Consider the following 72,089-nt stretch of genomic DNA (forward strand, 5'->3'; position numbering starts at 1 on the left):
TTCAGATTTATTTCTGATTACGAATTCCCGAGTTTCCTTCTTCAATTTTATAATGTGAGTTATACACTAGAGGGCCCTATCGATAATAGTGAGATTCTGGAATAACAAAGAAGTTGTTATAGTCATCCAGAGTCAGCGACATCAAAGGGCTTGCTACAAACGAAGGTATGGTCCGGGAATCTATTTAAGTTTTGAGAGTACTTATTAGCTTAGTTAATGCTTATAGAACTTGTGTAGTGATACGGTGAACTTTTGAATATAGGCTTGGAACCTAGGATCCTACTTTACTTGAACTAGCCTAGAGGTACGTACACATTGACTGAGATTGCCAGCGAGTATACATGTTTATATGTTGCATTTATTTGGCATTAATATATGGCATGATATATGATTTACCGCTTTCTATATTCATATGTCATGTGCATATACACGTTGAGCCTATACCTTGTTATACCTGATTATAGAGCCGCTCAGCTCTATACTCAATAGTCTGTCACTGAGAGTACCGCGACGGCGGGGACATTTATGTCTGACTACTTTGGTGTACTACACGAGTGTGGTTCCACCCAGAGGTTGATCCGTGCGGTGGCAGCACTCATGTGGCGCCGGTACTGAGCATGACTTTTCAGATGACCATTTACCAGTCATCATGTTGCATGCATTATATACATATGTTTACTCATGTTTATGTATTGGGCATTAGCGCTCACGTCCTAGTTGTTATCTTGGACACCCTATTCCATGGGGCAGGTCGCAGGATGGACGGAGCTGGTAGTTCAAGGCAGGACTAGGGAGCAGGAGCCTTGAGGAGTTAATTATACAGCATGATTCGATATAGCTGTATAATGTTTACTTTTAAGTTTTTCGATCTGGTTGTATCACTACAGTATTAAGCCTGGACTTGTTTTACTAAGCTGATATGTAAATTATGGATTATGTTTCCGCACGTTTTACTCTATTAAGTACTTTGCTGTATTAAGTTTAATGCATGCTATTAGTTGCCAATTAGTAGGTGATTCCATGCAGGGTCACTACAAATTTGCTCGACCCAATCACGTCGTCTTGGTTGAAAAAAATCTACTCAATAATTGAAAACAATGATTCAAAAATAAAAGATGATGAAGAAGAAGAAAATAAAAGAGAAATCTTCTCTCCCAAGCCTTGTAGTTGCCTCCCTTGTGTTGTCTGCGTTCTAGAACTCTTATTCTGATGATTAATTTCGTATTTATATGTCCATGGGTCTTCAAAATATGGTATCCTTCCCGAGCAAGAGTTTCCAAAAATATAAATTTTGTACGCTCCGCTCGCTTGAGCGAGCACATGTCTCGCTCGAACGAGCATGACTCTGTTCCGAAGGATTTCTTGGCACGCTTCGCTCGCTCGAGCAAGTGAATTTTTCTGCTCCGCGCAATGTTTTTTAAAAATTCATATCCGGAGTTCTAGCCGTCGGATCGAGTTGAAATTTGGATAGCAGCTTTAAAACATCTTTAACTTTATTCTGAACAGTGCAAATCGGATTTGGATCTTTCTAAAATTAAATTTGAATTTTTTACCAAGGCTGCTCCGTAATTCATTCTTCAAAAATTCATTTTCCTACAAAATTAACCCAGAGAGTGAAATACACACACATGCACTAAAACACATAAAAACAATATGAATGCACACAAAATAGACATAAAAATATCACAAAATAATCCACATAAAATGAACTTATAAACACCCCCATACTTAACTATTGATCGCCCTCGAGCAAGACATGCAAAAACAAAATGCAAACACAAACATAATTAAGGATGAGTCAAGGAAAATACAGCCTCCGATAAGTTCCAACACCAACAAAACAAAATCACAAAAAATTGCTCTCGATTTTTCATAATACACCATCAGTTTAATGTGAAAGTGTGTGTGTGTCATGTTATTCCAACTACATGCAACTTCAAAAGAATCTGTTCTACGACTGCTTAGCGACCTATGATAAATCAATGCAAGTCACCATCCAGTGCTCCTTCCTCCCAACAATCTCTAACAAAAACACATCTCCCTTGAGATAGATTACGCACCTCCAGATTTTGCACCCGGTTTTCTTAAGTCCCAATAATTACCCGCAAACTTAGCTATAACTAAGATAGGATTAGAATTTCAATCCCCTCGTCTATAGCTCGGATGGAGCTACAATCCCATTAAGCCCTCAAACTTAGCTATGGAAGAATGATTAGAATTTCAATCATCTTTCAAGCCCGGATGGAATTGCTATTTTAAAATTTCAAAATTTTTAACCCCATGGAATCCGTATACTTGGTCAATAACAAGGGATTAGGACTTCAATCTCTTACTCGTAACCCGGTTGGAATTAAATTTTCATAAAAATTAATATCAATTAAAATTTTTCAAAAATTTTAGTGCTCCCAAGATCGTATATGCAATGTGAGAAAATCATTGAAACTCAAAGAACACAATCAAGATGAACAAGCACCTATTGTCGTGAAATGGTCAAACAGATACGAACATCATCCAATACATCGCTACAGTTCACCGGTCTAACATGCGTGCTTAAAAAATATTCACTACACAACCTACGGTTCTCATGTCTAATCAAGAGCAAATTTTTTTTCAAAATCCATTTTTTTAAATCAACTTCATCATCATTGGCTATTATGACTCATCATACTTAACACACATGCAAGACAAAACAAATAACAACAAAAACAAACTAAATGCAAACAAACATGACACACAATAAAATAAACTAGTCTACCCCCCCCCCATACTTATCCAAATCATTGCCCTCAATGCTCTAGAAACAATGAACAACATGCAAAATGAACATCAAAAACAGAATGAAACTGAAAACTGAAACTCCCCTGGTTAATTCGCTGGCATCTTCATCATTCCCTTCCTCTTCACACTCTAACAACGACATCTTTTGAGGTGACACTTGCAGACTGGGTATAACGGCAAACACGACAAACTGGAATGGAAAAGAAGCAAAATAAAATAAAAACTAAAAAGAAAACTAAACTAAACAAAAAAAAACTAAAAATCAAGGTAAGAATACTGGGTTTCCTCCCAGTCAGTGCTAAATTTATATTCTATCACCCGACTATGCAGAATCAACCATCAAAGAGCGGCTGCCGCCTATAGTAAGAATCATACGACTCTACATATGGGTTTTTATTTCCTATGCCCTCAAGCTTGGCGTGATATTGGCATTGTAAGCTCGTCGGTCCAGCAATACTCGGCATGAACTGATTAGTATGGAAGGAGACTCCGAATCGAGGCTGAAGCTCATCGAGGATGTAATACTGTGGAGTTGGCGTCACTGACAAGAAAAGATCTTCAAGTGGTGTACATGTAAAGTCCATTGACGAGGTCAAATATTTCGCTTTGTATATTTCTTCCTCCTCCACTATCACTTTTGGCTCATCCTCACAAGAAAATTCCTCAAATAATATTTCCTCATGGTCTAACACAATTACTTCATTTTCTTGACAGATCTCAGAAAGTGGTTCTATAAAACGCTCAATCTACTCATCCAAGATACTCAGAGAGTTGATGCGGCTTTCTAAGAACTTATTTATCTCTATATGTTGTCACAAAATGTTCTCCAACTGAGCCACATAATCTTCAGAACGCTCTATACAACCTTCTTGAAGCTGAAATGGTTGGTTCGCAAAATTTTTGGAGTTGAATTCTGGAGGATATTTGTGACTACAACCGTGCAGTGAAGGATCACAATGCCAATGATAGTCGAAATCTGTCATATCATTTAACAAGTGCATAGCACTGTCGTAATCTCTGTAAAACAAGTGACTGTCAGTGGCCAAAGTTCCATAATCTACCCAACTTCTAGTTGGCTCATCCAAACCACCAGAAAAATCTGAACTAGAGTGTAGTTTGAAAAATCATGGTACCGAAATCTATCTGCCAAATAATTGAATCTCCGCCAAATAGCATAAAATGGTTCTGAGTATTGTTGGCCAAAACTTGTGAACACTTGTCGATGATCCATCTCCAAGTACCTCACAAGTAAGAAAAAATATAATTAATAATGAAAAATAAAACAAATGCAAGAAAAAAAATTTCTAGTCTCAAGCAAATAATCTATCCTAATATTAACTGAACAGTCCCCGGTAACGGTGCCAAAAACTTGACCGCTTAATTCGGTGTCTACTAGTAAGTGCACTAGGTCAAGTAATAGTAAAGTGGACAAAGAGTCCAAGTATCGATCCCACAGGGACTGCTGTCAATTCTCAATAATTAATTATTTTACTTAATCTAGACAAAAATAATAAAAAGGATGCAACGAATTAATAAAAATTTAATTACTAAAAATAATAAGAATTAAAATAACAAAAAAGATAAATATAATTAAATTAAGACAACCAAGACACACGCATGTGCCAAACAAATCATGTAACATGTAGCCAATTCAGGACTCAGATTTAATCTTAGATTACGAGAATTCTCCTAACTTGTTCAAAGGTCTATTTTTAAAACAATCAAACTTACTCAAATATTGACGGATTAATCTTTCGTAATTCTAATGAAATTTGAATGCATTAAATATATGTGAAAATTCAGTTTTCACCTAAAACCGCACACTGAAACCGAATTCTATTTCTAGTCGGTTTTACCATGTGTTGATTATTAAAGTGGTCAAAATCAATCCCTCCTCTGTCGACTTGAAACCAATTAACATGCAAGCAAACAGTTGATCAGACTATCCACAAGATAAATATGAATCTAACAATCAATAAAATAAAATCAAGTCTGAAAAATCCCAAATAAACATCCAAGTTTTCTACATGAATTTGTTCGGCCCAATCACGCCGTCTTGTTTGAAGAAAATCTACTCAATAATTGAAAACAATGAATCAAAAATAAAAGAAGAAGAAGAAAATAAAAGAGAAATATTCTCTCCCAAGCCTTGTAGCCACATTCCTTGTGTTGTCTGCGTTTTGAAACCCTTATTCTGATTATTAAGTTCGTATTTATATGCCAGGGTCTTCAAAAGAAGGTATCCTTCCCGAGCATAAATTTCCAAAAATATAAATTTTGTACACTCCGCTCGCTCGAGCAAGCACAGGTCTCGATCGAGCAAGCATGACTCTATTCCGGAGGATTTCTTGGCATGCTTCGCTCGCTCGATCATGTGCAAATCTCGCTCGAGCGAGTGAATTTTTATGCTCCTTGCAATGGTTTTTAAAAATTCATATACGGAGTTCTAGCCGTCGGATCGAGCTGAAATTTGGACAAAAGCTTTAAAACATCTTGAACTTTATTCTGAAAGGTGAAGATCGGATTTTAATCTCTTTGATATTAAAATTGAATTTTTGACCAAGGCTGCTCCGTAATTCATTCTTCAAAAATCCATTTTTCCTACAAAATTAACCCGGAGAGTGAAATACACACACATGCACTAAAACACATAAAAATACATAAAAAAAATATGAATAAACACAAAATAGAAATAAAAATATCATGAAATAATGCACACAAAATGCAATTATCAGTGCTCTAAGGTAAAATCTTGTTGGAAGGATACACAATTTTGGCCTATTCTAAATCAGAATTGTAATCTGGACATATGGGACGTGTTTCTATGGATGCAGGAGAAGGTGGAGAGACATGATTTTGAGATATTTGCTATCAGGTTTTGGGCCTGTTGGTGCGAAAGAAACCGGATTGTTCATAAGCGAGATCACGATGAGTTGAGGTTTTCTGTGTACTTGAGTGTATCATTACTTCAAGAGTTTCATAATGCAAGATGATCAACTCAGATTCCTTCCATTACCTCGTGTCCTTCGGCACCGACGAGATGGACCGATCCTCCCCCTCACCAATTAAGAATGGATGTTGATGCGGCAGTAAAGCATGTTTCTAATTCATATGCTATTGTGGGGGGGGGGGGGTGGTGATCCATGGAAACCAATGGAAATTTATTCTTGCTTTTGAAAGGAGAATTGAGAAGCCTTGTAGTAGCCCGGCTCTATTTTATAAGATTACTTAAGTAAAAATGGTTAAGCATGGATTAAGGGCTTAATTTGGAATTAACCGAACAAAATATAAAATTTTGGCCAAGGTGAGTTCGGAGAATCTGAACCCGGATCGGAGGGTCCAAACCCTTCGGAGGCATGAAACCAAAGATCATAGGCTACGGATAGATCGGACCATCCGAACCCCAATCGGAGCATCTGATATTAGTTAGGCCATGCTTGTGTTGAGGTGTCAAGGTAGAACGGACACGTAGAAGTTCGGAGCCTCCGAAGTAGGGATCGGAGCGTCCGAACCATGCATGTAGTGACGTGTCTCGCATGCAAGGATTGGAGCGTCCGATCTCCCCGATCGGTGCGTACGATCTCTCCGATCGGCGCGTTCGATCTTTGCCTATAAATATGCCATTTAAGGCCTCATTTTACTCAAAAATTCAAGGGTTCCTCTCTATATCTAGGCCTCCAGGAGTTGGAACGGTGCTCTTGGGTTGCGGCGAAGAAGTGCCCAAGTTCTGGGGTAGTCATCATAAGGGGGCTGAAGACGGAGGAAGGTATTCCTAAGTTCCCTATAAATAGTTAGGGAGTATGCAATAGCTTAGTTAAGGCTTTTAGAATAAGGTTATAATGCATGAGTACTTTTCATTGTAGTACGGATGATAGGCTTGGACATAGAGCTGGTTTAGCTTGCCTAAGTATATGAGGTACGGAAGTAATATTCGAGATATCCAGATTGAGTATGCATGTATTATGTGATTGCATGATTTATATGCCTTTATATACAGCATGTCATGACTGTATGTTGCATACATGAGCATATTGAGTCTTTATCTTAGAGATATCATGTAGTAGGGCACTCACCCTACGAGTTTGTGGATGGTTGGATACATAAGTCCTATGTCAGGTCATCGTTATGGTTGGAAATGTGTACTAGTATTAGGTCACCATTATCCACTGGGTATATGAGCCACCTCCTAAGGCGACGACGCAACGTGCTATATACCCTGGGTCCGGTCTATGAGCTTGTTCTTGACCTGAGTGTCTTAGTACCCAATTCATTTGCATACATGCACATATAATAGTGTATACTCATACTCTCTTATGAGTGTTTTATGCTCACGTCCCGTACTTTATTGTTTCTGGACACCCTATTCCATGAAGCAGGTCTGCGGTTGGATGATACAGGTGGTTTCAGGAGATCTTAGGCGATTGATGGCCAGCAAGGATATTTTGTCTAAGATTTTGATTTTAATGTATTTGGGATAATACATTTGGATATTTGATATGGTTGTATAACAAATATTTTAATTGATGTTTATGGTTTCCGCTGTTAATTTCTTATTAGTATTTTATTAAGTTAAATGCATGCTTAAGTTTCTGATTAGTATGTGATTACGGTGCGATTCACTACATTTATGGTATTAGAGATCTTGGGATCTAGATTTTTGAAATTGGGATTAACCTTTAATCATCGTGTAGATGGCGGATCATGATGAAGAGAGTATCCACGGATGCATAGGTGGATTCTGGGGTGATCAGGACGATCGAGAGCATCGTCAGGGCCGTCATCACCATCGTCATGATGATTGTAGGCATTTCAGTATGCATAGGTTCATGCAGATGGGTACTAAAAATTGGTCAAAGGAGATTCACTGGAGGATGCGGAAAACTGGCTGCGACGGATGGAATTTTGTTTTCGGGAATTCGGATGCACTGAGGAGCAGAAGATGGAGACTCTTGATTTCCTGGTAGAAGGGCGAGCGAGGAAGTGGTGGAGTTCTGCATCTGCACCTTTTATTGCAGCTCGAGGAGTAGCTACTTGGAAAGAGTTCCGCACAGCTTTTCATAAGCTATATTTTTCTCCTGCACTCCGACAGGCAAAGGCAAGCGAGTTTTTGGGTTTGCGGCAAGGATCGATGTCGATCGATGAGTACCCGTTGAATTTCTTTGAATTGCTGCCCTGTTGCCCCCAGTTTTCTTATAGTTTGGAGGCGAAGTACAATCTGTTCCTCCAGGGCCTTAATCCGGAGATCCACGACCGAGTTACTGTGGGAGATGACATGACTTATGAGGGACTAACGAGTCGATGTCATCAGGCAGAGGACTGTATCCGGCGTAACAAATCTTTCTTCTCATCTAGACCCACGAGTTCCTTGGGTCCCCATGCTCAGTCTTTCAAGAAGTCTGGTTCTACTTCTTATTCCTCAGGATCCGGATAGGTGATGCGTTTTGGAAAGAAGAATCAGGGTCCTTGCAGACATTGTGGTGGGAGTCATCCTACTAACAAGTGCTGGAAGGTTTCAGGGGCATGTTTTCATTGTGGGGAGATTGGTCACCTCAAGAAGAATTGTCCACAGACTGGGGGAGCTAGTTTTGGCCCAGGTTCTGGTTCTCATGCGTCAGTGCAGCAGAGGCCACATGGACAGTCGATAGGAGGTTCTAATCTGAAACCTCGTGCTTCCAACCAAGTGTTTGCCTTGAGGCATGATCAGGTAGTGGATGAGAATGAGAAGGTTATAGCGGGTACGTTTTTGTTATTTGATATACCGACTTTTGCACTCATGACACTGGTGCATCTCATTCTTTCATTTCTGCACGTTTTGTTAAGAGGTATAAATTATCATACATATCACTAGACACAGTGGTTGTTGTCTCTACTCCGATGAGTCAGTCTGCGTCGGCTAAGCGTCTATTGTTGGGTTGTCCTGTAGAGTTTGAAGGGAATGTTTTGATGGCGAATCTCATGATCTTAACAATGGAGGATTTTGATTGCATTTTGAGAATTTATGTGTTTACAACATATCGAGCTTCTGTGGATTGTTATCAGAGACTGGTGCATTTTCATCGGGTTGGTGATGATAGCTGGTTCTTCTACGGGAGGGAGCGCGACCTCAGATGCCTTTGGCATCAGCCATGAGAGCTTGTAGAGCTCTAGAGTCTGGCGAAAAGACTACCTCATTTATGCAGTCGTTACATCCACTGGAAGTGTTGGTATATAAGCTTTAACAGTTGTGAATGAATTCCCAGATGTGTTTCCAGATGAGATTCTCGGATTTCTTCCATTGCGTGAAGTTGAGCTCGGCATAGATTAGATGCCAGGGACTATGCCTATTTCTCGAGCACCGTATCTTCTGGCTCCGTCAGAGATGCGTGAGTTGAAGCAGCAGCTTTAGGATCTGTTGGACAAGGATTATATTCGTCCTAGTGTTTCTCCTTGGGGAGCACCTGTTCCATTTGTGAAAAAAAAGGATGAGTCTAAGCGACTGTGCATTGACTATCGCTAGTTGAACAGGGTAATAATCAAGAATAAGTATCCTTTGTTTCGTATAGATGATCTGTTTGATAATTTTCAGGGTACTTTGGTTTACGTGAAGATTTATTTGAGATCAGGATATCATCAGATGAGAGTTCGAGATCAGTATAAAGCCAAGACAACATTTAAGACCAGATTTGGGCATTATGAGTTTCTAGCAATTCCATTTGAGTTGACTAATGCACCAGCTGTATTTTATGGACTTGATGAATCGAGTATTCCGGGAATTTCTGGACAAGTTTGTCGTCGTGTTCATTGACAATATTTTAGTATATTCACATGACGTGAATGAACACGGGTATCATCTGAGGCTTGTGTTGCAAACTTTGAGAGATATACAGTTTTATGCTAAGCTAAGTGTGTGAGTTCTTGCTTGATCGAGTGATTTTTGTCGGTCATATTATATCCAGGGATGGAGTTTCTGTAGATCCGAGCAAGATTGAGGTTGTATTGAATTGGTCGCGTCCGATGATAGTGGCTGAGATCCGTAGTTTTCTAGGTCTAGAAGGATATTATCGTCGCTTTATCGTGAAGTTCTCGCAGCTAGCTTGACCTTTGACACAACTTACTCGGAAGGGCGTAAATTTTGAATGGTCCTCAGAATGTGAAGAGAATTTCTGTGAGCTTCGTAGATGGTTGACTTCTGTGCATGTGTTGTTTTTACCTTCTGGATCTGGAGGGTATGTGGTGTACATGATGCATCTCTTCAGGGACTGGGATGCGTCCTGACTCAGTACGGGCATGTGATTGCATAAGACTCTAGACAGTTGAAAGTTCACGAGAATAATTACCTAGTGCATGATCTTGAGTTAGCAGCTATTGTATTTGCATTGAAGATCTGGCGTCATTATCTGTATGGTGAGAGATTTGAGATCTTCACGGATCATAAGAGTCTCAAGTATTTGTTCACTCAGGCAGAGTTGAACATGAGACAAAGACGTTGGATGGATTTGCTGAAGGATTATGACTGTGAAATTAAGTATCATCCAGGAGCTGCTAATATCATGCTTTGAGTCGCAAAGTGCGAGTGTCCGCACTTCAGACTTGTTCTGTGGCCAGTATTATTGAAGATTGTTGTTCTTTAGGGTATACCTTCAAGCATAAGAAAGGTATGCAGGGTATCCAGATGTTTGCAATTTTTTCTGAGCCAGCTTTGTATTCTCGGATTCGAGATGCTCAGATGTCTGACCCAAAGATCCAACATTTGGCTCTTTTAGCCAGAGATGATTGTACGTCTGGATTTCACTATCAGTCATATGGTTTTCTTTGTTTTTCTAGTCGTACTGTTGTTCCAGAGGATGATACTCTGAGGGAGGAGATTTTATCCCAGACTCATCATTCTAAGTTGAGTATTTATCCAGGAAGCAACAAGATGTATAAGGATTTGTGTATTAGGTTCTGGTGGAAGGGAATGAAGATAAGTGTGTATCAGTATGTTTCGAGATATTTGGTGTGTCAGTAGGTCAAGGCAGAGCACCGACTACCTGGAGGGTTGCTTCACAGTTTACCTATTCCTGAGTGGAAATGGAAGTTTATCACGATGGACTTCGTGACCTATTTACCGGTGTCCTCGAGGAATTGTGATGCTATCTGGGTTGTGGTGGACCGACTCACCAAGTCAGCACATTTCATTCCTTATAATCGGGACTACAGTTTTGATAGGATGACACGCTTGTACATCCATGAGATTGTTCGATTGCACGGAGTGCCTGTGAGCATAGTCAGCGATCGAGACCCTCAGGTTTACTTCTAAATTAATTATGGGGGAGCCTTCAGTGCGCTATGGGTACTACTCTCAGTTTTAGTACTGTATATCACCCAGAGACTGATGGGTAGTCAGAGCGCACAATTCGTATTCTTGAAGACATGTTGCGAGCCTGTTCTTTGGATTTTGGTTCAGCGTGGCAAGATCAATTGTCATTGATTGAGTTCGCGTACAACAACAGTTACCATCGTAGTATTGGAAAGGCTCCGTTTGAGGCATTGTACGGGCGACAATCTCGTACTCCACTGTTCTGGGAAGAAGTGGGGGAGCGACAGGTAGAGGGACCAGAGTTATTCCAGCAAACCATTGATATTGTTGGACAGATCAAGAAGCAAATTAAGACTACATAGGATCGGCAGGCTAGTTATGCAAATGTTAAGCGTAGGCCTTTGCAGTTTGAGGTGGGCGAGAAGGTGTTCTTGAAAGTCTCACCATTTCGCAGGATTTTGAGATTCGATCTCAAGGGTAAGATATTTCCTAGGTTTATTGTTCCATTTGAGATTTTAGAAATTGTTGGAGATCTGTCTTACAGGTTGGCATTACCGCCGTATTTGTCAATTATCCATGATGTGTTCCATGTTTCATTGTTGCGACAGTATGTGATAGATGAGTCTCATATCTTACAGCCGTCTGAAGTACAGTTGGATACAGATTTGATGTATGTGGAGATACCTTTGTGTATCATAGGTCATAAGGATAAGGTCTTACACAACAAAATTGTTCCTCTTGTTCTAGTTCAGTGGCAGCGCCGAGGCATTGAGAAACCACTTAGGAACTTGAGAGTCGTATGCGTACAGACTATCCAGAGTTATTTTGAATTGTATTTCAACTTGTATCTTGTAAAATATTCAGTTTGAATAAAAGATGTTTATTCAGTATTTACTGCATTCAGTACTTAAGATTTTTCGAGGACAAAATATTTTAAGTAGGAGGAGAATGTAGTAGCCCGGCTCCATTTTACAAGATTAATTAAGTAAAAATGGTTAAGATAGGATTAAGGGCTTAATTTGGAATTACCGAACAAAATATAAAATTTTGGCCAAGGTGAGTTCGGAGCATCCGAACCCGGATCGGAGGGTTCGAACATTTCGATGTCAAGGTAGAGCGGACACGTAGACGTTTGGAGCCTCCGAAGTAGGGATCAGAGCTTCCGAACCATGCATGCAGTGATGTGTCTCGCATGCAAGGATCGAAGCATCCGATCTCCCCGATCGGAGCTTCCGATCTCCGCCTATAAATAGGCCATCCGAGACCTCATTTTTACTCACAAAATTCAAGGTTTCCTCTTGAAAGAGTGGGTGCCCAGTTAGCCAACTTGTGGTTAAGGGCTTTTATGACTCTACCTGATAACCATATCTTTGTTGAATGCAACATCCCTACGTCATTCCCAATGAGTAGGATGTCATCAATATAAAGCACTAAGAACGTCACCGCATCCTTAACTAATTTCTTGTACATGAACGGTTCCTCCGAGTTTTTGATGAAACAAAGTCCTTTATTGTTTCATCAAATTTCTGGTTCCAACTTCTTGATGCTTGTTTGAGACCATAAATTGATCTCTGAAGCTTGCATATCTTATGCTCGCTTCCCATGGATGTGAATCCCTCGGGCTCCATCATATAGATTTCTTCCTTAATGTTTCCATTAAGAAATGCAATCTTCACATCCATTTGCCATATCTCATAGTCATACCATGCTGCTATGGCAATAAGGATTCTTATGGACTTGAAAATTGTGACTGGTGAAAAGGTTTCATCATAGTCAACTCCTTGTCTTTGAGTATAACCTTTTGCTACCAATCGTGCCTTGTAGGTTAGTACCTTGCCATCAGGCCCAAGTTTTCTCTTGTAGATCCATTTACACCCTATTGGAACAATTCCATCGGGAGGATCTACTAAAGACCAAACTTGGTTTGTATGCATCGAGTCTATTTCCGACTATATAGCGTCAAGCCATAAATTCGAATCCACATCAGAAATTGCTTCCTTGAAGTTTCTTGGATCACATCCAATGTCGGGTTCACTTTGATCCCCTTCAAGAAGAAGACCATATCGAATAGGAGGTCTAGAAGTCCTCTCGGATCTCCTAGGTGTACGCGTGTCCACTGAAGGTTCTTCAGGTTTGGGATCGTTATTTTGTATCTCGGGTTCTTCTTGAATTTCTTCGAGTTCCATCATCTTGCCTTTCTTATCTAATAAGAACTCCTTCTCCATGAAGGTGGCATTCCTTGAAACAAACACTTTTGTTTCAGTAGGATGATAGAAATAATATCCGATTGAATTTTTCGGATATCCTACAAAATAACATAAGGTGGATCGACTATCCAACTTATCTCCCACTGTCTGCTTCACGTAAGCAAGACATCCCCAAATCCTCAAGTACGAATACTTAGGAGCTTTGCCATTCCATAACTCGTATGGAGTTTTATCTACTGCTTTAGTGTGGACATTGTTCAACAACAATACCGCTGTTTCAAGCGCATAGCCCCAAAACGAAGGTGGGAGCTCAGTGAAGCTCATCATAGATCGAACCATGTCCAACAAAGTTTGATTGCGACGCTTCGAGACACCATTCAGCTGAGGTGTCATAGGAGGAGTCCACTGAGAGAGAATCTCATTCTCTTTTAGATAATTCAAAAACTCGGTACTTAAGTATTCTCCACCTCGATCCGATCGAAGTGCTTTAATACTTCTAACTTGTTTGTTTTCTACTTCAGCCTTGAATTCTTTGAACTTTTCAAATGATTCATACTTATATTTCATTAAATATAAATACCCATACCTAGAATAATCATCAGTAAAGGTAATGAAGTAGGTGTGACCAAATTTAGTACCGATACTAAATGGTCCACAAACATCTGTATGGATCAAATCCAACAGGTTTTGACTACGCTCAGGCTTTCCTTTGAAAGGAGATTTAGTCATTTTTCCTTTTAGACAGGACTCACAAGTAGGTAAAATTTATAAACAATCTTTGTTTAATATAATTTACATTCATTAATGGCATTTTCTTTGTCTTTCTTCATATTGTTATATTGTGATATACTATTTTTGTTTTGATAAAGACCTTGAATGTACTATAGTGTAAGTAAGATGAGATAGTGAATAAAGAGAGATCACTATTATGAAACACATCTTATAGTCACTGTATATTCTAAACAGTTCCTAGTCAATTGAGCCGTCCGCTAATAAGGATAAGGATCGCTCGAGATTGAGACTAGCATTTGTGATTCCAAGTACCACGTTTCATTGGTAATGAACATGGAGATGTTCAAAGCATGCAAATGGATATTCATATGATGAATGATCGAACTACCCTATTCGGACTTTCCAAGTGGTTATTATTATTTGAGTGGATAAGTTCGCAGTTTTGGTTGTACACCATTAGTCCTTACTACTTGAAATATCATTGAGACTCTATATGCTAGTACTGTACTTTGACTCGTTTATCGACTCTATTGGGGTCGTCAGGTGTCGGGATTGGGTACAGTTACGACACATATAGGAGTCGATGATTTGTTGTCAAGGATTCACCACATACTTGCGAGTGTGGATATCCTATGCGATCTGAGGAGATATTAGTGTGAAGAATCTCTGGCCAGAGTACATGATGTGTTTTAGGTTACTCGGTTTTCCTAGTATCACATGCGATGTCACTATTTGATCTCCAAGATGTAATGCATAGTTATCGAATCTCGAACGACTCTCGATGCACCAATGGTTGTTGATTCGATCGGGATATATGGATGAAGGGACCGTACTGTACGCTAACCAAAATCTACTGGTTCTTGCAGGCACTATCAGTGATACCTAGGGAATCATGGGGCGATGTTGCTAGACGCTCTTACCATGATTCGTTGGGCAAGTCGGAAATCGTTGTTCCGAGTCACAAGGTGTGAGCCCACGGCTAGCTGTATCCCTGAACCATTGAGGGTCACACAAGTAATGGATTACTAAACCCCGTTGAGATAGTTAAATTTAAAGAGTTAAATTTAATGAAAGAGAAGTTGGACTTCTTAACTAAAGGGAGTGGAATTTCCTAAAATGACATAGGGTTGGACATTTTTGAAAATCACTGAATTCAGATTCAGAAAAATTATCAGACATATCAAACATGCCCTCTCCCACTAGCTTGTTCATCCTCCTTGAGGAAATATGACCTAGCTTAGCATGCCAAAGGTTTGCCGGGTTTTAACTATCGTTTTTCCTTTTATTTGTTGTTACCGGTTTATCAACATAATTAATTGGAACGTCTTTTAATTTTAAGTTATATAGATCGTTTTCAAGTTGTCCATTTCCAATCAAACATTCATTCTTGTAAATATTGCAAATCTCATTTACAAAATTACAAGAAAAACCATCTCTATCAAGCATAGAAACAAAAATAAAATTTTTAAACTTTCGCTGCTCCGGGTATCACATCCGTGTGATCAGAGAACGCATGTTCCAATAGTGGTATCAGAGCCAGGTCGTAAACTTTGATCAAATGATTAAAATTAATCAATTGTACAAAATTTTTAGCCTCGGTTTTTGAAACAAAACGAAAAATTTTTAAAATTAAATTTGAAAGGAAACAAGGCAATCGGGCAGTGCCAGGGCAGCGATTTGATTGCTGCCCACGGGCAGCGACGAGCTGCCCACCTCCACGTGGGCAGCCCTATCCCACGTGGAGGCGGGGCTGCCCGGGAATGTCCCGGGCAGTCCGGAAATTTAAAAAAAATTGATTTTTTGGATTTTTTGAAATTTTTGAAATTTTAGTTTTTGGTCTGATCGAAAATTGTTTTTGATTGGTCCACGAGGCATCGGATCATCGCTGCCCACCTCCACGTGGGCAGCCCTATCCCACGTGGAGGCGGGGCTGCCCGGGAATGTCCCGGGCAGTCCGGAAATTTAAAAAAAATTTGATTTTTTGAATTTTTTGAAATTTTTGAAATTTTAGTTTTTGGTCTGATCGAAAATTGTTTTTGATTGGTCCACGAGGCATCGGATCAAATTGTTTGAGTCCAAAATTTTTAAAATTGATTTTTGCATAAATTTGAATTTTTGGAAAATTTATAAATTTTATCCGTTAAATTAGATTTTATAAAATTAATTATTTTGGTACAATTGATGATAAGATATGATCTTATGAAAGGATAAGATAAAATTTGATTTTATCTTTTTAATTATGATGTCATTGCATGTTATCCAATTATTTAATTATTGAATTAATTATTGGATAAAAGGATGATCGATTGCCATGACCAATTTGGTAGGTGTATGTTAGGTTATTTACATTTGGTTTTATTGCTGTTGGGCTTGGTTTATAGCCCAATTTGAATTGTCATTTTTAATAAAAAGTGGGTCTGGTTTATGACCCGTTCCCACCCTTAAATATGTATCCCCTACTTGTCATCGAAATTTATTGTAAATTTATTAGACTTAGTGGGAGATAAAGATTTGAAGACAAAGGTGGGCCCAGCAGACAATAAAGACCGAAGAAATGTAAATTGGAAGCTCAATGTAATAGGATTGCATTGCATACTTGCATATCACCTAGGATTGGACTTAGACTCGTGATTGGCAACCACGGGTCGATTAGTGATTGGGATCGATCATCCTTTAAATAATATATGATATTATTGTTGTATGCATGTTTAGACTAAATTGTATGAATCCCGCAAGCATACAAATATTGCATGATGAGACAATTTTCAAAATTAAAAATCTCTCATTTTAAATATGATTTAAAATTGATATCAAGATAAACAAAAGGGAATTTAAATATTGTTTAAATGTTCCTACCTTCCATCAACAATCAATGTATGAGATGCTACCCGCGGGCACGGTCCGGCTCATATTATTCGGGGGGGCCGTTCGTTGGAAAGCTGCACATTGGATCGACACATCTGTTGTAGAACGCGGCGATCAGATCAATTAAGATTGATACCCGGTGCAGCGGAAGTTTAAAATTTTTGTATGGAACGATTCCATAATAGGTATCAACCGTACGATTAAATTGTGTGTGTAAAAATTAAATAACGATTATAAAATTTTTACCTTTAATCTCGAATCGAGATTTTGGACACCAACAGATTTCTCTGCTCTTGTTGTATATCCCTGGAACTGATGGACGAACTGTTCTTCAATCAGGTCCACGAACGGATAATTAATCCCTCTGATAGATTGCACTAGAAAATCTATCAGAAGTTTCTACGAAGAGAATTAACGAATTTGATCCGTTAAACCAGACTGCAATTCAAAATTCACAGGCTGGATTTTTCGAGCAGAGGGAGGGAGGGGGCGGCCACTTATTAAAAACGCAGCTAGGGTTTTAAAAATATTTTGTGACCTGTTGTCTCTAATTTCTGTACTGCAATAACTTATTTATAATGTAGGCCACTAACAGCTTAGGGCCCATTAGTCATAAGTTCAAGCCCGACAAGCAAAGCCCGCATGTTCAGAAATTAATATAAAATTCATCGTGACTCCGATTGATAAACCGATTTCACCAATGTGCACAGAAACCATTTCTGCACCTTTTAAAGTCAAGATAAATTTTTCTGAATCCGAATTCAGTGGTTTCCAAAAATGTTCATCCCTATGTCATTTTAGGAAATCTTACTCCTCTACTCATAATTAAGAAGTCCAACTTCTTTGTTCATTAAATTTAACTCTTTAAATTTAACTATCTCAACGGGGATTAAAAATTCATTACACTGTGTGACCCTCAATGGTTCAGGGATACAGCTAGCCGTGGGCTCACAACTCCTTGTGACTCGGAACAACAATTTCCGACTTGCCCATCGAATCATGGTAAGAGCGCCTAGCAACATCGCCCCGTGATTCCCTAGGTATCACTGATAGTGCCTACAAGAACCAATAGATTTTGGTTAGCGTACAGTACGGTCCCTTCATCCAAATATCCCGATCGAATCAACAACCATTGGTATATCGAGAGTCGTTCGAGATTCGATAACTATGCAACACATCTTGAAGATCAAATAGTGACATCGCATGTGCTACTAAGAAACCATTTCTTAAATCACATCATGTACTCTGGCCAGAGATTCGTCACACTAATATCTCCTCAGATCGCATAGGATATCCACACTCGCAAGTATGTGGTGAATCCTTGACAACAAAGCATCGACTCCTATATGTGTTGTAACTGTACCCAATCCCGACATCTGATGACCCCAATAGAGTCGGTAAACGAGTCAAAGCACAGTACTAGCATATAGAGTCTCAATGATGTTTCAAGTAGTAAGGACTAATGGTGTACAACCAAAACCGCGGACTATATCCACTCGATAAGTGATAACCACTTGGAAAGTCCGGATAGGGTAGTTCGATCATTCATCATATGAATATCCATTTGCATGCTTCGAACATCTCTATGTTCCTTACCAATGAAACGTGGTACTCTGCATCGCAAATGCTAGTCTCAAACTCAAGCGATCTTTATCCTTATTATCGGACGGCTCAATCGACTAGGAACAGTTTAGAATATACAGTGACTATAAGATGTGTTTCATGATAGACATCTCCATGTTCTACCACATCTTACATACACTATAGTATATTCAAGGTCTTTATCAAAACAACAATAGTATATCACAATATAACAATATGAAGAAAGATAAAGTCATTGCCATTAATAAAAGTGTAAATAATATTAAACAAAAGATTGTTTATACAAAGAGTCATCAAAGCCCTTAGCCACAAGTTGGCTCACCGGGCACCCACTCTTTCAATCTTCCACTTGCCCTAAAGCCAACTAGTCATACTACGTAGACCCATTGCTTCGCGATGTTTGTCAAATAATGGTCCTGGCAAGGGGTTAGTAAGTGGATCAGCGATATTGTCTGCAGAGGCCACTCTTTCGACAGTGATGTCTCCTCTTTCCACAATCTCCCGGATGATGTGGTATTTCCTCAGTACGTGTTTGGATCTTTTATGAGACCTTGGTTCCTTTGCCTGAGCAACGGCACCCGTGTTGTCACAGTACACCGGGACTGGACCAACAACTTCAGGAATGATGCCCAACTCTTGGACGAAATTCCTCATCCAAACGGCCTCTTTAGCAGCAGCTGATGCTGCAATGTATTCTGCTTCAGTGGTGGAATCCGCTGTGGTGTCCTGCTTGGAACTCTTCCAAGAGACAGCACCGCCATTGAGCATGAACACAAATCCAGAGGTTGACTTCGAGTCATCCACGTCACTTTGGAAGCTAGAGTCGGTATAGCCTTCCAATTTTAGTTCTCTTCCTCCATATACCATGAACATATTCTTAGTCCTTCGTAAGTATTTAAGAATGTCCTTCACGGCTTTCCAATGCATTTGACCGGGATTAGCTTGATATCTGCTCGTGACACTCAGAGCAAATGCTACATCCGGTCTGGTAGATATCATCCCATACATGATACTACCTATGGCTGACGCATATGGTACATGTGTCATTTTCTCTATCTCTTCTTCAGTCTTGGGACACATAGACTTGGATAGAGAAACTCCATGACACATGGGTAGATGTCCTCTCTTGGAGCCATCCATTGAAAACCGTTTCAATATGGTGTCGATGTAGGTTGATTGAGTGAGTCCTATCATTCTCTTAGATCTATCTCTATAGATCTGTATCCCTAGAATATAGGATGCCTCACCCCAAATCCTTCATCGAGAATCTACCTGATAACCATATCTTTGTTGACTGCAACATCCCTACGTCATTCCCAATGAGTAGGATGTCATCAACATAAAGTACTAAGAATGTCACAGCATCCTTAACTACTTTCTTGTACACGCATGGTTCCTCCGGATTCTTGATGAAACCAAAATCTTTTATTGTTTCATCAAATTTCTGGTTCCAACTTCTTGATGCTTGTTTTAGACCATAAATTGATCTCTGAAGCTTGCATACCTTATGCTCGCTTCCCATGGATGTGTACCCCTCAGGCTGCTTCATATAGATTTCTTCCTTAATGTCTCCATTAAGAAAAGCAGTCTTCACATCCATTTGTCATATCTCATAGTCATACCATGCAGCTATGGCAATAAGGATTCTTATGGACTTGAACATTGCAACTGGTGAAAAGGTTTCATCATAGTCAACTCCTTGTCTTTGAGTATAACCTTTTGCCACCAATCGCGCCTTGTAGGTCAATACCTTACCATCAGGCCCAAGATTTCTCTTGTAGATCCATTTACACCCTATTGGAACAATTCCATCGGGAGGATCTACTAAAGACCAAACTTGGTTTGTATGCATCGAATCTATTTTCGACTGCATAGCTTCAAGCCATAAATTTGAATCCGCATCAGAAATTGCTTCCTTGAAGTTTCTTGGATCACATCCAACATCGGGTTCATCTTGATCCCCTTCAAGAAGAAGACCATATCGAATAGGAGGTCTAGAAGTTCTCTCGGATCTTCTAGGTACAGGCGTGTCTATCAATGGTTCCTGAGGTGTAGGATCGTTATTTTGTATTTCGGGTTCTTCTCGAATTTCTTCGAGTTCCATCATCTCGCCTTTCTTATCCAATAAGAACTCCTTCTCCAAGAAGGTGGCATTCCTTGAAACAAACACCTTTGTTTCAGCAGGATAATAGAAATAATATCCGATTGAATTCTTCGGATACCCTACAAAATAACATAAGCTGGATCGACTATCCAACTTATCTCCCACTGTCCGCTTCACGTAAGCAGGACATCCCCAAATCCTCAAGTACGAATACTTAGAAGCTTTGCCATTCCATAACTCGTATGGTGTTTTGTCCACTGCTTTAGTGTGGACGTTTTTCAACAACAATACCGCCGTTTCAAGCGCATAGCCCCAAAACGAAGGTAGAAGCTCAGTGAAGCTCATCATGGACCAAACCATGTCCAACAAAGTTCGATTACGATGCTCCGATACACCATTAAGTTGTGGTGTCATAGGAGGAGTCCACTGAGAGAGAATCCCATTCTCTTTTAGATAGTCCAAAAACTCGGTACTTAAGTATTCTCCACCTCGATCCGATCGAAGTGCTTTAATACTTTTACCTAGCTTGTTTTCTACTTCAGCCTTGAATTCTTTGAACTTTTCAAATGCTTCAGACTTATATTTCATTAAATATAAATACCCATACCTCGAATAATCATCAGTAAAGGTAATGAAGTAGGTGTGGCCATATTGAGTACCAACTCTAAATGGACCACAAACATCTGTATGGATCAGATCCAACAGATTTTGACTATGCTCAGGTTTCCCCTTAAAAGGAGATTTAGTCATTTTTCCTTTCAGGCAGGATTCACAAGTAGGTAGAGAGTTAATATCAGACATATCAAACATGCCCTCTCCCACTAGCTTGTTCATCCTCCTTGAGGAAATATGACCTAGTCTAGCGTGCCAAAGGTTTGCCGGGTTTTGGCTATCGATTTTCCTTTTGTTTGTTGTTGCCGGTTTATCAACATAATTTATTGGAACGTCTTTTAGTTTTAAGTTGTATAGATCATTTTCAAGTTGTCCATTTCCAATCAAACATTTATTCTTGTAAATATTGCAAATCCCATTCACAAAATTGCAAGAATAACCATCTCTATCAAGCATAGAAACAGAAATAATGTTTTTAATCAAATCCGGAACAAATAAAACATCTCTTAAAAGTAACTTAAAACCATTCTGCAAAATTAAATAAACATCTCCCACGGCTTTAGCTTCAACTCTGGAACCATTTCCGAGCCTCAGCTGGGTCTCACCCATTCTAAGCCTGCGACTTCTTGCCATCACCTGCAAATCATTGCAAATGTGAGATCCACATCCGGTATCCAATACCCAAGAAGTAGTATTAAGTGAAACATTTATTTCAATATAGAACATACCCTTCGCAGTTCGCAACTGCTCTAGATATTCCTTGCAGTTACGCTTCCAATGACCGGGCTTCTTGCAGTAATGGCAAACATCCTTGGATTTTTCCATGTTTGAAGCCTTTGTCTTGTACTTCTTCTCGGGTTCGATTTTCTTGGGTGGGGCAGAACGTTTCTTGCCCTTTGTATTTGGCCCCTTCTTAGCAGAAGAAGAGGAGCCCACCAAGAAAGCCGGTTTATCCTTCTTTAATGTGGATTCATATGTCACAAGCATATTGATCATCTCTTCAAGGGAGGCCTCTATCTTGTTCATATTGAAATTCACCACAAATCCGTCAAACAAAGAAGGAAGAGACAGAAGTAGTAAATCCACGTTGAGTTCATGCTCCAACACCAAATCAAGGGTTACCAACTTCTGTATGAGCCAAATCACTCGTACCCCATGATCACGGACCGAAGTCCCTTCACGCATGCGACACGTCATTAGCTCCTTTACAGTAGCGAACCTTTCAGCCCTTGATTGAGCCCCAAAAAGTTCCTTGAGTTGAACGTAAATGTCAGCAGCATTCACGGTGTCCTCAAATCGCCTCTGGAGTTCATCAGACATCGAGGCTTGCATATAGCATTTGGTCTTGATATCATGGTCCCACCATGTATCAAGTTTGGCTAACTCCTCCGGACTTACGTCAGCTGGTGCTTCCTTCGGAGGAGATTTTTCTAACACGTAGAGCATCTTCTCCGAAGTCAAGACAATCTTCAACTTACGAAACCATTCCGTATAGTTTGCGCCAGTCAACTTATTTTGTTCGAGGATCGAGAAAAGTGGATTACGCGAATTCATCTTATGAAATACTGAAAAGAAACAGACAAATATCAGTGATTGTTTAAGCAATTTACTAAGACATAAAATAGGCGATATTTATTTTATGAATCTCACTCCCACTATTTTAACGATTTCACTACCCTCTAGTGAAAACGGGAAACTGTTTTCCTTAGTGAGAACATGGAGTCCAATTGACAATCTATGGTCCCGAATAATATCAGCCAACCATAATTTCAAAAGGTAGAGCCCAATTGCTTCCAAAGCAACCTCCATGTTTTTACCTCATGTCCAATAAGGGCCCAATAATATGACGCCGTTTATTGTGACATGTCAAGATGACCCATCAATATTAAGTTGTGATGGACGGTCGCCATGTGGATCCCCCAATAATATGAGCCGATCCCATGGGAGTTCCACCCAACTTACAACATGTGTCGATCCAATGTACAGCTTTTTGACGAACGGGCCCCCCCAATAATATGAGCCGGATCGTATCCGCGGGTAGCATCTCATACATTGATCGTTGATGGAAGGTAGGAACATTTAAACAAATTTAAATTTCTTTTATTTATCTTGATATCAATTTTAAATCATATTTAAAATGAGGGATTTTAATTATAAAAATTTGTCTCATCATTTTTAAAATTTTGTATGCTTGTCGGATTCACACAATTTTGTCTAAAACATGCATACAACTATAATATCACATATTATATAGGATGATCGATTCCATTTCTAATCGACCCGTGGTTGCCAATCACGAGTCTTAGTCCAATCCTAGGTAATATGCAGTATGCAATGCAATCCTATTACATTTGCTTCCAATTTACATTTCTTCTGTCTTTATTGTCTGCTGGGCCCACCTTCATCTTCAAATCTTGATCTCCCACTAAATCTAATGTATTTACAATAAATAACAATGACAAGTAGGGGATACATTTTTAAGGGGTGGGAACGGGCCATAAACCAAGCCCACTTTTATTACATATGACAATTCATATTGGGCCATAAACCAGGCCCATTAATAAAACCAACAACAATAAAAACAAATGTAAATTCCTAACATACACCTACAAAATTGGTCATGGCAATCGATCATCCTTATCCAATAACATTTAATTCAAAATTAATTTATTGGATAACATGCAATGGCAATTTAAATTTAAAAAAGATAAAATCATATTTCATACATAAAATCTTATTTTACATACAAAATCATATTTTATCCTTTTTATCAAATAAAATCATATTTTATCTATAAAATCCAATTTTATACATAAAATCATATTTTATCAATATATCCATAAGATCATATCTTATCATCAATTGTACCAAAAATAATTAATTTCAAAATTCAATTTAACGGATAAAATATTTAAATTTTCCAAAAATTCAAATTTATCCAAAAATCAATTTTAAAATTTTCGGACTCGAACAATTCGATCCGACGCCTCGTGGACCAATCAAAAACAATTTTCGATCGGACCAAAAATAGAATTTTAACATATTAAAATTTAATTTAAAAATTAAAAAATTAATTTTTTCGCGGGCCGCCCGGGACATTCCCGGGCTGCCCGCGCCCCATAGGGCTCGGGCCGGGCAGCCCGGCTGCCCCTAGGGCAGCGACAATCGCTGCCCCTGCCCCGGGCAGCGATCCAATCGCTACCCGGGTTTTTGCCCGAAAAAAAATAAATTTTATTTTTAAATATTTATTTTGTTTCAAAAACCGAGGCCTAAAAAATTTTTGTACAATCGATTAATTTAATCGCTTGATCTGAGCAACCTGGCTTTGATACCACTGTTGTAGAACGCGGCGATCAGATCAATTAGGATTGATACCCGGTGCAGCGAAAGTTTAAAATTTTTGTATGGAACGATTCCATAATAGGTATCAACCGTACGATTAAATTGTGTGTGTAAAAATTAAATAAAGATTATAAAATTTTTACCTTTAATCTCGAATCGAGATTTTGGACACCAAAAGATTTCTCTGCTCTTGTTGTATATCCCTGGAACTGATGGACGAACTGTTCTTCAATCAGGTCCACGAACGGATAATTAATCCCTCTAATAGATTGCACTAGAAAATCTATCAGAAGTTTCTACGAAGAGAATTAACGAATTTGATCCGTTAAACCAGACTGCAATTCAAAATTCACAGGCTGGATTTTTCGAGCAGAGGGAGGGAGGGGGCGGCCACTTATTAAAAACGCAGCTAGGGTTTTAAAAATATTTTGTGACCTGTTGTCTCTAATTTCTGTACTGCAATAACTTATTTATAATGTAGGCCACTAACATCTTAGGGCCCATTAGTCATAAGTTCAAGCCCGACAAGCAAAGCCCGCATGTTCAAAAATTAATATAAAATTCATCGTGACTCCGATTGATAAACCGATTTCACCAATGTGCACAGAAACCATTTCTGTACCTTTTAAAGTCAAGATAAATTTTTCTGAATCCGAATTCAGTGGTTTCCAAAAATGTCCATCTCTATGTCATTTTAGGAAATCTTACTCCTCTACTCATAATTAAGAAGTCCAACTTCTTTGTTCATTAAATTTAACTCTTTAAATTTAACTATCTCAACGGGGATTAAAAATCCATTACACTGTGTGACCCTCAATGGTTCAGGGATACAGCTAGCCGTGGGCTCACAACTCCTTGTGACTCGGAACAACAATTTCCGACTTGCCCATCGAATCATGGTAAGAGCGCCTAGCAACATCGCCCCATGATTCCCTAGGTATCACTGATAGTGCCTACAAGAACCAATAGATTTTGGTTAGCGTACAGTACGGTCCCTTCATCCAAATATCCCGATCGAATCAACAACCATTGGTATATCGAGAGTCGTTCGAGATTCGATAACTATGCAACACATCTTGAAGATCAAATAGTGACATCGCATGTGCTACTAAGAAACCATTTCTTAAATCACATCATGTACTCTGGCCAGAGATTTGTCACACTAATATCTCCTCAGATCGCATAGGATATCCACACTCGCAAGTATGTGGTGAATCCTTGACAACAAAGCATCGACTCCTATATGTGTTGTAACTGTACCCAATCCCGACACCTGATGACCCCAATAGAGTCGGTAAACGAGTCAAAGCACAGTACTAGCATATAGAGTCTCAATGATGTTTCAAGTAGTAAGGACTAATGGTGTACAACCAAAACCGCGGACTATATCCACTCGATAAGTGATAACCACTTGGAAAGTCCGGATAGGGTAGTTCGATCATTCATCATATGAATATCCATTTGCATGCTTCGAACATCTCTATGTTCCTTACCAATGAAACGTGGTACTCTGCATCGCAAATGCTAGTCTCAAACTCGAGCGATCTTTATCCTTATTATCGGACGGCTCAATCGACTAGGAACAGTTTAGAATATACAGTGACTATAAGATGTGTTTCATGATAGACATCTCCATGTTCTACCACATCTTACATACACTATAGTATATTCAAGGTCTTTATCAAAACAACAATAGTATATCACAATATAACAATATGAAGAAAGATAAAGTCATTGCCATTAATAAAAGTGTAAATAATATTAAACAAAAGATTGTTTATACAAAGAGTCATCAAAGCCCTTAGCCACAAGTTGGCTCACCGGGCACCCACTCTTTCAACATATTGTAAGTTGGGTGGAACTCCCATGGGATTGGCTCATATTATTGGGGATCCACATGGCGACCGTCCATCACAACTTAATATTGACATCTTGACATGTCACATTAAACGGCGTCATATTATTGGGCCCTTATTTGACATGAGATAAAAACATGGCGGTTGCTTTGGAAGCAATTGGGCTCTACCTTTTGAAAATTATGGTTGGCTGATATTATTCGGTACTATAGTTTGTCAATTGGACTCCATGTTCCCAATAAGGAAACAAGTTTTCCATTTTCACTAGAGGGTAGTGAGTTAAAATAGTGGGAGTGAAATTCATAAAATTAAATCTCGCCATATTTTATGTCTTAGTAGATTAATTAAACAATCACTGATTATTGTCTGTTTCTTTTCAGTATTTCATTACAATGAATTCGCGCAATCCACTATACTCAATTCTCGAACAAAACAAATTGACTGGCGCAAACTATACGGAATGGTTCCGTAAATTAAAGATTGTTCTAAACTCGGAGAAAATTTTCTACGTGTTAGAAAATAATCCTCCAAAGGAAGCACCGGCTAATATAAGTCCGGAAGAATTGGCAAAACTTGATCAATTGTGGGACCATGATATCAAGGCTAAATGCTATATGCAAGCTTCAATGTCTGATGAACTCCAGAGGCGATTTGAGGATGTCGTGAATGCTGCTGACATACACATGCACCTCAAGGAACTTTTTGGAGCTCAGTCAAGGTCGGAGAGGTATGCCACCGTCAAAGAGCTCATGACATGCCGCATGCGAGATGGGACTTCGGTCCGTGAGCATGGGGTACACATGATTGGGCTCATTGAAAAATTGGTAACACTCGATTTGACTTTGGAGCATGAACTAAACGCGGACTTGTTACTCCTTTCTCTTCCTTCGTCGTTTGATGGATTTGTGGTGAACTTCAATATGAACAATATAGAGGTCACCCTTGAAGAGATGGTCAATATGCTTGTGTCTTATGAGGCCACATTAAAGAAGGATAAACCGGTACTCTTGGTTGGCTCCTCTTCTTACTCCAAGAAGGGGCCAAGTGGAAAGGGTAAGAAACGTTCTGCCCCACCCAAGAAAATTGTACCACAGAAGAAGGGCAAGACAAAAGCTTCAAACGTGAACATATCTGGAGATGTTTGCCATCACTGCAAGAAACTCGGTCATTGGAAACGTAATTGCAAGGAATACCTCGAGCAGTTGCGAACTGCAAAGGGTATGTTTTACATTGAAATAAATGTTTCACTTAATACTACTTCTTGGGTATTGGATACCGGATGTGGATCTCACATTTGCAATGATTTGCAGGTGATGACAAGAAGTCGTAAGCTTAGGATGGGTGAGACCCAGTTGAGGCTCGGAAATGGTTCCAGAGTTGAAGCCAAAGCAGTGGGAGACGTTTATTTAGTTTTGCAGAACAATTTTAAGTTATTATTGAGAGATGTTTTATTTGTGCCAGATTTAGTTAAAAAAATTATTTCTGTTTCTATGCTTGATAGAGATGGTTTTTCTTGTAATTTTGTAAATGAGATTTGCAATATTTACAAGAATGAATGTTTGATTGGAAATGGACAACTTGAAAACGATCTATATAACTTAAAATTAAAATAAGTTCCAATTAATTATGTTGATAAACCGGTAACAACAAATAAAAGGAAAAACGATAGTCAAAACCCGGCAAACCTTTGGCATGCTAGGCTAGGTCATATTTCCTCAAGGAGGATGAACAAGCTAGTGGGAGAGGGCATGTTTGATATGTCTGATATTAACTCTCTACCTACTTGTGAGTCCTGCCTAAAAGGAAAAATTACTAAATCTCCTTTCAAAGGGAAGCCTGAGCGTAGTCAAAACCTGTTGGATTTGATCCATACAGATGTTTGTGGACCATTTAGTATCGGTACTAAATTTGGTCACACCTACTTCATTACCTTTACTGATGATTATTCTAGGTATGGGTATTTATATTTAATGAAATATAAGTCTGAATCATTTGAAAAGTTCAAAGAATTCAAGGCTGAAGTAGAAAAAAAACAAGGTAGAAGTATTAAAGAACTTCGATCGGATCGAGGTGGAGAATACTTAAGTACCGAGTTTTTGAATTATCTAAAAGAGAATGGGATTCTCTCTCAGTGGACACGCCTACACCTAGGAGATCCGAGAGGACTTCTAGACCTCCTATTCGATATGGTCTTCTTCTTGAAGGGGATCAAAGTGAACCCGACATTGGATGTGATCCAAGAAACTTCAAGGAAGCAATTTCTGATGCGGATTCGAATTTATGGCTTGACGCTATGCAGTCAGAAATATACTCGATGCATACAAACCAAGTTTGGTCTTTAGTAGATCCTCCCGATGGAATTGTTCCAATAGGGTGTAAATGGATCTACAAGAGAAAACTTGGGCCTGATGGCAAGGTACTAACCTACAAGGCATGATTGGTAGCAAAAGGTTATACTCAAAGATAAGAAGTTGACTATGATGAAACCTTTTCACCAGTCGTAATGTTCAAGTCCATAAGAATCCTTATTGCCATAGCAGCATGGTATGACTATGAGATATGGCAAATGGATGTGAAGACTGAATTTCTTAATGGAAACATTAAGGAAAAAATCTATATGATGCAGCCCGAGGGATTCACATCCATGGGAAGCGAGCATAAGGTATGCAAGTTTCAGAGATCAATTTATGGTCTCAAACAAGCATCAAGAAGTTGGAACCAGAAATTTGATGAAACAATAAAGGACTTTGGTTTCATCAAAAACCCGGAGGAACCGTGCGTGTACAAGAAAGTAGTTAAGGATGCGGTGACGTTCTTAGTGCTTTATGTTGATGACATCCTACTCATTGAGAATGACGTAGGGATGTTGCAGTCAACAAAGATATGGTTATCAGGTAGATTCTCGATGAAGAATTTGGGTGAGGCCTCCTATATTCTAGGGATACAGATCTATAGAGATAGATATAAGAGAATAATAGGACTCACTCAAACAACCTACATCGACACCATATTGAAAAGGTTTTCTATGGAGGAGTCCAAGAGAGGATATCTACCTATGTGTCATGGAGTTTTTTTATCCAAGTCTATGTGTCCCAAAACTGACGAAGAGATAGAGAAAATGACACACATACCATATGCGTCAGCCATAGGTAGTATTATGTATGAGATGATATCTACCAGACCGGATGTAGCCTTTGCTCTGAGTGTCACGAGCAGATATCAGGCCAATCCCGGTCAAATGCATTGGAAAGCCGTGAAGGATATTATTAAGTACTTGAGAAGGACTAAGAATATATTCATGATTTATGGAGGAAGAGAATTGAAATTGGAAGGTTATACCGACTCTAGCTTCCAAAGCGACGTGGATGACTCGAAGTCAACCTCTGGATTTGTATTCATGCTCAATGACGGTGCTGTCTCTTGGAAGAGTTCCAAGCAGGACACCACAACGGATTCCACCACTGAGGCAGAATACATTGCAGCATCAGTTGCTGCTAAAGAGGCCGTTTGGATGAGGAATTTCGTCCAAGAGTTGGGTTTAATTCTTGAAGCTGTTGGTCCAGTTCCGGTGTAATGCGACAACACTGGTGTCGTTGCTCAGGCAAAGGAACCAAGGTCTCATCAAAGATCCAAACACGTACTGAGGAAATACCACATCATCCGGGAGATTGTGGAAAGAGGAGACATCACTGTCGAGAGAGTGGCCTCTATAGACAATATCGCTGATCCACTTACTAAGCCCTTGCCATGACCATTGTTTGACAAACATCGCGAAGCAATGGGATTACGTAGTATGACTAGTTGGCTTTAGGGCAAGTGGGAGATTGAAAGAGTGGGTGCCCGGTTAGCCAAATTGTGGCTAAGGGCTTTTATGACTTTATGTATAAACAATCTTTGTTTAATATAATTTACATTAATTAATGGCATTTTCTTTGTCTTTCTTCATATTGTTATATTGTGATATACTATTGTTGTTTTGATAAAGACCTTGAATGTACTATAGTGTAAGTAAGATGAGATAGTGAATAAAGAGAGATCACTATTATGAAATACATCTTATAGTCACTGTATATTCTAAACAGTTCCTAGTCAATTGAGCCGTCCGCTAATAAGGATAAGGATCGCTCGAGATTGAGACTAGCATTTGTGATGCCAAGTACCACGTTTCATTGGTAATGAACATGGAGATGTTCAAAGCATGCAAATGGATATTCATATGATGAATGATCGAACTACCCTATTCGGACTTTCCAAGTGGTTATTATTATTTGAGTGGATAAGTCCGCGGTTTTGGTTGTACACCATTAGTCCTTACTACTTGAAACATTATTGAGACTCTATATGCTAGTACTGTACTTTGACTCGTTTACCGACTCTATTGGGGTCATCAGGTGTCGGGATTGGGTACAGTTACAACACATATAGGAGTCGATGCTTTGTTGTCAAGGATTCACCACATACTTGCGAGTGTGGATATCCTATGCGATCTGAGGAGATATTAGTGTGACGAATTTCTGGCCAGAGTACATGATGTGTTTTAGGTTACTCGGTTTTCCTAGTAACACATGCGATGTCACTATTTGATCTCCAAGATGTAATGCATAGTTATCGAATCTCGAACGACTCTCAATGCACCAATGGTTGTTGATTCGATCGGGATATATGGATGAAGGGACCGTACTGTACGCTAACCAAAATCTACTGGTTCTTGCAGGCACTATCAGTGATACCTAGGGAATCATGGGGCGATGTTGCTAGACGCTCTTACCATGATTCGTTGGGCAAGTCGGAAATCGTTGTTCCGAGTCACAAGGAGTTGTGAGCTCACGGCTAGCTGTATCCCTGAACCATTGAGGGTCACACAAGTAATGGATTACTAAACCCCGTTGAGATAGTTAAATTTAAAGAGTTCAATTTAATGAAAGAGAAGTTGGACTTCTTAACTAAAGGGAGTGGAATTTCCTAAAATGACATAGGGATGAACATTTTTGGAAATTACTGAATTCGGATTCAGAAAAATTATCTTGACTTTAAAAGGTGCAGAAATGGTTTCTGTGCACATTGGTGAAATCGGTTTATCAATCGGAGTCATGATGAATTTTATATTAATTTCTATAATAACAGGTTTGGCTTATTGGGCTTAAGTTATGAATTGTGGGCCCTAAGCAGTTAGAGTCTTAATACAATTATAAATTAATCTAGTCTAGAAATTATCTATAAATACATGTGTAGTGTTCGAAAATCATAAGCTTTCAGTCTTGCAATTTTCGAATTAGACACACATATATTTTCAAGAGGAATTTTCAAAAATCCTCTGCTCCTTTTTTAGATAATTCAGTCTGTAATTTTTGTGAAAAATTACATTCTGAATTGACAGATCAAATCTGTTTATTCTCTTCGATAAACATCTGATTGATTTCTAGTGCAATCAATCAGAGGGTTTTAGTTTTCTATTAGTGGACTTAATTTCGGAGGTTGATCGTGATAGTCATCGGTTCCCGGGATTTACAAGAAGAGCAGATTAAATTCTGTTGGAGTCCATAATCAAGCCTTTGCTTGAATAGGTAAAATATTTAACTGTGTTTATTATTTTACTTGCAACAATTTTAATCGTTAGGATTTGATACCCATGATATGGAATCGTTCCATATCGAAAAATAAAATTTTTAAACTTCCGCTGCTCCGGGTATCACATCTGTTGATCAGAGAACGCATGTTCCAACACCTCTCTTAGGAATGTAAACGAGCCGAGCCGAGCTTTTGAATGTTCAAGCTTAGTTCATTTATAAACGAGCCGAGCCCGAGCTTATTTAACGAATATATTCATGGCTCACGAGCTTATTCGAGCTTTTATCGAACCTAAACGAGCTTAATATATTTAACTTATAAATTTAAATATTCATTAAATTAATTAAAAACTAAATTATATATTTGAAAAAAATATAATAATATTATTAAAATTTGTAATTTTATTCTAATAAATTAATTTTTAAAAAATTTTCAATATTTTTCATAAGTAAAGTGTAAATTTATAAATTAAATATCAATACTATTATTTTTTCGTCTAAAAGATGACTTACGAGATTGTTAACAAGCCTGTTAACGAGCATGTTCACGAGCTAACGAGCCGAATATTGTAAAGCTCGAGCTTGGTTCGTTTGCCTTAACGAGCCTTATTAAACGAGCTCGAACGAGATTTTAACGAGCCGAAACCCGAACAGTTCGCGAACTGTTCGTCTCATTTACATCCCTAGCCTCTCTATATTTCTGAGTGTGTGGGTCATTTTATAGCCATCCTAGGCTCGCTCCGGGAGTTGGCAAGGTGCTCTGGGGTTGCGGCGGAGAAGTGCAAAAGTTCTGGAGCAGTCGTCATCAGCGGGCTGACCACGGAGGAAAGTATTCCTAAGTTCCCTATAAATAGTTAGGGAGTATGCAATAGCTTAGTTAAGACTTTTAGAATAAGGTTATAATGCATGAGTACTTTGCATTGTAGTACAGACGATAGGCTTGGACATAGAGCTGGTTTAGCTTGCCTAAGTATATGAGGTATGGAAGTATTATTCGAGATATCCAGATTGAGTATGCATGTATTATGTGTTTGCATGTATTATGTGATTACATTATTTATACGCCTTTATATACATCATGTCATGACTGTATGTTGCATACATGAGCATATTGAGTCTTTATCTTAGAGATATCCTGTAGTAGGACGCTCACCCTACGAGTTTGTGGATGGTTGGATACATAAGTCCTGTGTCAGGTCACCGTATGGTTGGACACTTGTAATAGTATCAGGTCACCATTATCCATTGGATATATGAGCCACCTCCTGAGGTGACGGCGCAGCGTACTATATATCCTGGGCCCGGTCTATGAGCTTATTTTTTACCTGAGTGTCTTGGTACCTAGTTCATTTGCATACATGCACATATAATAGTGTATACTCATACTCTCGTACTGAGCGTTTAATGCTCATGTCCCGTACTTTGTTGTGTCTGGACACCCTATTCTATGGGTCAGGTCTGCGGTTGGATGAGGCGGGTGGTTCCAGGAGAACTTAGGCGATTGATGACCAACAAGGATATTTTGTCTAAGTTTTTGATTTTAATGTACTTGGGATAATACATTTGGATATTTGATATGGTTGTATAACAAATATTTAATTGCTGTTTATGGTTTCCGCTGTTAATTTCTGATTAGTATTTTATTAAGTTAAATGCATTCTTAAGTTTCTGATTAGTAGGTAATCACGGAGCGGGTCACTACAAGCCTCTTTCGGTTGTTTTTGCGGAATTAGAGGCAATAAAAGAGGGCTTGAGATTAGCTCACATCAGAGGACTACAAATTCATCATACTTCTTCAGATTCACTCTTAGCGGTGCAAGGAGTCATTAGCTCAGAGATGGACTTTAGTTACACTGTGTCCTTCGCCGGAGAAATTTGAAATATATTGGATCAGTGTCCGGGAACCAAGTTAACTCATATTTGGAGAACGGCAAACGTGGTGGCACATTCTATGGTTTTATTTTTTTTTTTGCTATTTCTTCCCCTTCACCGATTGTTTGGGAACAGAGAAATTTTTCTTCTTGGTTGGTAGAGCTTGTATCAAATGATTTGAGTTTGGAATAATACTATTGTCATGCCCCGGGCCCAGGCCCGTGCCTGCGCGACTGCACAATGAGCCCCTATAGCAACTACTTTGTATTCGTCCTCATTTTACGAAAATGATTAACCCAAGTTGCTATAGAAGTCCATTATAGCCCAATATAAACTCATTTTAAATCCTTCATTTTTTCCCATGTGGGACTGGGTATCACAATTACCCCTCCTTCAGAACGCGACGTCCTCGTCGCGACCTACCTTCGATCCACCAGCATCTGGAATCTAGAAGTGGCTCATACGGGTTCAAGAGGTGGCTCCCGTCATGTAGCACTTTGTCCCGCAGGTTCAAGAGGTGGCTCCCACGCACGTAGAACTTTGTCCCACATAGCACTTATTTCCCGGGGTTTGCCGACTTGTGACCGTCTCTGATACCATTCAATCACGCCCCGGGCCCAGGTCCGTGTCTGCGCGACTGCACAATGAGCCCCTATAGCAACTACTTCGTATTCGTCCTCGCTTTACGAAAATGATTAACCCAAGTTGTTATAGAAGTCCATTGTAGCCAATTATAAACTCATTTTAAATCCTTAATTTTTGTCATGTGGGACAGGGTATCACAACTATTGCTCGCTTTACCTGTAAAAAAAAATGGCTCCACAGATTCGATGGCGTAGCCCTCTACGTATGGATTTTGATGCGACGGTTAATGACAGGTCTGAAATTACTCAATCGGTGGAGCTGGCCGTGACCACGAGGGAATCTATTGTTGGCCTTTGGAAAAAAGATTGGAAAGCCCATGTCAGTCACATTTGCGGAGCTCAGGGGTTAAGATTGGCACAGAACCATGGTTTGGAGATATATGAAGTACATACTGATTTTTTTCTGGTGATGCAAGCAGTCGCCAACTTAGGGGAGAATTTTGGCTACATCGGAGCTATCGTCTGTTGAAGTTAAACATCTTATTGAAAGCCGACCGAGAACAAAGATAGCACTTAGTCGAATAACGGCTAAGAATTTTTGTTGGTTGGTAACTCTTGTACCAGAGAACATTTTTCAATTGCAATAGAAGTACAAGCCATTACCATTTTTAAAAAAATAACGTGCTATTTAGTAGATAGGAAAAAATTTAAATCATTAAGATCGAAGGGACTTTTGTGTAAATATTATAAACCTAAGGGATTAGTTAGAAATTCGAATTATTAGAAACTATTATTATTAGAAATTAGAAATAGAAATATAGATATAGAAAAAGAAATTAGAAATAGAAATATGGAAATAGAAATAGAAATAGAATAAAATATCGAATCTGAAACAGTAACCGATCCACTTCCTCGAATCGAAATCAAATTTATTTGGTGCACAGAAACGATGGTTTCGGTGACTCTAAATGCACCGGTAAACGGCGGGACCGGCAGCGCCGCTTCCTCCGACAAGGGGTCTGATATCGCAGAAGGAGCAGCAATTCGTCCGCCACACGCCGCGGCAGATTACAGCGGGTCTCATCCTGGGAACGACTCGTATCGGAAGAGGAAAATGACGATGATGCCCTTGGAGGTGGGCACTCGCGTCAATTGCCGTTGGCGTGACGGAAAGTACCATCCCGTGAAGGTCATCGAACGTCGCAAACTTCCTGGTGGCGATCCCAACGATTATGAGTACTACGTCCACTACACCGAATGTGAGAAGTAGTTTGTTTAATTCTTGCTATTTCCTATTTGTTCTAATTTTTTAAAAACAGGGTTTAGATTTGGGGTTAAATGTTGGTCTGGCACGTTTTGTGTTCAACTAAATATGTGCATCCTTATTGAATCCATTTTCTTCTTTTGTTTTAAAGAAAAGTGCATCAAAACAATGATTATATGGTAATTGGTAACCAGTGTTATTTTGTAATTTAATGTTCATTTCGTTATTTTTCTCTACATGTCAAAATATGATTGGAATTTAAGCTAGTAGGAAAATGCAACAAAAAATCCTCAATAGAAAGAGTCAAAATGCTTAGCTTGTTATCTGAGTGCGATGGGGTTTTTTTGTGATTCATTTGTTATATGACGGCACTTATTGGAATTTCCATGGGCTGACAGTTAACCGTAGACTTGACGAGTGGGTGAAGCGTGAACACCTTGATCTTGATTCTGTGGAAACTGATGTGGATGAAAAGGTTGAGGACAAGGTATTGTTTTTAGTTTCCTGCATTGTCTTCTCTGAGGTTCTGCCACTTCTTTCTGATTACCGAAACATGTATTTTCTCAGTCAAGTTTAATTGCTTTTACAGTATGTAATGTTTTATGTTTTAGATATTTTTCCATCCTTTTATATTAGGTATATTCTCACATTTGACAATTTCAGGTGACAAGCTTGAAAATGACTCGCCATCAAAAACGGAAGATTGACGAGACCCATGTGGAGGTGCTACTTGTTTATGATTCTGAAGCAATTAATTCATATATAATTTGTTGTGGACATTTCATGCACGAGGCTTTTAGCTTTTGTTCTGGATACAAAAAAGGATGATGTATTTTTTGCATGTGGATGGGACAAACATTATATTATACTCCATGAGCATCACCATGATCAAAATTTGATGCATCTACACCTCTTTTGTTTACTCATATGGAAGTAGAGGTAAACAATACATATCTGAAGTTAGAACCAAATGGCTTAGCCTATAAGTAAGCAATGCCTTGTAGTCTGAATTTAGAAAATCACAATTTTGATGAAGTGGGTCCAAAATTACTTTTTATATTAGTTTTAAGCGTTATACATGGAGTCACACCGTTTAAAAGTGTGCAACGTAATATTTAGTCTAGAACACATACAAATGAAACTGTATGGATGATCACGAGGTGGTGTTTGAAAAAATTGCAGGGCCATGAGGAGCTTGATGCTGCTAGCTTGCGTGAACATGAAGAATTCACTAAAGTAAAAAATATTGCGACAATTGAGCTTGGGAGATATGAGATTGAGACTTGGTATTTCTCCCCCTTTCCACCAGAATACAATGACTGTAACAAGTTGTACTTTTGCGAGTTTTGCCTTAATTTCATGAAGCGCAAAGAACAACTTCAAAGGCATATGGTGAGCATTGACGTGCTTTCAGTTTGATTTTAGTAGCATTTGGTGATCAAAATTCTTTGGCTATTTGTACTTATCTATGCCATTATAATGTTACTTTTGCATCAATGTCAGTCAAGTTTGTTGAGTTTTCAAGTGTGCACTTTCTCTAAGTACTGTTTATTCATAATTTCATTCGTTTTACTATCATATGCTCGTTTTAATTGAACTTCAGCTGAGATTCCCATTGTTTACCTTGTTCCCTTTCACTTGTAGAGGAAATGTGACCTCAAGCATCCCCCAGGTGATGAGATATATCGAGATACTACCTTGTCTATGTTTGAGGTGAGAGAATATATTCTTCACCTTTTATTTTGGAAATATATAGTGCTTTCATTGGTAACATTATATCTCTTCCAGATTAATAGCTTACCCATCATTTTCTTGCTCTAACTATGAATTTTTCATTCGCATGATCTCTCAATTTATCTTTCACAGATGTTCTGGAGCATACATGATTAAGTTACTCCAATAGCCTCCTCCCTTTTTTATGTTTGAAATAGTCACTATTTCAAGCAGATGAAGCTTTGGCTTACACTCTCATACCAAATAAACATCACTATGCAAGTCATTAAATATTATGGAAAAATTGTTCTGATCAGTCTCGAGTATTTCTGCTAAAGTGCTAACGAACAAAAATGCTGAAACCAAAAGAAATACCCCAGCCCTTGGATATGAAATTTTCATCTGGCAGCTCTCTTATCATAACTACGACCAGCAAGCATTGGGTGGTTGTTTGGGTCCGCTTTCTGTTCACCCTTCTCCTCCAAATGACTATAGAGTGATGAATTTTGATGTTTCTGGAAATATTTTCCCACATGTTTTCAGGCTGATCAAAATCTCGTGGGAACCAAGGGAGTTTTTTTTTTTTTTTTTTGGTTTGCTAACTGCCAGATTTTGTATTTTTGGATTTTAATTCCCCCAAACTGTTTTGCCACGAGCTCTTAAATATCAGAATGAGATGCACCTTAGTTTTTATGTCAAATCTCTTTTTTGTTTGCACTCAGATGCTTTATTGGGTCACATTTTCTTGCTTTATGTGTTACTTTCTAGCTGCCATTGACTATCAATAATCTTGTTAAGAGCAGTTAGATAAGAAATTTTTATCTAAATTTGAAGTACGCTGAAACAGGTTGATGGCAAAAAGAACAAGGTTTATGGGCAGAATCTTTGCTATCTTGCTAAATTGTTTCTGGATCACAAGACCCTTTACTATGACGTGGATCTGTTTCTTTTCTATGTTCTGTGTGAATGTGATGATCGAGGATGCCACATGGTCGGATACTTCTCCAAGGTATTTGTATCATCGAGGAGTTCACCTGATTGTCCTTGCCTTCTGTTAGTTTGGATCAAATTATGAATATTTTTTGGAAATGAAGTTTCAAATATACGATTCACTTTCTTGATGCTGAGTGTTAAAATCATGACATCTTGACATGTGTAATCTACCATAAATTGGCTTCTCAACTACTTGATTATCGTGACTTGCGTAGCATTCAAATGTCTCGATCAGTTTGCATGCCAGTTTTACATTGATGAATAAGAAATAGGATTTAAATTTGATCTATTAAGCTATATCACTGTCTGGGTATGATTTTGCAATATCTTTGTCTACTTTTCACAAAGAACAAGGAGCGTGGAATAATTTATTATATAGATGTGATACATCATGGGCTGAAGGTCTTGCATTTTATGAAAGATTCCAGAATCGTAGTTTTCTGACATTTCTCTCTTTGTATGTGAAGGAGAAGCATTCCGAGGAATCGTACAACTTGGCCTGCATTCTTACTCTTCCTCCTTATCAAAGAAAAGGCTACGGAAAATTTCTGATTGCATTTTGTAAGCTCAGCATTTGCCTTGCTTTTGTTAAGGACATACCGTAAATTTCTATTGTTGATGCTATGGATGAAAGTTAGACATTGTAATTTTGGCTGCTTTAGAAGTTGTCTATCTCAGTGGTGTGGAGGGGGCTAGCTGGTTTCACTTGGGTAGATTGGTTTGCTTTGGGAATGTTGATGGTCTTGTAGATACGAAGATTGAGAGAATAAGATCATTTCATTCTCTTCACACAAATTAGCTAAGTTTTTAAAAGGTGTTTTATGTTTTTCTTCTCCATTTTGTAGCATATGAACTTTCAAAGAAGGAAAATAAAGTCGGAACACCAGAAAGACCTCTCTCAGACCTGGGACTATTGAGTTATCGAGGGTACTGGACACGTGTTCTCCTAGACATACTGAAAAAACATAAGGGAAATATCTCCATTAAGGTTTGCATCATCTGATTCATCTCCATTTACATGGCACTGGTTGTTTGCAGTTGAAGAGTGTTTTTAATTTAGTCTACTCAGTAGAGTTTAAAATGAGAGGCTAAAATGAAAAGTTTCTAACGTCAGATGTTATTGATGTGTGGGTTTTGCTTATGCTCTCGCCTAGTAAGAAGTTTGTGCACTGCATCAATTGGAAGACAGTCTCGCTATTTTTGTGCATAATTAAACTGTTTACTGGAACCTTTGACTCTGCATATGTAGAACAGTTAAATAAACGTGAAGCATTAAAAGGGGAAATAGGAAATAAAATGTAAAATAGTGAATGAGGAAAGAAGCAGGAAATATCATTCAAATATTTTACCGTGGCCCTATCATTGAGGGCTTCTGGCTGTTCGCAACCAAATACCGCGTGAAAAATGGCCAACTTGTATTGGCCTTATCATCTCTTTTACTATGGCACCACTTTTCGGTTTGATTCCTTGCTGATTGCCTTCAGGAGCTCAGTGATATGACAGCTATCAAGGCCGAAGACATATTGTCTACTCTTCAGAACTTAGAGTTAATCCAATACAGGAAGGGACAACACGTTATATGTGCGGATCCTAAGGTCTTGGACCGGCACCTCAAAGCTGCGGGACGTGGCGGTCTCGACGTTGACGTTTGTAAATTGATATGGACGCCTTACAAAGAGCAGAGCTGAATTTTTAGTGTTATCTCAGGTTCTTCTCTTTCTCGCCTTACAAACTCGACAATTCTCTGTTCTGTATATAGTGTTTGCAAGCATGTAATGTAATGTAGGACACTAATCACCTCTTGCGTATGAGATATTTCTTACAATTATATGATTCTGCTAACATAATTTAGTAAGGTAGTGTTTGCAAACTCTAAAAATAAGTGATTATGGAGGTTCTCTTTAGCAAATTTGTTAAGAGAATCTACATAATCACTTATTTTTAGAAGTTGCAAACACTACCTAAGTATTATGATCATTGTAAAATGTTGCTTATTATTTTCCGCAATTTGTCGATCACTTGATTGAGACACTTGTTTTGGTTTCGATCCGATCGAGCTTGAGTGAACAATTCAAGTTGGATTCGAAATGCCTCTAAAACTCTGGGCAATGCTCGAACCACAGTAACTCGTTTAGTTCTTATATTTTTGTCATGATCAAATGTAAGACATTACATGTTCGAAATGGGTTATTAATTGTTAGAAGTTCTAATTAGCTTGGAATAATTTTGATTTTGCTCGAGGTCAGTTTGAATTTTGTAATTTCGAATATAAAACAAAGCCGCTATTAATAATATAGTTTGTACAATTGAATTGTTGATTTTTTCAAATTATTCTCAATATAGATATGTCACAGAGTGAATTTTCCTATAAATTTTCCCTTTACTCAAGTACATTAAGAAAAATGCTGCTATTATCTGTACTTACTAATATTATATTATTATGTTATAAAGCATTGGATCTATGGAGCAATTATTCTCGTTGTAACATTATTATTTTTCAAAATTATTTAAATTATTTAAATATTTTTTAAATCTAGATCTATACTTATAAATTTAAAATAATTATATCACTTTTAATTAAAAAAATAGTGTTGAAATTATTTTATTATTTTGAGAATGACAAAAATTATCATGTTTAAATAATCATTTCATCTGTGAAAGCATGCAATGAGTGCAAAAGGGCATTAATGCAAATTAAAAATTATTTCTGTAGTTATTTTGGTACATTCAAAATGATGCAATAAAATTGTAAAATGGAAAAATCGTGATTTATATTTTATATGTTCTTTTCTTCACAAAGTTTGGTTATCACTGTCGGTAAAATTGGGTTAATTTTGCATTTCTTAAATCTTTTTGTTGCAAGATAATGTATTGTTAAGTGATTGATTTAGTACAAAAGTTGTATAAAAATGAATCTTTCTAAGATCAATAATGATATTGTTCAAAATAGTATTATTGAAGAATATGATATTCCGAATAATTTGGATTTATTGAATAAATTGACTATTCCTAAAGTAGAACCTAAACTGATTTACAAATTAGGAACTTTTGAGAGATTATGATTGAAACAAGTAGTAAAAACTACTGAAGAGTCTATTCCTCTTCACAGAAATGAGATGGTAATCGGTTTATTAAACAAAAAAGATATTTTACCTTTTCAAAAAACTCATAAATTTTTACATATTGGTTTAGTGCAAATTGCTTTTAAACCTCTTACTTTAGAAGGTCTACCAGAAAGCTTTTTAGCAGCTTTACGTGATGGTAGAAATTTGAACTGGAAACAATCCCTTATGGGAATTATTCAGTCTAGTCTAGCTCATGGACCAGTTTACTTTGATGTTTATCCAAATCTTTCTTTATCTTTATCTGATATAAATATTCTCGATGCTTTAACTTTAAATGTTAAAACCCATGGTTATAATTATATTCCTGGAACAGAAGTTATATGTATATGTTATAGAATATATTTTAAACCTTTATTTACTTTAAATCCCATGTGTAAAAGAGTAGATAAAGATTTGAATGAAACAATTCTAATAGAAACCAATTTTAGTAGATCTAAAATTAATACTCGTAGATCTATCAAATGGGAAGAAATTATATTTCCTGAAAATTGGATAATTGAACAAGCTGTTCCTAGAAATCCTATTATAAATAGTGATTTACAAAATATTGTTCAGAATAATGAAGGATCTGTAGAAATACAGTTTCATAAAGAACAAAGAAGATTATTACCTTCTTCTGCTAGATCTCTTGCTAGATCTAGATCTATGTATTCTCATATTTCTTCTATAGATTATATGATTGATATACCTCAATCATCAAGAGCATCTACTTCTCAAATAAGAGAAGACAGTGGATCTCAATCCTCTAAAGAGGATGTAGTTGATGAATTAAGCATCAACAAGAATAATATTGTTTATGGTATTTATAATGTTCAAAACATTAGAGAAACTGATATGATATCAGAAATGAGTTTTATATGATTTTTATGGATAATACGCCCAAACTTGATTTTTCTAAAGGATCTTTTGCTAGGCAAAAGATTAATTATGAATTTTATCTTTCAAAATGGAATCTTTTCAGAAAATGGTATTTTCAAAGTTTTTCTGAAAAAGAATATGATATAATAAGATATAAATTTTATTCCTTTTGTGAAAAACATAATAAATTGATTCTTTTTGTCCTTTGGTTTATTAGAACTTACGTGATTGATTATATCAATGTTATTGAAAGAACTTATAAACTTTCTTCTGGTTCTATACAGAAATCTTTGTACCCTCCTCAACTACCTTTTCAAATTGAAAAGAATAATAAAATCTTAAGTTTTGTTTCTTTCTCTAAATTATTTGAGAATGACACTTTACAGGTTACTATTAAACATATTAACCAAATTTTGGAAAAACAGAATTACACTAATTTATATTTGAATATTTTAGGAGAAGAAATTACTTCTTTACATAATAAAGTCGAAATGATTATTTTTGCTATTAATCAGATTAAACCAGATGTTCATATACAGCAGAAGGAAGAGACCAATATTGTCTCCATAGCTTCTTCTTCTATTCAGACACCTCCTGAAATCAAAGATTTCAAATTAAAATCTTCCATGTCTGAATTAGAAAAATTTATAGAAGAAAAATTAAAAAATTTCAATGTTTCTACTCTAGATGGTAAAATTGATAATGATTCTGACAATGAGATTAATAAATTGAAATGGGCTGATAGACCTACTCATAATAAATATTATTATAGTAGACCTACTCCTATAGATGTTCTTAATGAAGAACAAGAATATATTATTTCTAATAATTATAATGGTAAAAGCATTTATGAATGGAATATTGATGGTTTTGCAGACAAGCATATTTATAATATTGCTCATCGTATGCTTATGTATAGTACTGTTTGTAAGAATAATGGTAATACTGACAAGAATATTGCTAAGATGCTTACAGCAGGTTTTACTGGCCAACTTAAAGGTTGGTGGGATAATTATTTAGCTCAAACTCAAAGAGATGAAATTTTAGGAACTATTAAAATTGAGAATAATATTCCTACTGAGCATGCAGTTTATACTTTAATCATGACTATGATTGAGCATTTTACAGGAAGATTTACTGATAATAGTGAGAATATTTGTATTTTGTTTAGTAATTTACGTTGCAAAACTCTCACTGATTTTAGATGGTATAAATATATTTTTCTATCTAAATGTTATACAAGAAGGTCTTATACCTACCAAATATTTTCATAAGACCACTCATTCTTTATCTTATGCAGGTGGAGAACCTCTTGATATAAATTATAAATTACCTAAAGCTTATATTTGTAAGGACAAAAAGTGCATCGCTACAAGTTTTTTACTTGCTAAAAATATTTCTAGCCAACTTATACTTGGTCTTCCTTTTATTTATAAAATTTATCCTTTAACTCATATAGATGACAAAGAAATTACAGGTACCTTTGAAGGAAAACCTATTTCTTTCCCGTTTATTACAAAACCTATTAACCAGTGGCGTACCCAAAATTTTCAGGAGGGGCAAATTCAATAAATTAAAAAATTATTACAACACAAAGTATATAATAAAAAGTCATATATTAACTTCATATGTTTTTACAATAACACACATCATAGTTTGAAAATGTTGAATAATAGTTTCAATATCAACTGTATCAAAAACATCACGCTCAATATATGGTATCAAACCATCATCTAACACATCATCTCCCAACCGATAACGAGGTGATATTTTGATTATTTTTATTGTTGAAAATATTATCTACGGTAGCAGTTGCAACAAGTAATATAACACTATTAACTTTAAAAGTAAATATATCAAATGATTTAATCTATTTTTATTCGATTGGAACATCATTTTAGCATGCTCGCTAATCCCCGCAGCCTTAGAGAACTGATTGTTACTTCGCATGTCAAAAATAAAGCTATGAAATTGATACTCAAGATGCATTAAATCCATCAAGAAGAAATCAGGTGGATAAAATTGAGTAAACTGAATCAAATTTCCCATGTCACATTCAAGCATAAAAGGAATTTCTTTTTTCAAAAACAAATATGAGTCAATACAAAACATACTGTAAAATCTATTATAGTTTAAAATATATTTATTTTTATCTTATTCATCAAAGAGCATATCTTAATCAATATAAAATTAAATCAACATTCTAAAATATATTATATATATAATAGTAATTTTAAAAAAAAAAAATTTATAGGAGTGATTGCACAATTAAATTTATATTTAAAATATATATAATGTATATAATACTAAAATGTTTTATAATTTCAAAAAGGACGGTCACACTGACCTTTTGAAATCATGTAGGTCCCCCACTGCATACAACAAGTGAAAAAAAGGGACCATAACTGACATCCAGAAAATATCATAATTGAAAATAAAATAAAATGACAGCAGGAGCAACACATCATATTAATATGAGTAAAAGTTTTATATAATAATAATAGAAAGTTGTCAGAATTTTCTACTAGGGTTTTCTTTGGGCAATGCTTGTGAGAGTTTTTTCCTACGTTGTGTAGGGTTTCATCTTTAAACTTCACGATCGGAAGGTTTGCCTTAACGATCGTTTCATCTGGTTTGGAAACGATGGACTCCGATGAAGTCGTGAGGTTGATCGAGGAACTCAAATTATCGAAACAACCACATGACGACCCAGTCTTGACTTTTGATGGAGGAGCGTTGAAACTAGGAGAACAACATATAAGCAGTTTCTTGGTGGCCAAGGTATTCGCTAGCAAGGCAATCAATCGAGAAGTATTCGTCTCGCAAATACAATGAATACTACAGGCGAACAGACATATTGAGGTCGGTGCGATGGACGGTAACATGTTCTTGCTTGACTTAAAATCTCAGCAAGATAGAAAGAGAGCCTTGGTGGGAGGGCCATGGAATATCTTCCGAAATCTTATAATCTTCCGTGAACCGCAAGGTCTGAAAACGCCAAAAAAATTGAATTTCAATGAGATGTCAATATGGATTAAGTGCTACAACCTACCACTGATGTTCATGCATAAGGAGTTCCTTGAAAATGTTGGTAGCAGTGTTGGAATATTAGAAGAAGTTGATGCTAAGGAGAATGGTCTCGCTATGGGTCGGTATGAAAGGATACGTGTTAAAATTGATCTTACAAAACTGGTGAAACAACACATTAGACAGGGCCGATCCTAACAGTTCTTAGGCCTGAGTCCAACGTTAAAAATAGACCCTCTAAATCATAATGTGTGTTCTTATTATTTTAGATTAATAACAAATTTTTTGATTTACACAATGTGTAATGGTCAAAATATTTCTATTTTAATTGAGTAATAAGATCAAACAGTACAAAAATAATCACTATAAAATAACTCGTCTGACAGTTTAGAGCTAACACATTAATCAAATTGTTCAGTAATTTTTTTCTCAATTAGTAGTATAAACAATTCAATATTTTCTTATGACATGATTTATTGAAGAAATGTTGTGATGAACTTTAAATTTGAGAAAATTTGTTTTGCACTTACTATTCTAACAAGTATAATCAACAAGTATAAGTCGTGTGATCATTTGATAAATATACATCTATTTTTTTTCAAGTAATTTATTACATTAATTGCTGATTTTGTTTCTTTTGGAAATGAAACTTCAAGAATGTCAACTCCGAAAATAAATCATCCCCATTAATATCAGAACAATCCCTATGAGTAATAAAATATGTATTTATATTGGTTCAGTTACACTACTATATAATAAATTTAGGGAATAAAAAAAGTTTTTTGTTTATATTGGGCACGGGAAAAATAATTTATATTGAGAAAAAATTATCAAGAGACCTAAGAGTAACAAACTTCATAAATAAATTTATCAATTGACCCAAAAATAATAAAGTAGTTTATACTAGGCCGTAGGCAAAGGAAAAATAATTTCCTGGGTGATTAATGAAAAAAACCCAAGAATAATAAATTTATATTGGATCAATATACACTTTAATATAATAAATTTTTTCAAAATTATGGGCCCCGAAAAAAATGGGTCCGAGTCGGCCGACTCTTCTGCCTCCAAATAGGAACGGCCCTGACATCAGAATCTCTAATGGCCTTGAGGATGAGGAGGTAATTGTACTGTTATTATATGAAAGGTTACCAGATTTCTGTTATAATGCGGCTTTATAGGTCATTCCTTTCAGGATTGTGAAGTGGAGCCGGTGGAGAAATTGATGTAAGATCAATTGAGAACAACTTTCCTTCTCCTTTTGAAACTCGAATGATTGGTCTGTAAAATCCAGGTATTGAGAATCTTGTGGGTATTGGTGGCTCCATACCTTTGGTGTAAGATCTTTATATCGGTGATAGTCAAATTCTTCCATATCATCCAACAGGTGTATCATACTATTATCATCTCGGCAAAATAGGGGAGTACCGGTTGTGAAAGCTCCATCAATTACCCATCTTCTTGTCACTGCATCAAAACCCTCAAGAAAAAATGTAAGGAGAGAATAGTTAGAAAAATCATGATACCGGGAGATGGTTGTCAAATCCTTGAATCTCTCCCATGCTACGTAGAATGGCTCTTTGTGTTGCTGGATAAAAATTGTGAATACTTGTCGATTTGACATCTCAAAGTATTACACCATAAGAATTCTTGCAAAAACAGATTAGAAAATGGTGAATAAAATAAAAACAAAAAAATACAAATAAATTAAACGTCTTCTCCGACAACGGCGCCAAAATTTGGTAGCGCTTAGTTGTATCGCGCCCAAATTAACCCAACTCAGGTTAACTAATTAAAATGTAGTAGCGAGAGTAGGGATCATTCTCACTAGGAAAGTGAAATTTATTGTGTTCTTAAAAATACTGAAAATAAATGAAAAGAGGGTTTTTGAATTTGAATTTAACTACCACTAATTAAAAGTAATTTCAAATAAATTTTATTGACTAGCATGCAGGATTAAGAGTATGAAAAATCAATGAATTAAACAAGTCTTGGTATCGGTCGACTACGCCCTTGAAAATATTCACTCGATCATCGATTCTCTAAAAATAATTAATTCTCATTGAATATTCATCATTGGAAATTTAATTCCTATCTCACCTTAATTCTAGTTAATTAGACACAAGCGCTCTAAATTAACCCTCACAATAAATCAATCAAGATACAAGCGATCAAGCTAGATTTAAATCCAATGTAGCATTCAAACTAGTGAAATTGATTAAGCTAAACAACACAAACACAAGCGGTTGTATTTAATCTATTCAAGAGATGTTCCTACGAATTAAAAAATTCACAAGCGGAAATTATTAATCATAGTTGCTTTACAAATTAGAGGGATCAAACAATTACGGATTTCATATCTAATTTAGCTGTAGATTTTATGAAAAAATTATCAGGTGATCAAGCCAACAATCAAACATACAAGCATATCAATCAATCCCAAACAAATCTTGATACTCAAATAAAAATTAAACGATAAAAATCAAAATCTCACAAGATAAATAAACTTCAAGGATTTGTCTTCCTCTACCAAGAACTAAAACTGAGAAGAATTAAAGAAAGAAATTAAATCTAATAACAAGGAATATAAAACCTAGCCGCCAGATAGGGGTGTCAATTCGGGTGGGTCGGGTGGGTTCGGGTCGGGTCGGGTTGACGAAAATAATTTTAAAAATTTCTTCAACCCGAACCCGACACGAACCCGAATCAACCCGAAAATGCCCAACCCGAACCCGAACCCGACTAACCCGATCAACCCGAACCAACCCGAATTTTTTTTACTTTTTTAAACAAATTATTAAATAAAATTCAAAAAACACAATAATAATAATAATACTTAATTTAAAACACATAATAATAAAATCTAAACTTATATATAATTTAAATTTGAACTTTTAGTTATAAAAAATTTAAAGTATACTTAATACAAAAAATAAAAAAAAATATTTAAAAAAATAAAAATTGTACAAAATAAACATTAAATTTAGAAAATATATTATATGAATATATAATAATTTTTTTTCAAACATACAACATATAAAAATGTTGTAAATCTATCTTAATTTTATATAAAAATAATAATAATTAAAACTTTCGGGTTATTTCGGGTCAACCCGGGTTGACCCTAACCCAACCCAAACCCGATTAATTTTTTCGGGTTAGCTTTCGGGTCAACCCGATTTGACCCAAACCCAAAAACCCCCAACCCTAACCTGATATTTTTCGGGTTGGGTCGTGTCGGGTTGACGGATTGGGTTGAGTTTTGACACCCCTACCGCCAGATGTATTCTCTACTCTTCAGCCGTCCAAAAGATGATTCAAGATAGGTATTTTCGAGATGGAAATATTAAATAAAGTCTAGAATCCTCCAAAAACAAATTTCCTTTTTCAGATAAAATTTTTCGAAAATCGCATCGCTCTTCAGCCGTCCAAAAGATGATTCAAGATAGGTATTTTTAGAGATGGAAATATTAAATAAATACTAGAATCCTCCAAAAACAAATTTCCTTTTTCAGATAAAATTTCCCGAAAATCGCATCTCGCTCGATCGGTAAAAACATACAGATCGAGCGAGATATCCTCTGGTCCGCATCATTTTCCTTTCTCTTCTCCCGCTTGATCGGTAAAAAGTTACCGATTGAGCGAAACATGCCCTACTCCGCATCTTCTTCTCGCATACACATCTAGAGCAGAAGCGCTTGTCAACAGGGCTATAGCAGCGCCCTTCCCATTCAGTAGCACCCTTCAATAGCGCTATCGCGCTTGGCGCACAAAACGCTTCTCATTAGCGCTATCGCGCTTCACTCCTGTAGAGACCTTCGTTAGAGCGATAACACTTCTCAAGGGTTGTTTGTTAGAGCTGTTCGTTAATAGCTCTAACGAACAGCTCTACTTTTTCCATCTTCTTCTTTGCTTTTTTTCTTTGATTCTTTTGCACCATTTTTCTATTTTTCTATATCAAAACACAAACAATGATTAGTAATTATAAAATAAATTTAATCAATGAAAATTCTCCTAATCATACAAATTAACTCAAATAAATATAGAAAAATATAACCAAATTAAGCATGTTCTGATAACATAAATGTAGTGACCTACTTAAGCATGCAATAATTCATAATCAAACAAAATCAAAAAAAGTAAACAGCGGAAACCAAATTAAGTTATACAACCCAAAGAAAGAAATATGTAACTTAAGTTATTACAACCAAATCGAATGAAAAAAAATATTCTCATTACCAACATCCTCATAACGATAAACAAACACTGCAAAGATAAACTCCTCACTCCAACGACCTCGACACCTAGGACCTCCCAGCATCTCATGCATTATCCAACCTGAGGCATGTCCCGTTGAATAGGGTGTCCAATAATCACATAAATAAAGGACGTGAGCGAACTACGCTCGGCACGAGAGTATGAGTATACAAATATTATATGTGCATGAATGCAAGTGTACGGATTACCAAGACTCAGAGTCAAGAAAACAAGCTCAATATGATCATTCGTGAAGCATAATAACGTGAAATAATATATGCAGATAAAATCATGTCATATAAATAATGCAACACATAATACATGCATACTCAGTCAGGATATCTCGAACAGTACTTTCGTATCTTAATACTAATAGACAAGCTACACCAGCTCTATTGTCCAAGCCTATAATCAAAAAGATTAATATATCAGTAAACAATATCTAAAAGCTTTAACTAAGCTAATAGATACTCTCAAACTATTTATAGGATCTAGGGTTATACATTCGTCCGTCGTTAGCCCGTTGTTGTCGAATGCCCTGTAACTTGGGCACAACTCTGCCACGACTCCCGGACATCTCGCCAAGGCCCGCCCCTTGAAAAAGATGGCTAGAAAGCCCTTAAACCACTCAAGAACCGAGAGATATTTGTAGTGAATTAGCAAATAAAAATGAGCCTCGGATGCCCTATTTATAGGCAAAGATCGGACGATCCGATCCTGTATGCAAGGCCACGTGCCCGGAAGCTCTGATCAGACGATCCAAACTCCTCTTCAGACGATCCGATCTCTACATGCAAACCTTGGTGTCAAAATCCATTGCCTGCGTTGAGACACGTCTTCAGACACTCAGATATTGCACTTCGGATGCTCTGATCGCAACCACGTGTCACTCCCAAATTGACAACACATCGAAAACCTAACTGATGGATATCGGACGCTCCGATCTTGGGATCGGACGATCCGATCTCACCCCTTCCGAAGTGAAATCCTAGCTTCCGAACTCCCTGATTTCGGACCTTCCGATAGGTTCGGACCATCCGAACTCACCCGAGTATAAATTCCAAAATTTCTTATTTTAATCATAATTAAACCATTAATCAATTCCTTAATCATGATTAGCCACTTAATCTTGTGAAGTTGGAACTGGGTTACTACAAAGAAAGTTTTTGAGAGAAAAGAATTCACCACCATTATAAATGTCCAGTGTGACAATAGGAACCAAGGTGTTTCTCCACAAGCGATTTTAAACAGCGAAAGCAGAGAGAACATCCTTATGTTTTAAAGGATATAGCCAAATATATTTTCTCTAGTGATCAATAAAGATAACATAATATTTATATCCATCACATGAGAGAACCGGGGAGGTCCAAACATCAGAAAAAATAAGTTCAAGGGGAAATTACGAAGAAAGAGAAGAATCATGAAAATGTAATTTATGAATTTTATTACACTGGAAAGAACTATAATTAAAACAACGCAACGGAGAACTAAAGGACGATAACAACTTAGACAAGACTAATTGACGTAAGAATTGATCAGACGGATGACCCAGAAGACTATTCTAGACTGGCAGGGACACGACAGAGAAAGAGGGAGCCAGTGGTGAAGAAGGTGTGGATGCAGACTAGGAATAGGCACCGCCCTTAAGTGGACCCCGATGGAGAATTTCCCCATTGCGAGGATCCTTTATCTGAAAATCAGAGGAAGAAAAAACAACAGGACATCATTAGATTTACATATTTGAGAAACCAATAAAAGGTTATTATTAATCGAGGGTACACAAAGGGCATTAGGAAATTGTAGGGAAGCAGGTTTACTGGGCGGTAAGAGACAACCTGTGTGAGTGATGGGAAGGCCAGTACCGTCACCAACAACGACACCATCAAAACCAGTATAAGGGGCATGCATGGAGAGATTCGCAAGATCAGAGGTCACATGATGAGTGACGCCTTAGTCAAGAATTCAGTCAGATAGAGAGGATTGTGCAAGTGAGTAAGCAGCCGCTGTGGAAGCAAATGGACCAGAAGTATAGTAAGGGTGCCTAGAAGGTGATGCAAGAACAGGACCTGGATGATATTGAAAGTTCGGAAAGCGTTTGGCATAATGCCCTTGACGACCGCAGAGCTAAAAAACCCAAGATAAGGAAGAGGGGCATGCTGGCCTTGAGGCAACGTAGGGGTTGTTGCGGAGCATGGGAGGGACAACCGCCAGGGTGGTGGATGGGCTGCTGCGGCACGGCGGTCAGCAGCCGACGGTAAGGTCCAACTGATCTGACAGTCGGATTTGCGGTGGCCAGAAGTGTTATTTGTGAATCTCAGCGAGCATCAAGATTGTGCTTCATGATTGAGAATCTTGTCGTGTAACTCCTCAAACGAGATTTCAGTATCTCGGGCTTGAATAGCATGGGCAAGTTCTTTGTAGTCATCGTCCAAACCATGAAAAAACTCTGATGGTGAGGTCCTCAATATCAATAGGGGCATTCACGAGAGTTAGTTCATCAACTTTGGATTTGATAAACTGCATGAACTCGGTGATGGTCTGAGAGCCCTTGACCGGATTTCAAAGTTGTGTCTTTAACTAAGTTATGCGGCCACAAGAGGGCTTGTTATAGGTGAGAGCAAGGGTATTCCAAGCGTCATTGGATGTGGTGGAAGTAGCAATAAATGAAATCAAATATGGAGACAATGATCCAATGACAGGCGGTGTACGTAGGATTTAGCATTTGAGTGGTGGCGGTTGTGACGAATTTGGCCGGACAACAATGAGAACCATCAACAAATCCAAGCAGATCATGACGAGTAAGGAGGGTCGTGAACTACAAACGCCATGAGAGATAGTTGGATGAGAAGAGCTTCAAGGGCGAATGAGCAACATCATTGAAGGAGATCGGAGTAATAGGAACGACAGCCAGACTGGTAGTAGCGGGCGTAGCGGCCATAGATACGGCGGCGGCTCGATGGAAGAGAGGGTGGAGGCAACGACGGCTTTTTGTGTTAAGGTTAGGTTTTTAGTAGTGTATGACAAAGACTCATGATACCATGTAGAAACTAATAGAAAATATAATTTTCATATATTTTCAAGAATGAATATAAAATGTGTTTATATACAACTAGTAAACCTATGAAAAATAAAAGAAAACATAATACACAAAAGATACAAGACATAAAACAAAATATACAAAAGATAAAAGAAAATATATTCCAATACTAAGGTCATTAATTTTCATGTAAAAGGTTTTAGAAAAACAATATAGATTTTACCAATTCAATTTATACATTTTTATATATGAGATGCTTCAAAAGATGTAGCTGTTGAAACATTTTTCGATTCACATGCAACAAGGCTAGAGAAGTCCATTTAACCAATGAGCTAAAGAAAAAAATATGTAATAAACTTTTATTGTAAAGAAAAAAACAAAAAAAAATTACTTTTATTGTATGCTAAGGATGAAAGAAATTTCGATTTATATTAACTGATATAACTGAATCAATTCAAAATTAGTTTGAGGGAAGAGTAAAAGACTTCAATCAGATAATGAAATAGAACATGAAACCGTAAACACCCATAAGTTTGTTTTATTTTTTTTTATTTAAAAATAATCAAGTCTTATAGTTAAATCAATTTGGTTTCAGTTTTGGATTTCAAAAATATGTTAAACTTGTTGTGAAAAAGTAAAAATTTATGGTAAAAAATAAAAACTCCAAAACTCAAAATATATCAAACTCTACACTTTATAAATTTTTTCTCTCAATTCAATTGTGTTTTTTTTACACAAATGGAGAGATCTATTTATATATCTTATTTGGAGATTAGTCCAAAAATTAAAACATCATCATCTACATCATAGCATTCTAATTTTCCACATTTCACAACTCAATATTCAACATTCAACATTCAAATTTAAATAATAATAATAATAATATCATATTTTCAACATTGCCCCTTGTGATGATGATCGTGATATGATGATTTTTTTTATTACGTATTTTATATTGCCTCGTTAAAAACCTTACTAGAAAAAACCCAGTGGGATAAAAACCATAGTAAAAAAAAAAAAAGTGCAGCCACGTAAATCCCTCTTTATGTTAACACGAGAGATTATTCACATATTCCGTAGATTGCGCATCCCAATGTTATATATATGCTTTCTGAATATTGTCGTAGAAAGTGCCTTTGTAAAGAGATCTGATGAGTTCTCACTTGATTGAATGTAACAGATACCAATATCTTTGTTCTTCTCAAGTTCTTGAGTGTAGAAAAAGAACTTTGGGGGGATATGTTTGGTTCTGTCACTTTTGATGTATCTTTCTTTCATTTAAGAAATACATGCATCATTATCTTCATACAGCGTCACAGGCTTCTTGTCTACTGATAATCCACAAGAAGTTTGGATATGTTGTGTCATTGATTTTAGCCAAACACATTCAAGACTTGTTTCATGTAGCGCAATAATCTAGGCGTGATTTGATGAAGTTGTTACGAGTGTTTGTTTCTGTGAATGCCAAGAAATTGCAGTGCCTCCACGAGTAAATACATATCCGATTTGAGAACGTGCCTTATGTGGATCAGATAAGTATCCAGCATCAGCATAACCAATGATACTTTGATTGGTGTCTTTTGAGTACAAAAGTCCCAAATCTGTCGTTCCTCGTAGATAACGGAATATATGTTTAATTCCGTTTCAGTGCCTTTTGTTGGATATGAGCTTAATCTTGCCAATAAATTTACAACAAAAGATATATCAGGTCTAGTATAATTTGCAAGATACATAAGGGCACCAATGGCACTTAGATATGGTACTTCTGGACCAAGAATAATTTCATCATCTTCACATGGACGGAATGGATCTTTTTCTATATTTAATGATCTAACAACCATTGGAATACTTAATGGATTTGATTTATCCATATTAAAACGTTTAAGGTCCTTTTCTGTATAATTTGCCTGGTGAACAAAAATTCCACAATATTTTTGTTCGATTTGCAAACCCAGACAGTACTTGGTTTTTCCAAGATCCTTCATTTTGAATTTTTCCTTCAAGTATATCATAACTTCTTGAATTTCCTTATTCGTTCCAATGATGTTTAAATCATCAACATATACAGCAATAATTACACATCCGGATGTTGTTTTTTTGATGAAAATACAAGGGTATGTTGGATCATTTACATATCTCTTTTTCATCAAGTGCTCACTTAGCCGATTATACCACATTCGATCGGATTGCTTCAACCCATATAATGATCTTTGCAATTTCACAGAATAAAATTCTCTGGGTTTTGAACTTTGTGCTTCAGGCAACTTAAATCCTTCAGGGATTTTCATGTATATATCACTATCAAGTGATCCGTATAAGTAAGCTGTAACAACATCCATAAGACATATTTTCAAATTTTCAGACACTGCCAAACTAATCAAATATCGAAACGTAATCGCATCCATAACAGGAGAATACGTTTTTTCATACTTAATTTCAGGCCTTTGAGAAAAACCTTATGCAACAAGTCTAGCTTTATATCTTACTATTTCATTTTTCTCATTTCGCTTTCGAATAAAAACCCATTTGTATCCAACAGGTTTTACACCTTCAGGTGTGAGGACTATAGGTCCAAAAACATTAAGTTTATTTAGCGAATCCAATTCAACCTAGATGTCATCTTTCCATTTTGCCCAATCATACCAAGTTTTACATTCACCAAAAGATTTTGGTTCATGATCCTCATTCTCATTTATGATGTCACATGTCACATTATAAGCAAATATCTCATCAATATCTTCTATATCTTTTCGGTTCCATATTTTTTTAGTATTAAAATAGTTGATAGAGATTTCACGATTCTCGTCAGTTTGTTGTTCTGACAGAACATTTTTATCATCATGTGTTTTTTCTGGAACACCATTTTCTATTTCGCGATCATCGTGTTTCTCTATGTTTTTTCTTTTCTGATGATTTTTATCCTTGGAACCGACTGGCCTTCCACGTTTCAGGCGTTTTATGACATCATGAGTGTCTTCAATTTGTTTCTTTGGAATTTCAATTCGAGCAGGGGCATTTACAGCAGGTATATATGATTTTGTTACCCATTTTGTGTCTGCAAATGCATCTGGCATTTGATTTGATATTATTTGCAACTGCACAATTTGCTGTACATATTTTTCACATTGTTTGGTCCTTGGATCCAAATGTAACAATGATGGTACATACCATATGATTTCTTTTTCGATGTGTTTCTTTCATCTCCCTAACATTGGGAAGATTTTTTCATTAAAATGACAATCCGCAAAACGTGCTATAAACACATCGTCTGTCTGAGGCTCAAGATATCGAATGATTTATGGGCTATCATAACCGATATAAATACCGATTTTTCTTTGAGGACCTATTTTTTATCGTTGAGGTGGTGCAATAGGCACATACACCATACATCCAAAAATTTTCAGATAAGAAATATCTCGTTCTTTACCAAATGCAAGCTGAAATGGAGAGAATTTATGATATGCACTTGGTCTGATGCGAATTAATGCCGCAGTATGTAAAACTGCATGTCCCCATATAGAAATAGGGAGTTTGTTTCTCATAATCATTGGTCTAGCAATCAGTTGTAGACGTTTAATCAATGATTCAGCTAATCCATTCTGTGTATGAACATGAGCAACAGAATGTTCAACAGTAATTTTCATTGACATAAAATAGTCATAGAAAGTCTGGGAAGTAAATTCTTCAGCATTATTAAGTCTTATTTTCTTGATTGTATAATCGGGAAATAAATTCTGCAATTTTATTATTTGAGTCATTAATCTTGCAAATGCCACATTTCGAGTTGACAATAAGCATACATGTGACCATCTGCTAGAGACATCGATCAATACCATAAAGTATCGAAATGGTCCACATGGTGTATGAATTGGTCCACAAATATCACCCTGAATACGTTCAAGAAATATGGGTGATTCTGTTTGGATTTTAGCTGGTGATGGTCTTATAATAAGTTTTCCAAGAGAACATGCTTTACATTGAAACTTATTATTTTGAAAGATCTTCTGGTCTTTCAATGGATGACCATGTGTATTTTGAATAATTCTTCGCATCATTATTGAACCAGGATGTCCCAATCGATCATGTCAGTTGGTTAATATTGAAGAACTATTAACCACCATATTTGATTCGATTGGACTTATATGTGTATAATGCAATCCAGTAGGGAGCATTGATAATTTTTTAACCACATATTTCTTTCCTGATTTATATGTGGTAAGACACATATATTTCTGATTTGCATCAATTATCGTCTCAGTATCATACCCATGAGAATATATATATATATATAATAACTGAGTTTTTGCCATTTTTCGCAAAATCCCGCCAAAAATGAGTTGCTAAAAATATATAATTTTTTACCATAAAAGTATATTACACATCTATGGTAAACAATTCCATGATATCAGAATTCCAAAAACAAATCATTCGAAAAACTTTGTTGCCCAAAACGATAATAAAATTTGTTTTAAGATGATTAATTAATTTTTTGGCGATAATCAATAATAAAATATATTTTGAATGAAATTATACTTACAAATTTGATTCATGAAGTGATTATAAAAATATATACATGCCTATAATTAAATTTAAGATATTTTTATGAATTCTCAATTATCATTATAATTCACTGATATAATTTCTGTAAGAGATTATAAATTCTAAAACTTCACAAGCATAAAACATTTTCATGCACGACTAAAATTAAAAATATTAATTAATAATTAATAACATTAAAAACAACATATAATGTTAAAAAAATTTATACAAGATAATTTGCAAACCAATTTGGCAAGATTAGGTAATTTAATGTATTTATATACATATAGGGTTAATTGCATCCACACCCCCTATGAAAAGTGTAAAAGGCATAAAACCCCTTAAAAAATATTAATAGGCTAATGCATCCCTCAGTTTTTTAAAATGTAGCACATTTTCACGCCTATGTTATACAAACTCGTGCACATTTATACCCTCTCGTAGGGGTTTTTATGCTAATTTTTTTAAAACATAGGGTCTAACATGCTATTAATTTTACACAGGGGGTTTTATGCCTTTTAGACTTTTCAAAGGGGGTGTGAATGCAATTAGCCCCATATTTATATAATTCCTTAATCTTGAAAGAAATTACACTTACATATATATGATTCCGTAATCTTGAAAGAAATTACACTTACTATTTTGAAAATTTCACTTACTAATTCACAAGCATATATATTTAAATTTGACGTGATAATTTTGAAAGAAATTACACTTATTATAATTCATTGATATAATTTCTGTGAGAGATTATAAACTCTAAAACTTCACAAGCATACAACATTTTCATGCACGAGTAAAATTAAAAATATTAATTAATAACTAATAACATTAAAAATACCATATAAATGTTAAAAAAATTATACGAGATAATTTGCAAACCAATTTGGCAGATTACGTTATGTGATGTATTTATATGCATATTTATATAATTCCTTAATCTTGAAAGAAATTACACTTACATATATATGATTCTGTTATCTTGAAATAAATTACACTTACTATTTTGAAAATTACACTTACTAATTCACAAGAATATATATGTAAAATTGACGTGATAATTTTGAAATAAATTAAACATATTATAATTTATTGATATAATTTATGTGAGAGATTATAAATTCTAAGTTACTTCACAAGCATACAACATTTTCATGCACGACTTAAATTAAAAATATTAATTAATAACATTAAAAACACCATGTAAATGTTAAAAAAATTATACGAGATAATTTGCAAACCAATTTGGCAAGATTACGTAATGTGATGTATTTATATACATATTTATATAATTCCTTAATCTTAAAAGAAATTACACATACATATATATAGTTCCATAATCTTGAAAGAAATTACACTTACTATTTTGAAATTTACACTTACTAATTCACAAGAATATATATTTAAATTTGAGGTGATAATTTTGAAAGAAATACACTTACTATTTGAGTGAAAATTTGCTTTCCAAAACAACCAACCATTCCTAAAAATATGTAATAATACCACATCTAATTTTCGAAAAAAAATACGATAGTTAAAATATACAAAATTTCATCATTCGTACATTCACATTCACATTTATGTTAATATTATATACATATAAATCATTAAGTAAATTTACTTTCCTACAAATGCAATAAGTCCACATCTATTTTTCCAAAATAAAAACAGTAATTTCGAGAGTAGTAAATTCGAAATTTTTAATAATGCAATAAATTAATATATAAATATGCTTTATAGTGCAAGAAATCTGACATAACATTTGTTTTTCAATAGAATAAACGTGTCTCAATTGCAATGACACCACTTTTTAAAGTTATCCGTGAACTAGATCCTTCACAATGGAATACTATGCTCAAACTAAGGTAAATACGTTGCTATATTCTGGGTAAATACGTTGTTATAATCTGTCTCCGTATAAAAAGAAAGAAGATGAAATCATGGAATGCATATTTCAAAATGTTGAGATATAAATAATTTTTTTGCGATTTATATCCATCTTCTATATATTTTCGGTTTTTTATAATTTTTTATATATTTTTCAGAGAACACGATTTATAATATCAGGGAACACGATTTATAATTTTTTCAAGGATTTTTTTTCTCTCTATTTATATCCATCTTCTATATATTATCGATTTAACATTAGATGGATTCCATGTATTTTCTTAGGTACAACAATTTATCATGCACTTTGTGGGGAAATTATGTTGATGAAATTATCAAATTTTTCAATATCAATGTTGATGAGCCGGTGATTGTGGTTCTTCAAATGTGTCGTGCAAGAATATACAAGGGAGAAGTGCGTTTCCACTACATTTCATGTTACAAAGTTGATATTAAATGGTGAATTCGAGAAAATAAGTGCATTTCAAAACAGGTATATTCTTTTATTACTTATTTTTGTTTAAATTTTTAATAAATTAGTTTTGGTTCTTTATTTAAAGATTTTTGTTTTAGGATCATCTCCGCTCATACTCCAACACAATCATTCAGCACCATGTCATTGTCATTTGCCCAAACTATTGTGGATGAACTTAGCAATTCAAAGGATATTTTCAGGACTATAGAACAAATGTACGAAAATGATAAGTTATAATTAAATTTAACTAACATTTTGGGTATATTTAATTACTTTATTTACTTATACTTTTAACAGGTTGGTAGTTTTTTGGTATATGAAAAAATTGTTAATTTTCGCGGAGTCTAATGAAAATTGGTGGTGTTTTTCTTGCAAAAAATCTCCTAAGAAAGCCAATGCAGTTGGGAGAGAATTTTATTGTGAAAAATGCGACATTTTTTATAATCAAGGAAATATGAGGTTTGCTCTATAACAATGATAATATATTTCATAATGTGTATTTTGCTATGATATATTAATTACACATTTTTTTTGAAACATTTCTTCACTTGGTAGAAAATTCAAATGAGAGTTGTTGACCACATTAAAAATACAATTTTCTTACTTTGGGAAGAGGGTGCAGAACTTACTGGAAAAACAACATTAGAATTTAAAATTAAAACGACAAATCAAGTTTTTATTATAAAATTTTTATGGTACGATTTATGCTTTTGTTCATAGATGTTTCATAAATATTACTTTTGCTAATATTATTTCAGGATATCGATACTCCAGAAATGCCAAAAGATTTTGAATACTTAGCTGATTGAAATATTCTATTCAAAGTTCAAGTGAGAACCAACCAAAATCGTGGATTTAATGAAACATACACGGTCATAAAATTGGTAAAAGAACCTAATGTTGTGGAAAAATTCTGCAGAATTTATCGAGAACCAGTTTATTAATATTTTTGCTTTGAAAGTCAATATTTAAAAATTAACATTTTGTCTTATAAAATTTCTCGGATTCTGATTTTTTTTCGAAATTGAAAAGGAAATAAACTGGAGAATTGGATGTGATTTTCTACAATTTAATTATAATATCTAGGTGAATTTGCTAAATTACTAAATTTTAATTTTTTTAAACAGATTCTTTTTTCGAAAGATGTGATTTCTATAGTACCCTTGAAATCAACAGGAAAAACAGTTATTTCACAAGATGTATTGAGGGATTCTACTTTGAAAAGAAAACTGATGGAAACATGTTTTGGATTTTTCATTATTTTTCCTTCTATTTTTTTGTTAAAATAATTCAGGAAATAAAGTCTATTTTCTGAATTACCAATATTTTTAGTCAATGTAATATTTTTTAGATTAAATACAGAAGACAAAATCTACATAACCGTGGTAGATATCTTATTATATGGGTAATACCCAAATCATTCATCCACGGATTCACATCTCAACAAATATACATAATTAATATTATAAGATTGACATGATAAATCGTGAGTTGTTGGATTTTTTTATTAGGGTAATACCAACCCTTAAGGTAGGTTGAACTAAACCATATAGAACAATGCAAACTTAATATATTTGAGTCACTAGATTTTGATCTCCAGTACTAATAGTTGAAATTAAATTCAAACAGATCAATTAAAGATTCAACATATCAGTCAATATAATTCCTAAAATATAGAGCATATTAAATTACATAATATTTCATAATAATTGGATCGAGAGAAAATAAAATAAGATATTTTAAATCAATTGTAAGATATAAATATAACATCTACTTTTTAAATTTTGAATAAAATATAGGAGAGAATAAAATAATATTGTCCTTCAATCTCATAATCTATGCTTTCCAAATATCGGTATTATTTTTCTATATATCCAAAGCCTACCTATATTAAAACACAGAAAGTTTGGTACGATGAAAACCACTCAAACAAAAATTAGTTAGTAAAATAAGAAATAAGAAATACAATATACAATATAATGTATGTAATTTATCAATGATGTCTACTAATTATGGTTGCAAGTAATAATGGCAGAGAGACTATCACAAGTTTGGGATTAAATCCCATAATATTTGTGATTATAAATATATATATACATGCCTATAATTAAATTTAAGATATTTTTTTGAATGATCAATTATCATTATAATTCACTGATATAATTTCTGCGAGAGATTATAAATTCTAAAACTTCACAAGCATATAACATTTTCATGCACGACTAAAATTAAAAATATTAATTAATAATTAATTACATTGAAAACACCATATAGATGTAAAAAAAATTATACGTGATAATTTTCAAACCAATTTGTCAAGAAAAATATTAATAAAATGTTCAAATGTTCATTTTTACTATTTTTTATCATTAATTGTATAAAATAACATCACGTACAACACACACGACATATGTTTTATTTAAATATTGTCTTTTATATTTTTTTTAAATTTTTTTCACGTTATTTTTATTAGTCATTGTAAAATTAAATTTGTTTATATTTTAATTTAAAATTCAAAATTTTTGACATCATTCACCAATTTAATCATACTACACACGAGATATAATCCGTGCATCGCACTGGTGGAATACTAGTGTCAATAAAACTCAACAAATTTCCTTTTGATTGAGGTGAATATAAAACATCATTTATCAAAAATTTTGTACAATTAGGTAACAAAAAAATGTGTTTTTCCATAACCTTCAATCAAGTCTACATGACCTGATATTGTATGCACCATTATTTTTGTTGATTTTAATTTCAAAAAATATCTTTTATCTCGGAGAATAGTGTGCGTTATACCACTATCGGGTATGCAAACTTCCATGGGATTATTTCCTTGTTTAGCTTTGCTCATACCGTTTTCCATTTTGAACTTCAAAAGAAAATATGAAATAAAGAAAATTAATGACATTATATGAAAAATATAACATGTTTCATAATACAAGAATACATGAAAAATAAAGTATGTTACATTCTAGTCCCACCAATATATTAATCAATGTCCTCGAAATCATTTGAAAAATCAGCAGCATCAAAATGAGTTGAACCACTAAAATGATTACTTTTTTCAACAAAATTGGTCTCTTTTCCTTTTCCCTTTATCGATTCTTTATAGAGCTTACATAGGTGCTCAGGGGTTCGACAAATATGTGACCAATGTCCTGGAGTGCCACATCTATAACAAACACTCTCAGATCTTTTTTGAGTGATTTTCATTTTCACTTGTGTTTTCATGCTGCCTTTTTTGATGGGTGGTTCGCGATGTTCTTTTGAGATGAGTTATTTAAGTAACTATCTCGATTATTTTCATATCTACGGTCACGACCACGACCGCGATCATTTTTACGTCCACGTCCACGCCCACGTCCTCGACCTCGACCTCGTCCACGACCAAAATCTTATCTATGCCTTTGATTTTGGTTTTCATTTTTAATTACGACATTTGCTTCTGGAAATGACGTTGATCCAGTGGGCCGGGATTGATTATGTTTCACTAACAATTTAATTTGTTGTTCTTTTCCACCACAATAAGACATGCTATGAGTTCAGAATATCTCGAAAATCCATGCACTCTATACTGTTGTTGTAGAGTTATATTCGATGCGTGGAAAGTGAAAAATGATTTTTTGAAGCATTTCCATTTCAGTAACAACATGCCCACAAAATTTCAATTGTGAGACTATTCGATACATCGCAGAATTGTAATCACTGACTTTTTTAATGTCTTGGAATCTCAACGTATTTCATTCATCACGGGCGGTCGGAAGTATAACTTTCCTTATATGCTCAAATCTTTCTTTCAGTCCTTTCCATAAAATCATTGGATCTTTTTCTGTGAGATACTCACATTTCAATCCTTCATCAAGATGTCTACGTAAGAAAATCATAGACTTTGCTTTTTCTTGTGAGGATGATATATTATTTTCTTTGATGGTATCACTTAGACCCAATGACTCAAGATGCATTTCTATATCGAGAGTCCATGACATATTATTCTTTTCAATGATATCGAGCGCAACGAATTCAATCTTTGCCAAATTTGACATGGTGGTACTAGAAAAATAACAATTCATTTTATTAGTTAATTTTTATTAATATGACAATAAAAAATAATGGAAAAACGACGAGTACAAGCATGCTTAAAAATAAATAAAAAGTGCGAATAGGATATTCACCGATAAATACAAGAATCGTAAGCATGATAACCATAATAGTTATAAAAAATAGCCTTAAAAATACCATCATTTTCTTCTTAAAAAAATCGAGGAGATATTTTGAGAGAAAGAGTGAATTTTGAAAATGAGTTTGAGTGATCATATTTATAGGGCAAAAACTAGCCGTTTTGTTACCGTTTGTGACCGTTGGGGTAAGAAAAAAAATGATTATGTGTTGAATAAAAATTTGTGATAATCATGTGATGCATATAATGATAATCATAATTAAATAATTATGTATATCATATCACATTATTATAAGGTCGGTGTCATAGACATCATTTTATATAATAATATGAGATTATACGAATATGGTTAGTATATAAATAAACAATAATATATATCATATCACGTTATTATAAGGTCGGTGTCATAGACATCTTTTTATATAATAACATAAAATTATATATTAATATAGTTAGTATATGTATATAGTAAATATATAGCATATCACGTTATTATAAGGTCGGTGTCATAGACATCCTTTTATATAATAACATGAAATTATATATTAATATAGTTAGCATATATATAACAAATATATATCATATCACGTTATTATAAGGTCGGTGTCATAGACATTCTTTTATATAATAACATGAAATAATATATTAATATATATACATAGTAAAAATATATAAACAATAAAATAAATATTCTTACTTGTTGAATATTTTTGCCTTCTTCTTGTGTTTTGGAGCGTCGGAAATTATAAAGAACCGTCGAGCGATCGTGCTGATAACGTGTTGTGAAAAAGTAAAAATTTATGGTAAAAATTAAAAATTCCAAAACTCAAAATATATCAAACTCTACACTTTATAAATTTTTTTCTCTCTATTCAATTGTGTTTTTCTACACAAATGGAGAGATCTATTTACAGATCTCATTTGGAGATTAGTCCAAAAATTAAAACATTATCATCTACATCATCACACACTAATTTTTCACATTTTACAATTCAATATTCAACATTCAACATTCAACTTTAAATAATAATAATAATATCACATTTTCAACAAAACTAATAGGTTTTTATCAGTTAAAAATTAAAATTGTTTTCTAAATAATAAAAAAAAGACAAAATACAAAAGGAAAGGTGAACTTTTATCAGTTAATTTATAACTGATAAAAACCTATTAGTTTAACAGATTTTTGAAATCCAAAACCGAAACCAAATTGATTTTCGGTCATTTTTAAATCTCCGACCATCAAAATTGAAATTTATACGATATGATATATCGTTGGATTCGCATTTCTGAGACGACCCTACCGTGAAAATTTCAAGGCAATCGGAGTTGTTTTGGACACGAGTGCACGTGGATCTCCCGCACTCTAGGGTGCGTAGGATCAAAACTAATATACATACATACATACATACATACATATATATATATGGATCTCCCGCACTCTAGGGTGCGTAGGATCAAAACTAATATACATACATACATACATACATACATATATATATATATATATATATATATATATATATGTATTCGACAAATATTTTAACATCATGCATAAATTGAATTGGTAAAATATATATTGTTTTGCTAAAAGTTTTTATATGAAAATTAATGACCTCGGATCATCTCATTAATTTGTTACGTTTGTTTTAGCTCATTTTAAAAGGGTAGTAGCTTTATGAACTTTATAGCAGAAGTAAGTGGACTAAATTTTTAACTCATCATCAAGCTTGAAGCTACAAGGGTGATCCATCTATTCTTGAATTTTGTAACATAAAAAATTTAATTATTCCCCAGACACAAATCAATACAAATCTTAATCCATAACATACACCAATAAAAATGGCATTCCTTGAACCAATTGCCACAAGAGAAGATGCCCGAGTGATCTCAGTAGCTGCAAAAAGAAATTTTGCATCAATGCTAATAAAAGTTTGGAGAAACGACAACGTAATAAAATTCTGCAGCAAGACAAGTACACGTATATTTAAATATTGTGTGTGGGGTTTGCAAGATAAAAAATAAATAAAAACTCAACTAACAAAAGAAATTACCTGAATGGCATCATAACCATCACTCCTTGTTCAAAACTTTAGGGACTTTGATATAAGAATCTTCAAATGTTGGTATAGCAGCTATTATAGCATCCCTGTAAAAATAAAATTAAAAAACTTATTTTCACATTGAGATTAATCTCTATTAAGAAATCTGGATGTCAAATAAATGAACTTTGATACCTGTTATCAAATATTGCAGGAGCATCATTTCGTACACTGTCACCTTCAGTATCTGCATATCCAAGAGAGGACAAATCAAAGGCAAATTAAATAACTTGGTCTATTCTATGAACGTTCACGAAAATTTTCATTCATAGAATCAACAAAGAGATAGTATTTTATCAATCATCATCATCTCCTAGAAACTAAATTGGAAGTATCTATGAGTAAAGGAAGAACCCGAGTTCACATGTTTTTGGCAATCGTAGCATGCAATCTGAATTGAGGAAGAGAGATGACAACCACACACTCCAACATAAATACGCGTTGTATAAAAAGGGTCATATCATGAGGAAAAGAATCATTTATTCAAACACTTCAACTCTGCTAGTAAGATCACATTACAAACAAGTTTATAAAGTTTAACTTCAGTGTTTTAAGTACCTGCTCTTATGGCTGGTTCAATACTCTCAAGGTCAAAAGCCTGAAGTTGCCCAAACCTGTTTCACATATATATCAGAACAAGAATGAGTCTTTCACAAGAATAAAAAGGTATTCAAAGAATCATCAGAAGTAAACATTCTAAAGAAATTTATAAAATTAGAATTGCAAAGTACCGTGAGACAAAGGAAACATAGATGAAGTACCCACCAACCAACTTATGCAGTTAGAGACGATCATAATCAAACATAGGAAGTTTCTTCTTCTGTTGATTGTTCTCAACATTGTATTTCTAGAATCATTGCAAGAGTGGTATTTATCAAAACAAATTTCTTAATTATTAGCAAGAATCTGTGAAGATCTAAGACATTTATTTATACCAAGGGAAAAATAAATCAAAATAATGACCAATTTTTATTTTTTTTAACTAAATGTGGCCGAGGGCAGAGGGCCTTATTAATTAAAAAATCAATCAAAATAATACGACCAATTGAGTTGCCAGGTATGGTATATATTTCACACTCCGATGATGCAGTTTAGGCATGCATTTAAACCCACCACACAGTCCATAAAAAATTTCATGCTACATTGTGTGACAAACACTTGTGAACTGAAAACACATAAAACCAATGTAAATACAAGGACCTATACATCACAGCATCACCAAGAGAAATATATCAATAACCCACATGGCACATATTACATGATAACTACAAGAAGAAAAATGACAGTAGGAGGTTAGAATAATAAATCTTTGAACTTTCCGCTCCTTACCAAGTATCTTTTAATTGAAATTTTGAAAAACAATGACTTTTTAACTCTAGCATTTTAATTCGTATGATTAAACTTTTTCAGCATTTGCAATCACACCGACGAAAAACCTTACAACACTATTGGAAAAGGGTATATTAGTTAGCACATATCACCATATGTTAGACGCACACCTAGCTCATTATCACATGTATATAAGGTCCAACGCCATTCATTTCATTGAGCAAGTTTTACATAACTCATACTAAAAATTCTGGAGATCAATGGAAGTTATTATCTCTTCTCTGTTCAATGGCTTACTCTAGATATTGTGGTAAACAAAAAACATCGATCAAACTTTTTTACCGCATACACAAATATAAATATTCATAATGTAAATAAATGCCTGTGCGCGTGGAGAGAAAAGAGGATACCAGTCCACCACTTGCTGAATTTTGGGACCAAATTCTTCAACCTACAAAGCAATTAATAAAATCCAAACAAAGTCAAGAGAATTAAAAAAAAATACACTCATATAAAAGTAGGAACATAGTGTGATATGTACTTGCTGGGGAGTGAGGGAAATACGAGCTGTTCCTGCTAAGCGCTGGACGTCCGGCAGCTCGAGACTCGATTTCGCCGCATAAAATCTCTTACTTGGCACCAACACCTTGGGAAATGCGCCCTTCCTTAGGCTGGAAAACGGCGGCGGCAACAAAGATCGCAGCAGATTCACGGTGGCTCCGCTACCCATTTTCCAAGCTTCTGTATCTGATTGGGGAGAATGAGAGTAATTGGGTTAATTTGATTTAATTTATAATTTGTCAACTTTGTCGTCGAGATAATTGGGCTTGAGTTTGGGCCTACGTATTTTGGGAAGAAGACAATGAAAGCTAAGGCAACGGGCTTCAGAATGTTTAGTATGGGTTTCGTGACAAGCCCAAGAGAGTAAAACATTTTTAACAGTTTACAATCAAACTGAACCGATTTAACGATAGTGTTTTTTTTTTAAAGAAAAAAACTACCTAACAAACCGAATGAATTTCAAGAAATTATTCGAAATTTTGAATGAATACAAAATTTATGAATTCTTTAAAAGCGGGACCAAAATGGGATGAGATACACTGTGATTTAAAATTGCGCACCCAAATAGCAAACGGAAAACCTAGAACAATTAGTAGAAATGTGGCGAATATCACGTAAAAACAAAATAAAATGGTAGAAAGAGTAAGGGAAACACATAACTACAGTCAATCCAATAACCTTATAGATCTCCCACAAACAATAAAAAACTAAATAAATAAAAATAAATAATCATCCACACTAGTTAAAATTTGAAGTTCCACATATGATATCATTAAACATCAACAACACAATAATCATCACACAGAAAAAAAAAAAAGGAACAAATTTCATTAATATTAACCTGATAGCAGATACGAAGATTAAAATCACTGAACCGAAAGGGATCTATAAAATTTGCTTCTTCCGCCAATTTGATTCTCAGTTTTCCCGGACCACAAATACGCACACAGGCCACAGTGAACTGTGTCGTTCATAACTTTGGGCAGTTAAAATGGGCCGGAATATTGGTTACTATATGGCCCATTAAAAGAGCCAATACTTTTATCTTCAGTCCTAACCTTCGATTACATTTTCCTTTGTCTTTTTTTTTTATTATTATTTTGAAAACAATTTTAGTTTTTAACTGATAAAACCCTATTAGTTTAACAGATTTTTGAAATCCAAAATGGAAACCAAACCGAATTAACCAAAATACCTTATTTTAAAAAAAAAAAACGAATTTATTAGTGAAAGGGAATATGAGTTGCACATAAATAGTTTGAGGTGTTGTCACAAGGTGTTGACAACACCTATAATAACACCTTGAGTAATTTGCAGCGGAATATAATTAAAGCGTAACTAAAATAAACAAGCAACCAATAAACAGACTTAAGTATAAAATACTCTTGCAGCGCCTCAGGGCAAAACTTCACTAGAAAACTTTCAAAGAGTTTTACAAACCCTAACACTAGTGATTATTGTAAAATTAAATTTCTCAAAACAATTGAGAAAATAAACCATAAAAATAACTCCTAAAAATTCTATTCAAGATAGAATAAATAAAATAGAGTAAGGAGTTAAAAATCTTGATGTCAAAACTTGTATAGACGAAACACTCTTCAATCAATGATTTTCAAGTGTTCTTCAAGCATCAAGTAACCTTCGCTGATTTTAGGTTTTCCAAGATCTTCAATCCTTCTGTTAATATACGTATATGAAGCTCTAGAAAATCTCACGGTTTCTCTCTATCAATCTCTTTTCCTTGTGAACGCCTATCTCAAATAAATAGACCAAGAATTCTTCTTCAATATGTTTCCTTAGGCGTACGATTCCTTTTATTTGATCATATCAAATCTACATAAATAAAGAAAGATAAATATTAGATATGATATGATAAATATTATAATCAATTTATCAATATCACAAATAGGAAATAAATCACTTAAATAAAGATTACTTCATGTCCAAGAAAGACAAAAGATATTAAGTAAATTCTTTTTAAAATATGATGATTTTAAGGAATAAAATATTCCTTTCAATCTCCCACTTTTTGCCTTTGTGGACAAAACACATTTAATTTACAAACAAATCAACTAAACTCCCCCTTAATCAAAACTCCCCCTGAATAGATTCTCCCCCTAAGTATATCCAGAGGTGTTGTCGCGAGATGTTGGCAACATCTAGCTATGACACCTTAAATCAGAGACCATAAGAGCAAGGAGAAACACAAACAAGAAATCATATCAGAGTTAATACCACAAAAAGACAATTTTGATTAGGATCAGAGAACAAAAATAATACTAAACAAATAAACAAAAAAAACAAACTAAACTAGCAAAACCAAAAAGAAACTAAAAACAAAGATTAAAATTGATTGCTCTCAGATTCCGTTTCTTCTGCTTCACTTCCTTCTCCCCCTTTTTGTTCAGAAGGGCCAGCTCCGCTTAGTAGTGATTCATATTGAGCCTTTAACCCTTCATAATAGGCTAGGTCAGCCTTTTCTTGTGCAATCTTCTGCTCAGCATGCACCAATTGAGCTTGTATGAATGCAGGATCAACATCATGAGCAGTGGAGGAGGGGGGGGGGGGGTGGGGGTACAAAAATAGCAACGACAGAGGAGGTGTTGGCAGCACCTGCCACAACACCTGCGGCATCAGCTGACTCAGACCAAGGAAGGTCTATCTTCCGATTTCCTTTGAGCAATGCAGGTGCGATCTTTAGCAACTCTCCTGGAGCAATAAGTGCTTCATCATCATCCTTCTCAATCTCTTGAGAGAGCAGCATAGAATAGATGAGTGATGGATAAGGCAGCTTCAGTGTAGGTTGAGAACCATCTGCAAAAGCCATGACTGTGTCAAACACTAGTCGGCCAAAGTTGAATGCAATTCCAGTACCAATAGCATACAAGACAGGGGCTTGATGCTTGGTAACCACAATGGAATTTTCGGATGAAGTCCAAGTCTTCACGGCAGTTTTATGGAGGACAGAGTAAAAAGAAGTGAGCTTGACTGCTGACAATTTCTTAGGATGAGCTGGATAAACAGTGACATGTCCTCCAGTGATGACATATGTCATCTCATCCATGGTAAGCAGAGCAGCATCATCAGAGGCAGGAGTCTGGAGAAATCCATTTATAATGGCAGGGCTGAAAGAGAAGATCTGCCCACGCACATAAACATTCCCATACTTCATGTATTTAGGATCCTTCACAGCTTCAGTGAGATTGCAGTAGAACTCACGCACCAGCTCTCTGCAATAAGGACCAGCAGTAGTAACATTAGACAGTATGTTCCTTACCTCGAAAAATCTCACCATGTTCTGAGCTCCATAGCTCTCAACATCAATGTTATGCTCCTCCAGAAACTCTCAATCAGCATAATTCTCCCAGCAATTAGCAATCTCCTTGGAGTAAAAAGCAGATGAATAGGACGAGTTTACCGGGTATTCTTTGCCTAAGGTATTGTCCAGGGTGTCGGCAACACCTTCCTCTTCTTCTTCAGAGTCATCAGAATCTGACTCTTCTTCCAACTCCTTCTCAGCATCTGAATCTTCACTCGAATCAGAGCTAGAACTATCAGAAGGTTGTGGGCGGTTGTCAGCAAATTCTGCGAGCATCTCCTCTTCTGGTTCATCTTCAGATTCTGGAACAGGAGCAGTAGCAGTAGACGTTGGCTTCTTGCTTGCAGACTTCTTCATGTTAGCCATGAACTGGGCTATTGACATCTCTTCTTCATCGGACATAACAGGAGGAACAGTAGATGTCTCCTCAACAGTAGGAACAGATGCAGGTGCATCTTTCTTATCAGCCGTAGCAGCAGCAGGTGATGGAGTTTCTGACTCGGTGGAGTCCTTATCGGAGGAATCACTTGCGGATTTGCTTTCATCAGCAAATTGAACCGGAATAGCATCTCCAGATGGTTCCTGGGTACTCGATTTTCCCCTTTTTCGGCAGACTAGCTTAAAGTCTTCATCAGAGCTCTCATCCCCAGAGGTGAATTCAGTGTCCACCAAAGATGGTCTTGATGGTTTTCCTTTTCCACGGAACCGTTTGGAGGCAGTGTAATCTGGGTTGTATCCAGCTTGTCTCTTAGATCGGCGAGTTAAGGGTTTCGTGAGAAACACCTTATTCACCACGCTCATGTCTGGTAAATTCTCTACATCGATGACATTGCCAGGCTCTCCTGGAGCGATGGAGTTCAGAGGCACAGGTTCCTCGGCAACAGGAATGATTTCTTGCTCAACCACATGATGTGGTGATGTAGGTGTTGTGACACCTTCCACAGCATCTTCCGTATATCCCATATCAGAACGAATATCGTGTGAATCAAAACCCTTTCCTGCCATTAAAATATGAAAGAATGAA

General features: G+C 35.7%; 2 protein-coding genes across 2 annotated transcripts; one reads left to right on the top strand and one right to left on the bottom strand.

Annotated features, from left to right (window-relative positions):
• The first annotated feature begins 35,277 nt into the window (after positions 1 to 35,277).
• Positions 35,278 to 40,197, top strand: LOC140881460 (histone acetyltransferase of the MYST family 1-like). Its single transcript, XM_073286791.1, has 9 exons — positions 35,278 to 35,658; positions 36,062 to 36,150; positions 36,327 to 36,386; positions 36,846 to 37,055; positions 37,308 to 37,376; positions 38,224 to 38,385; positions 38,837 to 38,930; positions 39,215 to 39,357; positions 39,854 to 40,197. The coding sequence occupies exons 1-9, from the start codon at positions 35,349 to 35,351 to the stop codon at positions 40,055 to 40,057; spliced, it is 1,341 nt and encodes a 446-aa protein (XP_073142892.1). The 5' UTR covers positions 35,278 to 35,348; the 3' UTR covers positions 40,058 to 40,197.
• A 25,315-nt stretch (positions 40,198 to 65,512) lies between these two features.
• Positions 65,513 to 68,664, bottom strand: LOC140884226 (glutamyl-tRNA(Gln) amidotransferase subunit C, chloroplastic/mitochondrial). The gene is made up of 7 exons (XM_073290917.1): positions 68,588 to 68,664; positions 67,727 to 67,932; positions 67,596 to 67,636; positions 66,415 to 66,470; positions 65,992 to 66,043; positions 65,809 to 65,903; positions 65,513 to 65,651 (listed from the first exon to the last, which is right to left on the bottom strand). The coding sequence occupies exons 2-6, from the start codon at positions 67,913 to 67,915 to the stop codon at positions 65,828 to 65,830; spliced, it is 414 nt and encodes a 137-aa protein (XP_073147018.1). The 5' UTR covers positions 67,916 to 67,932; positions 68,588 to 68,664; the 3' UTR covers positions 65,513 to 65,651; positions 65,809 to 65,827.
• Between the last annotated feature and the right edge of the window lie 3,425 nt (positions 68,665 to 72,089).

Source organism: Henckelia pumila, chromosome 2 (genome assembly GCF_033568475.1).
Source record: "Henckelia pumila isolate YLH828 chromosome 2, ASM3356847v2, whole genome shotgun sequence".
Taxonomy (NCBI): Eukaryota; Viridiplantae; Streptophyta; class Magnoliopsida; order Lamiales; family Gesneriaceae; genus Henckelia; species Henckelia pumila.

Excerpts from the sequence above, each read along its gene's own strand:
- LOC140881460 (XM_073286791.1), top strand. The coding sequence starts at position 35,349 with ATGGTTTCGGTGACTCTAAATGCACCGGTAAACGGCGGGACCGGCAGC. Across the intron at positions 35,659-36,061 it reads CTACGTCCACTACACCGAAT|TTAACCGTAGACTTGACGAG; the intron begins GTGAGAAGTAGT and ends ATGGGCTGACAG. Across the intron at positions 36,387-36,845 it reads TTGACGAGACCCATGTGGAG|GGCCATGAGGAGCTTGATGC; the intron begins GTGCTACTTGTT and ends AAAAAATTGCAG.
- LOC140884226 (XM_073290917.1), bottom strand. The coding sequence starts at position 67,915 with ATGGGTAGCGGAGCCACCGTGAATCTGCTGCGATCTTTGTTGCCGCCG. Across the intron at positions 66,471-67,595 it reads ATTCAGCAAGTGGTGGACTG|GTTTGGGCAACTTCAGGCTT; the intron begins GTATCCTCTTTT and ends TATGTGAAACAG. Across the intron at positions 66,044-66,414 it reads TGAACCAGCCATAAGAGCAG|ATACTGAAGGTGACAGTGTA; the intron begins GTACTTAAAACA and ends TTGGATATGCAG.